Consider the following 70,366-nt stretch of genomic DNA (forward strand, 5'->3'; position numbering starts at 1 on the left):
TTATTTAAACTTTACTGATGTTTGATTGTAATTAAATTCTGGTACTTAGTTGACTATCCTCTGCGTTATTTTATTTGAACACTGTTGCATGTACACACACTGGCACTTCGTTGGGATGTGTGACCGTGTTGTCACCATCCTGGCGTCTCGATCCCTGTGTATTTATATAAGGGGGATTGGGGGCGCCACAGGTGGTATCAGAGCAGTTCGGCTCTGGATAAAACCACATGTCCCTTAGGACAGTACCAGAAAATTATTTTTATTATTTTAAAATAATAAATTTTTTTTTTGTTTAAGTGGTGTAAGTTAAGTTATTTATTTTATATTATGAGTTTATTGCTATTTTATTTTATGTTAATTGATGTTATTTGATTTATTTGATTTTATTGCTTTAATTAGTGTTTACCTTTGGTTGAGTATGGTTTTATTTGCTTTGTTTATTTTATTGTATAATAATTCTGTTGTTTATTTATTTTATTGTATAATAATTTTGTTGTTTATTTATTTATTTGTATGTCATTTTAATTTAATTGTTTTATTTTATGGCGGATTATTTTATTGTTATATTTATTTTATGGTGAACTACTTCATTGGTTTTATGCATTTTGTCGTATGTTATTTTATTTATGGAATTTTATTTTATTTTGTTTTGTTCGAAATTGAAAGGCGGGTTAAGGGTTATGTTATGACAGGAAGATGGTACGACTGAGAAGGCCATTGTTAGGCTTAAACATTGGTATAGTAGGCCTGAACTCTTGGTGATTGGTTGTTTTAATATCAAGGCTCGAACATCAGGGTCTGGGAGAACTCTTTGGATTAGGTACTCAAGTTGCTGCTAAGGAGGGGAATAGTTTTTAATTGCTTAGGATAATTGAGGATTTAGGTTCCGTAGAATTTAGGTAATGAGTCTTTGAGGTAGGGGGTTGTAAGTTCAACGAATGTCAATGTTAGATTTATGAGATGTTCATCTAAGGTTTGTGGCCCCATAGTTTTTTTTTTTAGAAAATAAGTTAATGGGATTTAAGCTGGTAGGTTCAACAAGCAATTAAGAGATTACTTAGACTAGAAGTTTTTGATCTTGCCGACCTCGATAAGCAATTTGATAACATTTGGGGTTTTAGAATTTACAAGTTTTATAAGGCGAATGTTTTAGATTTGAGTTCATCGATCTTGAGGGTTTCAGGAAATGATTTATATCTGGGTTAAGGTTTTAGAATTGCAGAGTTGAATGGCTGAATTAAAATAGGATTGATCTGAGTTGAGTTATTGATATGAGAATTTTTTTGGGGAGAATTTCTTTGGAGATGGAGGATGTCGATCTAGTTCAGTTAATGATTGATTTTAGCTTGAGGTTACAGTGTCAGGTTGAGGATTTAATCCATATCAATTTTAAGGATTATAGATGGTGACGATTAAAGAAATGATTCTTATTGATTTCGAGGATATAGGTTTAGTGATGGAAATGGTAATGATGACCACCTGCACGTTTGGAGGATTATTGGTTTTGGCTAAGGGTGCGTAAGATTGATGTTTAGTAGTGGTGAGTGGTTATGGATTTCGGAGAGTATAGGTCCTAGTCTCATTTTGGTTTGAAAGAAGTGGTTTTGGTAGGTGTGGAAGAGGAGTCGACACAATAGTAATAATTCAAGAGACCTTGGCTTGGAGTTTTTGGTGAGTCGATCGAAGTGTGCAATTGAAGTGGGTTACTCAATGAATCATGGTTGGGAATAGTTATTGTGATTATCTTCAGGAATTAATTGTGACTTGAGGTTACCTAGGAATTTAAATTTTAAGGTTATACTTTCTTTTGAAGTTTGAGCATCTAGTTGGTTGAATGAAGGACATTGTTATTTAACTTGAAGAGAGATTGTTAGGATGTCACGTATGGTATATGATAAGATCTTGGAAGTTGAAGTTTAGACGTTAGCGATGAATGATATGATCAAGTATGTGGGGGTAATAAAGCATTAGGATCCTTGGGTGCTTTGTAATGGCTTTTGGTAGATTGAAGATTTGATCAGTATGGTTTGCCCTGAGGTTTAATAGTGATGTGCTATTGAAGGAACTAGTTGTGTTAATACTAGCTTATTGGAGTAGAAATAGGTGGGCGAGTTACCAAGGAAGTTTTGTTAATGTTTTGGTGAAGTCAATGGTGGTTCGCTGTGAGTTTAGTCACCGTTAGATTAGATGATGTTTAGAATGTAGATGGTGAGCTTTCGGGTTTAGGTTGTTAGGTAGAAGTCTCTAGGCACTCTTTTTGATTCGCTAGGTTGGAATTGAGTCTTTTAAAGGATGTTTCTTATCTTAGAAGAGATGAGTGTATTTTGGGTTGAGGTTGTTTATTTTCAATTTGGGATGCTGAGGTTGTTTGATATTGGATTTCTGTCTTTGATCATGGTTGTATTTTATAGAATTTGATTTTGATCAAGGCAGCAGAAGTTAATTGAGGAATTTGAGTTATAACTCGTGGTTTTGGGAGAGAGAGTGTTTTTCTACCAAATTGTGATAAGGGTTTTGGTTAGTAGGAATGGAGCCACCTTGTACTCGATGGTGTTAGTTTCATGAGAACGTAATGTTTTATGCATGTGACGAATATCAGAGTGCGCAGCAGAAGCGTGGTATTTTTGTTGTAGTCAGGAATTCAAGTTGTGCTGATTTGAAGAATTAACGGTGACTTGAATTTTGAGAAGATATTTGTAATTGGAGATTAATCATTTGGTTGTGCAATTTGTTATTGATGGTTAACATTGGAAGTGGCTATTAGGTTTCCAATAGTAGAATTCAATAAAGGTTTAGAAGTTGGAGCATAGGAGTTGATTGCAGTTGGCACATATTACTGTAAGGACTTTTGATCATTGGAATTTATTGGATGTTGTATTAAGGTTCTCGAGGAAATGAGATTTTTGGATAGCAGTCACTCTAGGAATACTGGTCGTGATGTGTCATTGGGGGACTAAAATGAGTATGATGGATAGTGCCATGCTCATTGAGGAATGTGCCACGTGCCGTCTAGTTAAGGTTGAGCATCAAGGTAGACTTCAACCTCTCCCTATTCCAGAGTGGAAGTGGGATGATATTTCTATGGATTTTGTGGTAGGGTTGCCGAGGACTCCTAGTGGGAAGAACTCAATTTGGGCGATTGTTGATGTCCAAGATATGTTGGCCATTTTCAGATCGTAGAGAAGGTTGCGCTTGTTGCTTATAGAGTGGCCTTGCCGGACTATTTTGGCGTTATGTTCTTAGTCTGCTCTTAGTTGAATCTTATTCCTGTCTTAGTCTTAATGTGGACCTTGCCAATTTCGAGGACGAAATTTTTTTTAAGGGGGGAGGATGTAACACCCCGTATTTTAGTGTATTTTTACTGAAGGAATTATTTTTATGTAATTAAAATAATTTCTCTTATTTTAAATTGGTTGGATTTTTAGTGAGTTTATTTCTATGATTTTTATTTGGTGGAAATTATTTTTATATGCTTTCTTAATATTTATTTATTGTTATGCATTTAAATTGCTTTTAATATTTAAATTAATTACCGTGGAATTTAATTATTTCAATTTGACTTTACCATTACGTTTAAATTATTTTATTTAACTTGTGGTTTTAAAATCGTTTCCGTTGGATCATTTTTGTGACCCAAGTTATGAGGATTGGACCTCATTTCTTTTCCCTCTATTTTTTCTTTTCCTTTTCTTTTTTTTCTTTTCTTTTTCTTTTTCCTTATTTTTTTCTTTCTTCCCGTGCGGACGTTTCTCTCTCCTTTTCTCTCTCTCCCCGCGTCCGTTTCTCCCCCCACCAGCTGCGCCACCGTCCGCCGGCGGTGGTCGACACCGCCCGGCTCCACCGCTTCCCCAGCCGCCGGCCGTCCTACCCCACCAATATCACCGCCGTTCGTGCCGCCGTTAGCCTCCACGAAGCCCACGAAACCCACGACGCCGCGGCACATTTTCCTCCATTGCGCCGCCGTCGCGCCACCTCCGGCCACCATCTTCCTACCACTTCATCCCCGGCCTCTTGGCAACCCATTGGACCCAACCCCAGCTCCGATCCGTCACCGGTGAAGCCCCACCAAGTCCATCTCCGATTTACACTTTTTTGGCCTAAAACCACCTCTTGCGCCGCCACCCACGGCAAACCACCACCACCACTAGCTTCACCGACTCCCTAGGCCCTACCCTATCAATCTTGGGTCTTCGTTTGTCCTCGTTGAAAAGTTGGTATTTGTGACCCACGCCACAGTGTATTTTACACTGTGGTGTTGCTCAAACGTCGCCTTTTTCAACTTCGCGATCCTCGGAAAATTATAATATTGCACTGTAAGTATTTCTCCAAAGAATTTTCGTAATTTAAATGTATTTTTGCACTAACCCATTTCACTGTGTTTTTTGGCATGCCGGACTGAGTCCGAGGAGTTCGGGGGTTGGATGGATTTGTGATTGGAGTTGTTTGGTTGGATTTGATTGGATTGGTATTTGTTGGTTTGGATGATGTGTTGGTACATGTGCATTTCATCATTTCATGCATGATCATGTTTGTAAAAGAAAACTGGGTTTTCGTGTATTGCATTCATGTTCATGTGCTTTGAAAAGCTATGATTTTATGTGTTGATATTTTTGGTGCGTGTGTATCACGACCCCAAGCCGAGATGGGGCATTAACTCGGTGGAGCTCCTCTGGTTACTCGGGAGCGGAATATACTGAGTAACGTCCCCTGGATTGTCGCCGGGCGACAATGGGTTCGGACGAGATGGTCTCGTGCCGACTCCGTGGTCCTTCTGCTGGCGGGGACTAGAGGATGTCTGGCCACGTACGCGCTGGGCGCGGAACTGGACATCGCTCGTTGCGTAGTGTGGGTGCTTGGCCATGTACGCGCTGGGCGCGGAACTGAGCACCGCTGCGAAGCCAGGACGTGCAGATGGTCCATAGGGGAGACCATGGTGCATATGGAAATAATGCATGGTGCATTTGGGATTAATGCACTATTTTCTGGGAAAATAGTGCGAGTTGATTTTTGGGTAAATCATTTTCTGGGAAAATGTTTTACGGATAATTCGGACCAAAATGAGATTTTGGTGTGTGTTGGAAAATTTATCATTTTCGGAAAAATGATGTTTTGTGGAAAAATGCATGTTTTCATGTGCATGCATGTTAGTTGCATTTAATGCATTTTGTATTACGTTGTTGTTTGGGTTATACTTACCTGCGAGACCATTTTGTGGTGTCGCAGATTTTGATGCTGATGAGGAGGAGGAGGGCGAGCCTGAGGAGACGGCTCCGCCTGAGGAGTGATCTGGGATCACTCGTTTGTAGCTTTTAAAGCTATTGTAAATTATTTTATGGATGACTATATAACTGCTATTTAAACTTTACTGATGTTTGATTGTAATTAAATTCTGGTACTTAGTTGACTATCCGCTGCGTTATTTTATTTGAACACTGTTGCATGTACACACACTGGCACTTCGTTGGGATGTGTGACCGTGTTGTCACCATCCTGGCGTCTCGATCCCTGTGTATTTATATAAGGGGGATTGGGGGCGCCACATTTACAATATTTATGAGCATTTGATGCTATTAAGAAAATTCAAACAATAAGCTAGATAGGGATTTAGTTATTCTTCAAAATTACAGGATTTGAAGAAGAAGACTAACTTGAGAAAGTGACTGGTGATGGGGTTGAGCTAATTTTTGTATACTCTTCATGAATCAAGTTATTCTTTTTTTAGTTCATAAAGAATATACTAATGCTACTTTTCTTCTCTAGTACGTGGTTTGTTGATCTCACTTTAGATGACATATGGAGTAATTTCAACACTTGGTCGCTTAATATTTTCTCATTGATGTAATATTTTTAAGTTTTGATTGATATGTGCTTCTTTTTGTGCATTCTTAAGTACTGGTTGCAAGAAAGAAAAGCAAAATACATACATATATTTCTCCTATTTCCACTTCTAAGTATTTATTGCTCAAGTACTTGAGGACTTAAGAATAAGGTCCTCCAGCATGTTCTAGGGATTACACTTGTAGTTTCAAACACTTTGATATAGCTAAAGATATATTTGAGTTCATTATTCCATTATATATACATATATATATATATATATATATCCATTTGCTTGTCAAATTCCTTCATATGCAAACCTATGCTATTATTTCAACTCAACCAATCATGAGGTCTGAAAAATGTCTAACAATATCACCTTGCACTCCATATGTATGAATATTTTACCCATTAAGTATACTTTTATTACCTATTGTACTGCTATTATCTCATCAAGAGTGATACAATTGGTGAATAATTTGTCATTTTATTTTATGCTTCGTTAAACCAGTTATGAACTCATATAGAAAAATTGTGGCAAATTCATCAACCTCTGGTTATTGCAAATCAGTTTGAGTATAACTTCTAAGTGGCTTGTGTTTAAGGTAGTGAGCTTCATAAAACTTGATGAAGTCCATCTTGAAGAAAATCTCATTCCCATGTTATGGAAGTCAAAGAAACAAATAAAGTAGATATGATTTAAGCAATAGTAAATTTGATATGGGAGGCTATTAATTCCTTCAACCAAACCTATGGTGAGTAAAAAAGCTTTAACTTTTTGAGTCTCTATATCTGTAGAGCCTTGAATGTTCAGAGTTTCAGACACTGTTTCATGCTCAATTTTTTGGTTGTTGTCAACAGCAGAACAAGGGTACTACCGCTTTCTTGTTTTGATGTATCGTTTTCTTTCTTCATTTGGCCATGGTGTTTCATTTCTTTTCACCAGTTTTCTCTAGTGCAATCTGGCTTATTTACTTCAATATTAGTATTTTTATAGATTCCTGGAATCTAATATAAATGATCACCACGTGGGTATGTGTGGTTCACTTAAACAATACCTTTTGACATAAAATACAAACTTATTCGTCTTGAAAATGCTCGAGTGGAATGAATGTCTTTTTTTACTTGTGTTGAGTCATTGCAGCAGAATGTGTTGCCTAAATAGTTTGGGATTTATATTATGAGATTTTGTGCATTATGTTCTGTATTTCCTTATATTTTTCTTTAATGTCAAGTTGATGATTGTGCCTTTATTGTTGGGCTAGTTTCACTTAGTTTTTGCTCCTGTCATTGAATGAGTTCCTGTGTTGTTGTCGGTGCAGAAGCAATGTTTCTGATTTAGGTCACTTCTTTGTACATGCCATACAGGTTTATTTCTACACTACATCAAATCATTTTTTTCTTGGAGAATAAATTCCTGTATTTGCTTTACAACAGACTCCTTATAAATAATCCATACTATTTATCTAGATTGCCTTTACTTGCGTGGTATTTCCCTGTCTTCTTCTTGCTTATAGGGGCAAAGCTACTTATCTAATGAGATACCCAAATTCTGCAAAAAGAATATTCTACGACTCCGTGCCAGATAACACCTTTTATTGATGTGGATGCTTACATATGTCAAACAGACACAATATTGGGAATCCAATGCTTAGAGCATTACATTTTAATAAGAAATATATTGGATTGTTTGCTACCCTCACTAGCTAATCCAAAACCATGGGATCTAAATCAGTCATTTCTATAACACCCCGTATTTTAGTGTATTTTTACTTAAGGATTATTTTTATTTATTAAAAAATTTATTTTCTTATTTTAAAATTGGTGGATTTTTAGTAGGTTTATTTTATGATTTTTTAAAATTGTGAAAATTAAATTTGATATGTTTTCTTAATATTTATTATTGTGATGCATTTAAATTGTTCTTTATTTTAAATTATTTGATTGTTGGATTTAATTATTTTATTTTAATTGTATTATTACGTTTAAATTATTTTAATTGAGATACTGTTTTGAAATCATTTTCGTTGGATCATTTTTGTGACCCAAGATATGAGGATTGGACCTCATTTCTTTCCCTTCATTTTTTTTCTTCCTCTGTTTTTCCCTTCCCGCGTGACCTGCTCTCCCTCTCTCCCTTGTGTCCGCGTCGTTCGTCCACCAGCCGTCGCCCTGCACCACCGTCCAACGATACCGCCCTTCCCACCTCCTTCCCCACACTCCGGCGATCTCCCCCACCCCGGATTCCCTTCCCCACGCTCTCTTTCTCTCTCTCTCCCGCTGGCTGTGTCAAACCCATTTGGGTTGTAGATTTTCTGCGCCGCCGTGCACCACCGTGCACCTCACCACCCCTTCCTCCTCCTCCTCCATCCACCGGTGGCCATTCTCCTCCATTCCCAGCTCCTCCCTCGCCGCCATTACCTCCCTCGCACGATGCAAAGCCACGGCACCCTTTGAGCTCCCGCGCTGCCGCTGCAGCACCTCCGGCTACCATCTCTTCATCACTTCATCCTTGACCTCCTAGCAACCCAATGGACCTAACCCCAGCTCCGATCCGTCACCGGTGAAGCACATCCAACCCCATGTTCGATTTGGGTATTTTTGGTCTTCAACCACCCTTTGCGCCGCCACCCACGGCAAACCACCACCACCATTGGCTTCACCGACCACTCTAAGTCCTACCCTATCAATTTCGGGTCTTGGTTTGTCTCTGTTCCAAAGTGGGTTTTGAGACCCACGGCCACAGTGCATTTGGCACTGTTCTGTTGCTGTGTTGCTGTCTCTTGCACCTCCGTGATCCTTCGAAAATTATAATATAGTACTGTAAGTATTTTCCAAATAATTATCGTGATTTAAATATATTTTTACACTAACTCATATTATTGTGATCTGGTTGGACATGCCGAACTGAGTCCGAGGAGTTCGGGGGTCGGATGGATTGTGGACGGAGTTGTTGTGTGTTTGGTTTGCATTGTTGGTTATTGTTATGGCATTGTTCATGTACATGGCATATTGCACGCATGATCATGTTTGTAACTGAAACTGGGTTTTCGTGTACATACATTCATGTTCATGTGTTTATTGAAAACTGAGTTTTCATGTGTTTGTTTGAAAATTAGATTTTCATGTGAAATAATTTTGAGTATGTTTGAAACGACTGGATTGACTGGTTTGAGAAAAAGGAAAAGAGACTGTAGGGATGGTAGTAAACAAGGATGGTGGTAGAGTCCCGCCTGCGATTCCCACCTACGGTGCACGCGGTAGGGATAGTGGTAAGCAGGGATGGTGGTTGTGTCCCGCCTGTGATTCCCGCCTACAGTACTCTGATAAGTATTCATTGTGTGTGATAAATATTCATTGTGTGGAAATGAACTGTAGGGATGGTGGTAAGCAGGGATGGTGGTAGAGTCCCGCCTGTGATTCCCGCCTACGGTGCACGCGGTAGGGATGGTGGTTGCGTCCCGCCTGTGATTCCCGCCTACGGTGCACTCGGTAGGGATAGTGGTAAGCAGAGAATGTGGTAAAGTCCAGCCTGCGATTCCTGCCTACAGTGTCCGATAAATGGTTTGTTTTTGTGTGAATCATTTTCTGGAAAAATGACAGACTATGTTTTTGGGCCAAAATGGGATTTTGGCGTGTTTTGAAAATAATCATTTTTTTGGGAAAAATGGTATTTTATGGCTAAGTGTATTTTGTCATATGAATGCATGTTGATTGTATTAATATGTTTTTATCTCGAGAGTTGTTTGGTTTATACTTACCTGTGGTACCATTTTATGGTATCGCAAATTTTGATGCAGATGAGGATGACGAGTCTTAGCTTGGCTCCGTTGGTGGAGTGATCTGGGATTGCTCCTATTTATCGAGTTTCGTTTTTTATCAATTTATATATTGCCTTTGTAATATATTTGGGATAACTGTATAACTCTTTAAAGGTAATTTGTTTTGAATATTTGTATTTAAACTTCTGGTACTTAGATGACTTATTTATATTATCCGCTGCGATTTTTATTGTGCACTTTGCATGTTGCACACACTTGAGCACATTTCGTTGGGATGCGTGACCCGTGTTGTCATCATCCTAACGTCACGATTCTCTTGTTTTTGTACGTGAGAGTCGGGACTTCACAATTTATATCTTTAAAAAGCTGTAGGTGGATTAGAATATGAACTTGCACTATAGTTGATTGCAAATGCAAATTGTTTCTATCTTTCGGGTAAGCTTTGATGAGGCAGTGTTAGAGTAACTGATCTATCTTCCTTTTCTCTATCTAGGGCTCTCCATAATTATTAGGTGGTATTGTTTCTTCTTTTCTCTTCTAGTTGATAGGTTTATAGGTTTTTTTACTTCTGAAAGGCCAAGTGGCAAATTAGTGAACTTTTTAGCTTTATGCGAATGTTATTTAGGTAATCTGCAATTTTTAGTGGCAAATGTGTTTCAATCACATAATACTCTGCTATAACTTTTTTTTCCTTCTCTCCGTCTCTTTTGGTTAGAAGCCATACAATTCATAAAGTCTCATGCTAAAAATTGGAAATAAAATGGCTCTGCCTCTGCACTTACTAGAATTGTGTAGAAGTGTGAATACAAAGATTTTATACAAGCCAATATTATTGCAATTATATAATCACTTCAATTTATCTCTCATTATTGAAGTGTGAATACAAAAATTGTAAACTGATAATCACAGGAACTAAATATTAGTTTATTTATAGAAATATTTCATGTTTAATTTGGTACTCAAATTATCTCCTCTGCAACAATGACTATTCACTTGGCAAGAAATGAGATGACGTATATTTTATGGATGTAGGTTCTTAACCAACAACTCATTAAGTGGGGAAGTACGTCAGTGGGTATTGGACAGCAAGAAGAACTTGTGAGTCTACTTTAAGCTGAGTATCTTCATTTCATTTGGCTGTGAAATTTTCTATACACTGGTGGATTTCTTATTGCTATTACTTTTTTTTTTTATTTTTTTTTTCTGGAGTGTGAGATTGTGAGACTCATATGATAAATTGTGACATTTTATTCGATTTTTATTCTTTCTCAGTTGAAGAGGTATGCATGCCTTCTTTGGATCATAATGACCTTTTTGGGTGTGAGTTGGGAAGAACATACATTCATACATTCATATTGATGTCCATAGAGTATTTGGTTGCTGTCATGTTAAAAAAGTATACATGAAAAACTGGAAATATTATGGCAAGTGATATGCATTAAGTTTAAAGGAGTCGGCTAAGAAAATAAATGTAGGCTTATTGAATATTGATACTTATTTCTACTCTTTTTAATATTGAGAAAATCTTATCTTTTTAATCTTTTCTACTTAGTGTATTTACAAATAAACCAGATTATTTGTAAGTCTGGTTTTTTGCTTTCCACTTGTGCAATTATTTATTTGAGCAGGAACATATAATTTGGATGTCTATCATATTTTTTTTCTGTATTCTATTTTGTGCATTTTTTTTATATTTTTTGAAACACCTTTTTCGGCGAGTAAAATTCGCCAAAAATAATTTTCTTCGTAGCATAAACGTATTTGCGTCGATATAATATCGCTGTAAAAAGATTTTCCAACGAAACTTACCTGTTGGAAATTGTAATTGGGACAATAATTCAAAATCGTTGAGAAATATACATTTCTAGCAATTTTATAATCGCCGTAATTGAATTTTCAATTTTGAATATGTAATTGAGACAATCTGAAATTGCTGGGAATGGATCAAAAGCAACTATTTATCAACCGTTGCATTTGGATATTCAAAACCAAAAACTCAATTACAGCGATTCCTGAATCGCTGGGAATATACATTTACGGCGATTTTATAATTGCCGCAATTGAGTTTTCAAAACTGATTAGTCAGTTGCAGAGATGTTTTAAAAACGTTGGAAATGTGTATTTGTAGCGATTTTAGTCCTTTTGGCGACAGTAAAAAATCACCGGAATTAGTCTTTCCCAACGATTATGAACTGAATTGTAGATCATAACTGGGGTGATATTTTGTACTTTTTGCGACAAATTAAATCGCCGATAAAGATAATCTTTTAGTAGTGATTTTTTGCTTCTGTTGGGATAGATCAGAAGTGGAGGAATAATACCGGCGAATATGCAGCGATGTGTAAATCGTCGGGAAAAGTCAATGATAGCAATTTATAGGATTTTTTCCAGCGAAAATAATCGCTGGGAAAAGTCAATTCCCTTGTAGTGATATTCAATTTTTTAAAAAATATTGGGGCTAGATATTCAAGTTTTTTAAGGCCTATTTCTCTATATATAGAGTTATTCTATTCAGCAATATTACACCATACAACTGCTGAGAAAAAAATACAAATATAAAAAAGCGTATAGTATAAAACTGCTAAGTAGAATTTATATATATGTATATATATAAGGAAATATATTATTAGATTTGAGGACAAACTTGTAGATATTTTTTTTAAAGAGAGATACTCATGAGATGGGGATGTTATGAGATAATTATTTAGAAGATCTTTGCTTAGAGCCAAAACGATTATTTATACTTTAGGGAGGAGTGAATTGATATTATAATAATTAAATTATTTGACCTTTTGTACATATTATTATAAAGTATAATATTAAAAAGACAATATAAATAAATTCCAAAAAATAAAAAAGAAACTATTGTTAACATGTTGAATTGTTAATCGATCTAATAACGACATGTGACACACGTCTATTATAATAAAAAACATTCGTTTAAGATAACGGTTTTCCCTTTCAACAGAAGAAATTAATATAAGCAATGTTTGAACTTTGAAGGCAATTGAGAAAAGTAATGCCTTACAAATTTCAATACTTTCATGAGAAAAGTATTTTCCAACTTTCAGAAAATTTTTATATCCAAAACTTGAAAATTTAATAAAACAAGCAAATGTTTAGGCTAAATTTTGAGTTTGGCGAAAATCTAAATACATGTATTTAGAAAAAGAATTATTCGAATTATAGATTTTTTTTAGGTAATAGGTGAATTACTTAAAATTTCTCGAAGATCCCCCACCCACCCAATTCAGCAATCACTCAAGTCTTGCATTATTGGAGATCCATCGACTACTAGGTCGTGATTTGATTTTATGAATGAATATGGGCCCTTGCAACCCGACCAGATCAAGTCAGACTTGGACCCAATCAAACCCACCCGCTTACTAGGAACACACCAACTAGAATTGAACCGAACCGGACCATTTGGATGATCGGGTCAGATCTCCTTTTTCCCCCCGACAATTTGTAGAGGACTTTGAAGTTGTCTCAAAAGAAGGTCGCCCACCAACTGAAGCTGAGCTGCAACAGTTATTCATTCCCTACCGTGGATTTTGTGGTTGGAAAGTGGTGAGTAGATTAGGGATAATGGTTTCACTCCAATAAACCCAAAAGACTAAAGATCGAGAGAGTTCCAACTATAAAATACATTGACAAGGCATATCATACTTTCAAATGTAATTGTCTGATCTGATGACACAAATGATGTAAATCTCTCGTCTTAAATCATAAAACATCCAAGGTATTGTGCTTCAAGAGAGTAACATGAATTCAAACTTCTTCCTCCTCCAGCCATGGATCCCAAAATTGACAGCAAAAATGAAATTTCCACGAACTAGGCTAACAATCACATTATTTGAATTATCCACTTCTATTGCTGCCTTTCTTTTCTTTTCCATTCTTTTCTTATATTTTAATCTTTTGAGAGGTAGATTACAATAATTGAATAAAACGACTAGGTTCCATTAATTCTTTCAACATAGTACGAGATAAAAAGACCTAGGATATGGTACTACATTTAGAGGAGGGTTTAGCTTTAGTTAATAGTAACAATTGTAAACAAAAGTATAGACTGTATATATTTTAGGAGGCGTAATGTATCTATAATTAAAGAGTAATGATATACTGACAATTTTTTTTTTTTAATTTTCAATTTTGAGAATAATTATGTAAAGCTAAAACATTCAAGTGAAGATGATTTTAACATTTTTTATGAGATACTGCCATTATCTTATTGGTTATAATTATAAAAAAAAAATGTAAAATAATTTTAGGTTTAAAATCTAGGGGCTGACAAGGGTTAGGCAGCCTATGGATCCATCATTGTGATATTTTATTGTTCTTGACAAAAATGAAGATGGCGAGTAAAAAACGGTTTTAAGTACGGTTTTAAGTTGTACTTTGATGACGGTGTCGATGAAGATTTGCTTATAAGAGGTTAATGATATTTAAAAAAAATTAATAATTTTTAATAAAATACACAATCTAAATAAATAAAATACTAAGCATTGGTAAATATAAAGAATAAATGTAAGAAATATGTAAATTTAGTATTTTAATAAAGTTCAGTCCTACTGCCTATGTTTTCACCTCAAACTATCTCTTGAGAATTTACAAATTTACTATTCAATTTCCTTTAGGTGGAGATAAAAACATATTATACATTTGAGCAACACTACTTTAAAGAATTCGTATAGAACACATTCTATATTTACAATCACCTTTTAAGTGGTGATTCAAATATTTCCCTTGCAGAACTCCTATTACACTGATTAGGATTACACACACCCTTTTTTTGTTTATACAATAATTGGTAGTATGTAAGTTATCAAAGTACACTCTTCAATGAGTGAAATGAAAATAATACAACGCAAACTATATCTATCTCAAAATGAACAATTGTTAAGGCCTAAAATTTAGACATGAGATATTTAAAGCTTTTGATAAATGAATGTTGTAAAATTTATAGTTGATGTGTTCATTTTGAAGATCTCAAATGAGCTATTTATAGACATATGAGACTTCAACTTCAAATTTCAAACATATAATGTACATGTGAAAAATGACAATTAATCATCTTTTAAAATTTCAAATTTCAAATATATCATGCACATATGAAAAATGACAATTAGTTATATTTCAAATTTAAAATTTCAAACTTTTAATCATATCATGCACATGTTGAAAAATGATAATCAATCATTTTTCAAATTTCAAACTATTAATCATATCATGCACGTGTGAAAAATGCAAAATGACTTTTCATGAATATATTAAAAATATTTTTGAGCCTTAACCCTTTTTCGAATTTGAAAGAGATGTATAAAAATATTCTTAGAGTTTCATTTATAAATTTGTTTCCTTTCGTGTTCACGCTTGTTGATTTCTTTGGAATTATGTGGACAACTTGAGACTCCTTTATATTTGAACTCGTTTGTTATCATCAAAACTCATAAGTAGAGATAGAGTTATATGAAGTTTGAAACCTTGAGTTTAACAATACTTAACATGAAATTCAAATATACTTTTACACATATATCATAACAATCGCTACAAAACCGTCCCGATGATGATTAAATTTATGAAATGCTTAATCAGTCAATGAACTATCAATTAAAAATAAATTGAGTTTTATGACTTTTAATTTGATTTTATAACTTTCTAAACTTTTGAAATTGAATATTTTTTTTCACGATGTTCTTCATTTATAGTAAGTAACAAAGGAGAAGTTGTCGATATAATAACAATGAATGTGGAAGGAATAAAATATCTCAGGTTCATATTGGGTTTCCAAACCCAACCCAATATGAGAGTACTTATCAGGAAGGAAGAAAGAGAGAAGGAATGAGAGAACAAAGGGTTGAAGAAGGAAAATTGTGTCAAGAGACAAAGTGGAAATGTGATGTAAATAAGAGAAGATGAGACATAAAGTAAGGGAAGAGCAGAGGATAAAGAGAGCTTTCAGATGACTTTTAGGGGGGGACTGACTTCAACTTCTTGGACTTCTTCAACCTCTCGGCAAAGACTCCAGTGAGTAGATCTCCACTTACAGCGAGCAAGAGAGACCATGAGAGACTTAAATAAACATATTATAGTGGATCATCCCCTCTCCAAACCTCTTTGGATATAGGCATTATGCCGAAACACATAAATATGTGTCATTGTCTTTTTATTTTCTCTGTATTTATTTACTGCCCACCGCCATGTATGTACACACCGACATCATATAGCCGCATCGAACCACTGGCAGAGATTTCACACTACACCGATCAAGACACGAACAATCTCCACAGGCCACAGGTAGAGAATGATTGTTTCTCTTGTTCTGGCTTGTTGCACTAATTTTAAGCATTATTAAAATGAAACACATGCCGTGCAACAGAAAAATATAACGTGCTAATGATAAAAGAATAGAAGTCCTTAGATCTGGCCCAAGCATTTCATCTAGTTAGTCATATCTTAGCTAATCTATGGTAGTTTGGAGTTGGAATGGACAATAAAATAGCGAAAATATATTCTTATTTTCTCAGTCTACTAAAAAAATTAACCCAACATACTTTCATTTTTCTTTTAATTTTATATAAAATTCAAAATATAATTTTTGGATATTGAAAAATAAGATTATTGGAAAATTAGGTAAAAAATATATTTTATTTTATTAAAAAATAAATTATGACCTTTAGATTTGTAAAATACTATAAAAATATAGATAAAAAATAATATAAAAAATAGATAAATAATCTAATATAAGATTAATGGTACGTTTGTAAACTAAACTAAACTCAATTCATCTCAACTCATTATTACAATTTTTTTAAATTTCAATACAAAATATAATAAGCAATTCAATTTTTTCAGATCTTAAAATAATAATAATATTAAAAAATAATATTCTAACAATATTTTATCATCTCAATTCAACTCAATTCAACTCAATTCAACTTAATAATATTGAAATCCTATCACAGATCGTACATGCCATTTTTTTACAGTGTTTTATTCCCGTCAAGTGCGACAGGCGTTCGGAGCAACACACATGTATTCACCCCAGCTTCCCCTGGCGCGTACGCGCGTGCCGCATTATTCCTCATCCTCCGAGGCGCCAAACGCAGATCCAGGAGGCCTGGAAGCTTCTCTGCTCCAGTTTATCCACCATCATCATGAAGCCTCTCTCGGACTCCGCGAACACACCGGTCAGTTCCTGAATCTGAAAATCTGTGATGGAATTTGCGATTTCCCCCAAACGCCACGTTTTTTCTTTTTCATTTTGTTTGTAATTTAATCGGGACAGAGAGAGAGAAGAAAGATGCGATTCGAAACGCTGCGCGAGTTTCGGATCTGTTGGTGGACGCCGTGAACGGTGGAGTACAAGAGGCATTCGTCAACCAGAAGCGAATCGAGCTCGAAATCCGAGCTCTGGCTGCGACGATTGCCCGCTTCATGAAGCAGACCGATCACTGGCTTACCGCCACTCATGCTATCAACACCGCTATCAAGGTTGGGTACCACTTTTTTTTTTTTTTTTTTTGTTCCCTTTCTTACTATTATTGATGATGAAAATAAAATAAAATAAAATAATAAAATAGAAAATAGAAAAGGAGATGGGAAGGGGGGGGGGAGAGAGAGAGAGAGAGAGAGAGAGAGATTTTGAAGTGTTCATAAATACTAGGCGTAGACCCTTATTTATAGAAACAGATTTTGTAATTAAATGTTCTAATCAAAGTAATATTCATCAACTTAATTTAGGTAGTATTCTAATAACTATTTGATTAGTACTAATCAAATCAAGATGATCATATCTAGATAATTTCAAATTAAGAGTCTTCGGGTGGGTGTGGATACACAAAAGATCTTATCTCATCTCATGTCATCATTACAATTTTTTTAAATTTCCATACAAAAATATAATAAACAATTCAACTTTTTCAAATCCCAAAATAAAAATAATATTAAAAAATTATATTTAACAATATTTTATTTAACTTTCTACAAAACATCTTATCTCATTTGAATTATCTATCCAAACCCACTAATTTGATATTATTTCCAACATCTCCTCAAACTTAAGATGGAAAATTTTGAAATCTTGAGTTCGAAATTTGAGTGTAGTCTTCGTATCCATTGATTGATCACCGATGAGATGATGAAAATGGTGTTGGTGATGAAGTAACTGGCAACTGGAACATCAATTTTGAAGCTATGGCCAACAATGGTCTGTATGTGACCATGGTCAACTATAAGACCAATATTAGAAGGCCGAAATCCAGTAAAAAGAAAAAAAACTCACAACCATTAAGGATACTCTAGATGAATGGATGTGAGACGAGGCATAATTGTCTAAATTAGAAGAAGTTTTAGCCATTGGGAGAAGTTGAATGCAAAACATAGACAAAATATAAAACCAGCCTGAAAAATCAAATAGGAAGAACCCCGACCAAAGTCAACGGTCAAGGCTAATGTGGCGCTAATGGAGGAATCATTGCTGACGTGACACATTGTAATGCCGACACGTGTCACTTACTATGGCCCTACGAGTGGGAATTTGGCCAGCGCGTTGATGGCGGTACAGAACCTTTGGTCAGTGGGCATTGAGTAGTGTCTATTTTTGGCTCGTTCAACCCGTCGGTGGTTGTTCTATTAGAATATATTGTTGAAGTTTGAAAAAAGAAAAATACTGATGGCTGACTGTGGTGTTGAGAGTCGAATGTTGTGGTGGACCATGGCGGCGCATGTGATGGCGTATGGGATTGGGTCTTTCATAGATCGGATGATATGTACCATGCAAACTTAATTCTGAAATTTGGTTTCAAAAGGAGCCGCGTGGAAGGTTGGAAAGCATTGAGCGGCGACATGCTTGTCGAAAAAAAACGTTGGGAAAAATTACCCTAGCTTTGACAGGCTTGTTGGGGAAAACAAATGCTGAAAAAATTACGGAAATAGTCCACAGGGAACCTATGGCTCTCATACCATGGTGAAAATAAAATAATAAAATAGATAGTAGGAAAGGCGATGGGGAAGGAGAAGAGAAGGAGGAGAGAGAAACTTTGAGGGTTACATATTTTTCTATTCAGTGTTCATAAATACAAGGCATAGACCCCTATTTATAGAGAAAGAGGCCAAGAGAAATAAGAGTGTGTTCAAATCAAAGTAATATATACATCAACTTAATCTAGGTAGTATTCTAATCAACTTTGATTTGATCATTAATACTAATCAAATGAAGATAAACATATAAACATAATTTTCAATCAAGTCTTAGGCCTTGTTTGATTGAGAGAGTCTTTCAACTCATCTCATCTAATTATTACAATTTTCTCAAACTCTCACACAAAATACAATAAACAATTAAATTTTTTCAAATCCAAAAACAATACTATTAAAAAATAATTTTCTAACGATATTTTATTTAACTTTCATCTAATCTTTCAACTCACTATCCAAACCTCCTCTTAATTTGATATTATCTCCAACAATTGGAATCTGCATCTGTTTCCTTTCATAAAAATTTTCGTATATTGGTAAGTCTACGATAGTTCTATTTTGATTGTCATTTTTGGTAGTCTCTTGCTCTTGGATGTCCAATCGATTTAAGGAAAGTCCTCTAACAGTTAGGCCTAGTTTGGATAGTGAGTTGGTAAAGGAGAGAGAAAAAATTGAATAAAAATATTATAAAGTTAAAATATTGTTAAAATATTATTTTGAAATATTATTTTTATATTGAGATTTGAAAAAGTTGAATTATTTTTTGTGTTATGTTTGAAAATTTGGGAAAGTTCTAATAATTAGGTAATGATTAGATGAAAAAGTTAAATATTTGAAATTGAAAAGTCTTTGTGTTTGTGGTGTTTAGATATTAAGATGATATGGGATGAGATGAGATGAAATGGGATGATATAGAAGCATCTCTCTATCCAAACTAGGCCTTAAGATTATCATTGGCTGCCATTGAGTACTCTTTTAGGAGATAAATCTCAAGATGTATGAGGAACTCCTCTAACAGCTTAATCATTGTCTATTGGAATATATTGCATCTTGTTATGGCTAGCATTAACCATCTCCATGGTTTTATGCCTTCCCTAAAACTTGGAGCATTGTAAATTGTTGTAGGGTTCAGGATTATAAAATATTTTGAGATGTTAAGGTTGCCTGATTTTTTGAGGTGCTTAGCTTACGAGTGTGGAGGCCCAAGGCCTTTTGTTTTTGATGGACCTTGGTTCTCTTGGTTCCTGTTTTGTGTTGGTTTTGAGGTTTGCTACTTGGACCGTTGTCTTCTGCTGTGAAGAATGAGAGGCTGTCGGAATGTGTTGGATATTGTTGGGACTGTTGTTCTTATTTCTTGTGTTATGGTTTTGCGGGCTGGTTGTGTATGCGTGAGGCAGTTTGTGAGTCACAATGGCATGGTTATAGTCTCTCTTGAGCTTGTGTTAAGTAGGTGCTGTGTTTGCTTTGGTGGGTATTTTTTGTTTCTCTAATCCACTTTTTATGAGCTTGTTATGCTGTGGATGAAGGGTATAGGTTTCCTCTAATGAGTATATTCTCACTTACCCAAAAAAAATTATTTTAAATGTTGAAAAAAGGAATAACTATGTTGCGGTAGATATTGAAACAAAAAGAAAAAAAAAATTGAATAATTTGTATGATAAATAATTGTTAGGCTTTTAAGAATTCCGGAGTAAGTTATTTTTTTCTTTTAAATGGTTATGTCCCTGTGCCTGTCTTTCAGATGTGGTTTTATTATTTTTTGTGTGCATCTTGAGCTTGTCTTTCAGTTGTAGTATACTGAGTTTCGGTCCGGCATTTGTTTGTTTGATAGGAAATTGGAGACTTTGAGAACTGGATGAAGACCATGGAGTTTGATTGTAAAAGTGTCAGTGCGGCGATCCACAACATTCACCAAGCATGATCTAACTGCAAAGTTACTTAGTTTTACCATTTGTAATTTGTGAGTGCCTCTCTTCTTTCTTCCTTTCTTGTTTGAGAAAATCTATTTGGAAGCTTTATTTTTTAACACACCTAGGACACCGCTGAAGTAGAGCTTTCCACATCAGCTATGTTAAAAAATGATTAGTGTTTTGATATATATATATATATATATATATATATTGTAAATTATAATGGGTCTCGCTATAAGTGGTGTGTTAACACATCGACTTATGTGTAGCAACACTCTAATCGTTCCCTACACGTGAGTCAAATCTAACCTTGTGCATTCAACAGGCCAATTTAATAGAGCCTTTCAATGAGAAACCCCCTACTTCAGTTCTTGCCTAAGATTTTAGAAGTAAAATAAGATAAGCTAATATATTCGTTACTTGTAAAGCATCGAGAAAGCTAGTTAGGAGGAGCAGATGATGACATCCACGATGACGAGTCGTTGCCTTATCCATCGAGCTCTTCCAGTAATCTCATAGTCCACTCAATGTCACTTTAATCATCAAATTTCAGGATTATATAACCACGACCCATATTATTTTCTGAATAATATGCGTTCGAGTCTGGACTTTGATCAAAACTAGAACACGAGTCCTTTCTAGCTTTTGAGTCTCAAGTCACTGAGTCACTTCTTATTGTTGTGGTATTAACCTTGAAGCAGGATTTAATTTAGGCTTAGTAATAAGCCCCCAGTTGCTTTCCCCTGTTTCTTTTACGTACACGCTTCTATTCTCCATCGATCAAATTAGAACATGAGTTCTTTCTAGCTTTTGAGCCTAAAGTCGCTTTTGATAATTGTGGTAATCTGGAAGGCAGGATTTGGGCTTAGGAATAACCCCACCTCCTTGTGTTATTGGTTCGATGCTGCCATGGAACCAGCATTACTTGATTCTCTGGAGATGTTGCATGCCACCCTTGGACGTATTAATATGTTCTCTATATTGCATGAAATCGTGGTGCGTGCCTCCTTTTTGTTCATTTAAGAGTTGTACGTGTAAGATCAGACTAAAGAGTCTGGCCTCTCTTCTAAGATTAGTTTTAGCCGGTTCGCAAACTAATTAAGGTGCATACTGCATATATATATATATATAGAGTAATGCTACATATAGTCGTGGAGTGTGCAAATACCATACAATCGCTTTGAAAAAGAGTGAAATTTACTATTAAAAAATTAATTTCTTTTCAAGTGGGTCTTGTATTTATTTACTTTTTTCTAAGTAATTGCACGACGCTTGCACACTCAAGATTGCAATTATAATTTCTCACATATATATATATATATATATATATTTGAATTTGTTGATCTATTGATGACGTGAAAATACAAGTCCTAAGTACCCAATATATCCAATATATCTATTCCCCAATATCTATTCCTTGACTAAAGGTTCGTTTGGTTTTTAAACTCATCTCAACTCATCTCAATTCATTATTAAAATTTTTTCAAATTCTAATACAAAATATAATAAACAATTCAATTTTTTTAAATCACAAAATAATAATAATATTAAAAAATAATATTCTAACAATATTTTATCATCTCAACTCAATTTAACTCAACTCAGTTCAACATCCAAACACAGCATAAATGGTAGATAAAAATGTACATGGGGTTGTGGTTTTTTTTTTAAAGAGTTAGGGTCACATATTCAATAGCGACCCTTCTCCAATTTTATTACTACTCTCACTTGTGGTGGAGGAAAGCTATTCTTACAAACATTCTTGCAAACACAACCACATTATTATAGTACACCAAACAATTTCAATCTCACTAAAAATATTGCCTAGCGAACAAATCCTACCCCAAAACACTATTACCTCCGTCAACGTAACACGTTCCCATTCTATCCAGCTTGTACAACCCCCTCACTTCTTGAGATAACTGTGTAACATCAGAAAGAAAACACTCCCTTCTCATAGCACCACCTCTAGCTAACTCATCTGCTATCTTATTAACTTCTCTATACAAATGACTAATAGAAAAATTAAAACCCTCCAAAAGAGCTAACAATTGATCCCAAAAATTTCAGAGATACCAAATTGTACATTTCCTCCTCAACCATTCCACCACAATTAAAGAATCACATTCAATATCAATACAAAAATGCCCCGGCTGACGACAGTATTTTATTCCTTCCACCACTACACGTAACTCAGCTTCATTATTAGTAATGGTCCCAAAAATTTTGAGAAAACAAAAATCAATTTTCCCTCATGATCCTGCAAAATCCCCCTCCTCCTCCCACACCTGGGTTTCCAAAGCAACATCCTTCTAAATTTCATTTCAACCTCCCCGATGAGGGCCTCATCCATCTCACAACCTGCAACTTTGAACCAGCTTTCTTCACATTTATTGGAATTTCCAGAATTTGTAACAACCAGATGTCCCCATTTTCCTTATTTTTCTTTCAAAACCAGCTGCAATGGACCTCACCCAATGTTTTATAGAGCCCCACACTTCCATCACATTTTCTGATTTTCCTTCCATCATTGCTACACAACGACGCTTCCACAATCTCCAAACCACTATACTCGGTATTAAACCAGCAAACTCCCACTCTGAGATCTCCTCCTCGCTCTATTCAACCAAAGCTGAATCCGTTCCCTCCAAGTATGATTAACAAAACATGGTATCTTCATCTCAGCCGAACACTTTCTCCATATTGTTTGAGCAAACTCCCCTTTACACAAGATATGCTCTAAATCCTATTACTTGCCATCTTCACAACAATCACATCTCGAAACCATTGGTATCCCCAACTTCCTTACCTAATCATCTACACTAAGACAATTAAAATTCGCGATCCACATACAAATGGATATTGTTCTTGGCATCAACTTGTTCCAAACCCACTTTGCTCAAGAACATTCAGGCATTCTCATTCTTATAAACTCCCATGCTGATTTTGTGGAAAAACACCCATCTTTTTCAGGTTTCCAGATTAAGATGTCATTTGCCTCTTTCAAAAAACCCCACTTTTTTAATCACCTCATAGGCTCTCTCATTACCCAGCAACATTTGAAGCCTATCCACATCCCAAATATTATTCACAACACAATCCCGAATCATGATTGATCTCTCCTCTTCCCTAACAATCAACCCATCTAATAGAGGACCTGAACCCATGAAATTATCATACCATATGGATACCTGACCCTCTCTTATTTTCCAGAAAGAATTACTCAACAAATCAGGCAAAGTATCCATAATCTTTTTCCAGAAAGATGAAGCAGCACCATCACTTCTACATAAAGAAATATGCTTATTCTTGAGGAATTTGGCCCCAAAGAATTTCGCCCACAAGGAATCCTGAGTCAATATCTGCCATCCAAACTTCAAAAATAAAGATCTTTGTACCTCACTTAGCTTTCTCACCTCAATCCCTCCTTACTCCAGTGGCAAGCATAGATTCTCCCAAACTCACCACATTCTTTTATTTTTTCCTTGGTGTTCACCCCAGAAAAATTTTGAAAATAAACCATTCGATTTCCAGATCACCATTTTAGGAACTTGCACAACAGATAGAAGGTGAATAGGCATACTAGAAATCACATGCCTTAGCAAAATAAGCCTTCCCCCCTACGATAGTAGCCAACACTTCCATCCAGAGATTTTCTTCCTCACACGCTCCACCAATGAATCGAAGTGACTAATTTTCAAACGACCATCCACTATAGGAGCTCTAAATAAGTGATTCTAATAGCTAGGTGCCCACATGATGACCTGCTGCTCTTGAGAGTTCGATTTAGATGGGGTTCTCATAATTTATAGACCCCTTGCTAATCTTAGGAATTAAACAATTCTCATCTAATCATTACAATTTTTTCAAATTCTCGTACAAAATAAAATAAACAATTCAACTTTTTCAAATCTCAAAACAAAAATAATATTAAAAAAATATATTATAACAAGATTTTATTCCACTTTCAACTTTCATCTCATCTTGCTGAAAGCAAACGAGGTCTTAAGCTCAATAACGCTACACTACTTGTGTAAATTTGACCTGCTCCTCCATTTACAGATTAATCACTCATTTCTGTTGTTAATTATTACTCATACTTACGTGTAAAACTCCTCCGGCCATATGGTATATATTTTCCCCAAGTTTTGTAGCTTATATAGTCTGCGTATAAATGTTGCAGATGATGATGAGGTCCATATGCTTACTGATTTTGCATTTTGCAAAAGTAATGCCCGTGATTTGAGAAAAACTCGGGGCCGAGGGGGAGGATTAATATCATACTTCTTTGAATAATTGCCCTCAACTAAGCTTAATTAGATATTAACTATTAAGAGAACGGTCAAAAAACAGTGCTTGGGGGGCCGGTGTGCAAGTGTATATGTATGAGCAATGCTACTCGGGCGGTGTTATGCTAGTTGTAAAAGTAATTTTTTTTTCTATTCACATTTTTTAATATATTTAAATATTTTTAAAAAATAAAAAAATATATCAATATATTTAAAATCACTTTTTTCATCATTCACTAAAAAAAATAAAAATTGAACGGTCAAATCGAGCGGTATGTTTTAGGCATCATAATAGACTTTTCTTATATATATCTATCTGTGGTACGTTAGAAACATGCTCATTGCGTGCAATAAAGAACAACATATATATTAAATCATGTTGCTGTTGAACCCGCGCGTGCATGTACCAATCACAGTAAAGGTAGGCGGGTGTGCAACGTACAATATATATTTGCTGAACTTGCGATTAGATGAATTGAACTGCAACACTGGAATTTCCAAGCAAGTTCTAGGGTATGCACTGGACCAAGGGTTCCAACTACGTACCAAACTAGTGGCAAAAAAATAACAATATTATGATCCATCACATAATTGACTTTTTGTTTTCATGCATTTTAAAATTATTGTTGGGGTCGTTTCATGAACAAGCTAGAAAATCTTAAAAAATGATCTCAGTACGGATCAGATCGGATCAGAACCAGCTATATATGCATGCATTGTAGCTTTACTCACAAGTATTAATTCCGTCGGCCAGGTCAATTCAAATTCCAACCATTTCTCTTTCTTGCAATATTAAAAATAAAAAACTGGAACATTTTACAAAAGCACTAAAATAAATACTAAATCCATTTTATGCCCATTGGATCGTACGTTTTGCTATCCATGGATAGCATGCATTTATAACAATTGGCAAGGCTAGCTTTGACACTAGAAAAATGATCGATCCATTTGCGTGCAATGTCAAGAGCTTCTCTTTGAAATTATAAAATTACTCGTAAATTTTTATGTCTTCAATCCAAAACCGATAAAGCACGCGCGGACACGTAGGTTTACATGATGTTTTATTTATGAGAAATATTATGCATCAGTTATTATTCATTTTCACACTTCATACTTATAATTTTTTTATAAAGTGTGGGAGAATTTTTCAGAGTATGATGGTGTTTTTCATAAGGTGTAGAGTAGTGAATAGTAACTGATAAGAATAATTTCTCTCTATTTATAAAACAAAAACATGTACTAGATATTGTTGTTGACCGTTTCCTATCATGTATTGATGATGATCATATCCAGCCTTTATCATTTCTTTTTCCTAAAACCGTGTTTGGCTTTTTTTTTTTTTTTTTTTGGGGGGGGGGGGGTTGTCTTTGACTCTCTGGTATGTTAATTATAATATGCATCGACCATAATTATATATATATATATATATTATGGTCGCAATACTAGGAACACTGGAAACGCAATATAAGGAATTAGGCAACATTAATTAGTAAGCTTTCGATACGAGTTCCTCTATATAAACACATACCCTCTTCCTTGTTTTCACATCAATTTGATACACAGCCTGAGCTAATTAATACGCTAGCATGGCTGCTTTTCAATCTGTTGTACTGTGTGTACTTGCAGTACTATTCTTTCTTGCTGCTATTTTGAACCCTACGTCTGCACAACTAAGTTCTCATACTTTCTATAAGAAAAAATGCCCTCGGGCATTGGAAGTCATCAAATCAGTTGTCAAGGACGCTATTGCTAAGGAGCCACGCATGGGTGCATCACTACTTCGCCTGCATTTCCATGACTGCTTTGTCAATGTAAGTTCCATGCATGTGACGGCTTTGAACATCGTTTTCCTTGCAAACGTGTTTCTTTACCCATTAAGTCAGATATACACACGCACACCTAGCCATTACGATAGTTTGCTTTTCAACGTAGACGTTAAGAAGCCAAATCTATATCAAGAATAACCTAAATGCTCCTGTGAGCAGCACTCTCTGGTAACTGTTTTGGGTAAGATCACACACAACATCCGGATCAAGCATAAACTTTTTCATGAATCTCATGCATGGTGTAATATTTCAAGTGGATCCAACCCACAAGAAGGATTAATTTACTCCTTGCTATATATATCTGTGTGTACCGTCATTAATTAATGATCTATGTTCCTGAAATACTGATGGTTGAAATATTGACAGGGTTGCGATGGATCAATTCTGCTAGACGACACAGACAACTTTACTGGTGAGAAGACGGCCTTACCAAATTTCAACTCGGTTAGGGGTTTTGAAGTGGTCGATCAAATAAAAGATGCTGTCAATGAAAAATGCGGCAGCAATGTGGTTTCATGTGCAGATATCTTGGCTGTTGCAGCTCGTGACTCTGTCGAAATCGTGAGTACTGTATTAGTAAATCTTTTATCCTGAGGATAATTAGTACGTATATTTACTGCATAACTCAAAACTAATGAGCTTCTTTGCTTGTATTCTAGCTGGGAGGTCGTTTATTTTCCTACAAAGTACCATTAGGGAGAAGAGATGCAAGAACTGCAAGCAGGAATGACGCAAATACAAATCTTCCTCCCCCGTTTTTCAACTTCTCTCAGCTTCTCTCCAACTTCCAATCTCATGGACTAGACTTGAAAGACCTTGTTGCCCTTTCAGGAGGCCACAGCATTGGAATTGCTCGGTGCATCACCTTCCGGGGAAGGCTTTACAATGAGACAAACATTAACCCCAGATTTGCAGCCTCCCTAAAGAAAGGGTGCCCTGTAAGTGGAGGAGATAACAACAGAGCGCCACTCGATGCAACTCCAAAGGGATTTGACACGGTGTACTTCAAGGCTTTGATGGAATCGAAGGGTCTCCTCCATTCTGATCAGCAGCTCTTCAAGGGTGATGGTAGTCAAAGTGACAAACTGGTGAGGCAATACAGTAAAAACCCACATAGTTTTGCTAGAGACTTTGGTGCTTCCATGATCAAGATGGGTAATATGAAACCTCTCACTGGTGCAGAAGGAGAGATCAGGCTGAACTGCAGGAAAGTCAACGTCTAGCTAGAAGCACTGTTCCTTCTTGGGGAGGATAAAGGAAATGGCAATTGTGATTCTACCATATTATATATACCTTTAATTTGTGTCTTGGAAAATAATAAGGGGACTAACCATATTTATTAATGTTTCTGTTTAGAAATTACAACAAAAATTATATATATAAGCCTTAATATTTTGTTGTCGTCGTTTTTTTAAGAAGATGATCAGTACAGAAGCACATTGAGTTGACAATATATCTCCAAATAAAAGTAAACCAAAAGCCCTCAAAGAATGATCCATCTCATCAAACCAATTACTCGAAATTGACCTCCATCTATACATGCAAGGCTCAAATTAAAAAGGGTATTTAATTGAAAGTAATTAGAAGATATATAATATGGATTTGAAGCTTTCAACCAGTCTTAGGAATAATGGCCATCAAGATGTAACTACGGTTTTCCTCAACCATAAATGAGGGTTAGAAAAATTGGAGTACCGTCCTCTTTAAAACTAGTCCCAAAAAAATTGCAAATTCGATTTTGCCGAATGGAGCCAGCGCAATCGGTTCTCTGAAAAAGAAAATTGCCTCCCTTTATGACGTTTGAATTAATTTCTTTTGCCTTCGATCTCATGATATACAGAATATTGGAAGAAATAGAAGTCATACGTACCAAATACCATTTTAACATTATCGTATGATCAAATGTTCGGCGTAAGATACTCATGTACGTACCTCTATATATATGTAGCCTAATTGGACGTTGGTTGGGGTACCTGGCGTACGTACTTCATTGCCTCATGCAGCTTAGGTGCCAGTATACATGGATCCATTGGAGTTCTTAAAAGAAATTCAGGAAAGTACTATATATAAATTAAACAACATTTGAGTTCTAAACATTTGCAGGTTATATTAATTTATTATTAAATGTTTATATGACTTCCAAAATATTCATGCGTCGACGGTCTCTTTCTTGAAAAAAGGCCGTCGATCGTTTTCCTTAAGATCAATTCGAGGAATCCATATTCAATGCTATATATATATATATATATATATATATATATATATATATATATATAATATACACACACTACTGTAATATATGTTATTTTTTAAGAACTTAATTAAGATGGGGTTCTAATTTAGTCATGTACTGATCATCACTAATAATTATTTTTGGGGAAAAGCCTAATAATGATCTAAACTAACTACGTACTAGCTCATTTTTGTACACAAATTCGGCAAAACTACTACGTACGCGCGCACTAGCACAACTACAAAATAAACGGCAATTAATGACGTTAACATATGGCAAAGACCGTGGATATATAGCAAAGAGAAATAATAGATAGAAGTCCCAAATATATAAATCTCGTGCGGATATTTTAGAAAAAAGAAAAAAGAACTCCACCATGAAAAAGGATGAAAATTAATTCATTTTTCTGTGAGTCTTATAATTTTATCAAAAACTTGCTGCATGAAGACGTATAGCTAACATAACTCTTCCAAACAGTAATTTATAAATAGGACGCATCCATACATTTTAGTATGATCATGTCAATTCGAATTAATCTTTTTTTAATCACCGAAACCTTCCAAAAGATTTTGATTAATATACTATGGTACTATTTCCACGATCAAAATGCCTAGCTGTTCGTGTTGACCACTGTAGCATGTATATATATATGCTTATTCGTCATTTATGTTTTTTTTTTTTTAAAAACTTTTTGGGACTTGTACGTGTATGCATGTAGTATATATATGTGAATTATAAATATATGTTTGACCATATATTTATACTCAAACAAAAAGGATTACGGGGATCGCAACGCGAGAAATTAGGAAGAAATTAGGATAAATTTTCTAATTCATAATAAATGAGAAAGATAAAAAAACAAAATAAAGAAATCATTATCTATGTTGGGTCAATGATTCCGAGTGCTTAGTCCCATGAATCGCCGGTTTTCTCAAGAAGAATAATTCAAACTGCACCACTGGCCGGCACTTTGGGAGCACGGTCGACGTAATATCTCCCTTCAACTAAAACATGAGCCTCCTCCATATACAACCAAGAATATCAGAATAATTTATATATATATATATATATATATATATATATAGATCAATCAACATCCATGTGAAATAAAATATTAGGAAAATAATGGGAACAAGCTAGCAAACTAATGGTGTGAGAATTTCTCTATATAAACACATGCCTCGTAGATTTTTTTTTTTTTGCAGTACAGCAACTTAAAATATTTACAAGTGCCTGATTGAGCTAACAATAGCACGCGGCATGCATGGCTGTTTTTTACTCTTTTGTACTGTGTTTTATACTTGTCATTGTGATCCCAACGTCTGCAGGTCTGAGTCCCGAGTCTTTCTATACGGCAGAATGCCCTCGGGCATTGTCTACAATCAAATCGGTTGTCAAGAAGGCTATTGATCGAGAGCCACGCATGGGCGCATCACTGCTACGCATGCATTTCCACGACTGCTTTGTTAATGTAAGTTTCGTGCATGGGGTTTTTTTTCGCAAAATTGTTTCTAGTTATATATAATCCATTTGAAATCCATGTTTGTCGTAATTACGTACGTGCCAATGTTTATTTACTGCTAGCTGTTAGTCTTTTGTTCTTGACAAGTGCTATAGCTAGTTATAAAAAGATCCTACAAAACTATACATACAAACTAATATGGTTTTGTATGATATTTTAAATTTACCTTAGAATAAATTAAGGAGTTTTATAATTTAAGATGTTATATCAATCCACGTCAATTTATAAATTTATTTTTATGAAATCTCATCATGATTAAAGTATTTCTCTTTTTCCTTTGTCTTAATAAACTCCTACTCTCGAATAGAGCTCTAACCATGCACACTCGTCATTTAGTACTAACGCTCTTCGGTACTGATGAGCGTTTAGGGTAATATTGGTCGTATCCTAAACGATTTTGTGTTTGGCACGTTCGTGTCTGAAGGTCAAGGTCAACGACTTTAATATTTAAATTAGAACAATGAAGTTGGTGTTCTTGATGCTTCCATATTAATTAGGTATTTCATTAATGTCACTCTAATTTTGATTCGATAGAAATGAAAAGAGCTAAGGCCACAAAAATATATTACAAAATTAAACATGCAAGAAGAGAGCTACGGCCACAAAAAGATATTACAAAAGTAAACATACAAATTGATATAATTTTATATGATACGCGTTAGATTTACTTTACAATAAAAGTAACTTTACAATCAAACGTATTGCATTAACCCACGTCGATTTGTATATTTACTTTTATTAAATCTCTTTGTTATAACTAAAGCATTTCTCGACAATTGTAGACACAATTGGCAAAACTATGACTCGGAGTATGGAGTGAACATTAGGCACTTGGATATGAGAGTCCATCCATTATTGTTAGTAATATTCCTGTCCCTGATTCCTGAAATGCTCATGGCTGAAATATTGACAGGGTTGCGATGGATCAGTTCTGCTAGATGACACCGCCAACTTTACAGGGGAGAAGACAGCATTTCCGAATCTCAACTCACTTAGGGGTTTTGAGGTGGTCGATGAAATAAAAGATGCTGTCAACAGAGCTTGCCCTCGCAATATAGTATCTTGTGCAGACATCTTGGCTGTTGCAGCTCGTGACTCTGTCGCAATCGTGAGTCCTAGCTAGTAATTATTCTTTTATCCAGATTATATATAATTTACTTCTCAATTCAAAACTCAAAATTAGATTCTGTGCTTGTATTTCAGTTGGGAGGTACTTCATTTTCCTACAATGTATCATTAGGGAGAAAGGATGCAAAAACTGCAAGCTGGGAAGACGCAAATACCAATCTTCCTCCCCCAGTTTTTAACCTTTCTCAACTTCTCTCCAACTTCCAATCTCATGGACTAGACTTGAAAGACCTCGTTGCACTCTCAGGAGGCCACAGCATTGGACTCGCTCGGTGCATCACCTTCCGGGGAAGGATTTATAATGACACCGACATTGACCCCACTTTTGCATCCTCCTTACAGAAAGGGTGCCCCTTAAGTGGAGGAGATAACAACACAGCTCCACTCGATGCAACTCCAAAACTATTGGACAATGTGTACTTCAAGTCTTTGCTGGAATCGAAGGGTCTCTTCCACTCTGATCAGGAGCTCTTCAAGAATATTACTGGCAGTGAAAGTGATAATCTGGTCAAGCACTACAGTACAAACCCATCTGATTTTGCCGAAGACTTTCGTGCTTCCATGATCAAGATGAGTAATATGAAACCTCTCACTGGTGATGAAGGAGAGATTAGGCTGAATTGCAGGAAAGTCAACTAGCTTAATTTTCCTTCCCAGGATAAAAGAATAAAAAAGGAAAGCGAAAGTTTGTTTACAACCAAGCGAAAAAAATATTCTACTATATTTATCTTGTAACGTATTGGAATTGTAAAAATAAATTAATGTCTATTGTGTGTATTTTAATCATTTTCGTGCATGTTTATGTAATTTGGTTAATGTCGGATAAGTGTAATTTTGTTATGGAATCATTTTAAGTACTAATTAATTAATGTAAAACATTAAGAATGAAGGATTCTAGGTGGGCCAAAGAGGAGACCCAAGAAATTTCCGTTCTATCTAGTAGTGAAGTACTACAGATGATCTATCATGAATAGTAGTAAAAAAATAATAATAAAATATTAAATAGTAATAAATAATAATGACAAATATGTGAAAAATAATGATAAAATATTGAATAGTAGTGGAGTGATCTCACTATCCAAATAAAAGAATCTATGTTTTGGAGGTTTTTCACCCTTCTTTAAATGAGAGTACTGCATTTTCCACACGTTAGCAAAGTTTTTCTTATATAAAATATCTCTATCTCATTTCATATGCCAACAGAAATAATAATAGAATTATATTATATAGCGTGATTTCTAGGTTTCTACTTAGAAATTACCATTAAAAAGAAATTTATTTTATTTTATTTTTTTCTTTTGTTTTTGGCAAATTTACTAAAATTCGTATGATATTTATTATTTAGATGAAATCTCTTTATATTCTACCGTTAACAAAGAAAAAAAAATTAGATGATATTTACTAAAATTCGTATGATATTTATTGTTAATTAAAATAAAAAAAGAGTTCATCTTTCGGACATTTTTCTATAGACGTTGAGTCCTCTCCTTCTATGAAGGGTGAGGTTGAGTTTCTATTTAAGTAGAAAGTACTGTCTATTGGACGTTTGTTTGTAAAAAGTATCAACAGTAGTGAAATTCAGATCAGTCACAAAAAGAAATAGTACACCGGTGGAGCTCCAAATGCATTATTTTTATTTATGATATCATATATGTTTGATATGGGGACATCCCAAAATGTTTCAGGTCATGGATATAAGTTTCTTGATGAATGAATGATCAGTTTCCCTTAAAAAAAATTATCTCATTGAACCACCTCATTCACAATGGAATTAATCCATTGATCATTTGATAAATGGCTAAAAATTTATTGTAATGTACATGAAAGATCAAGATATATAATGGAATGGAAAAGTCACCCTTATAATTAGTTTTATGTCACTACAAGAAAAAGATTGTGAGAAGTTATTTACAATGAGAATAATTATTTATGAAAAAAATAGAATTAATTATTTTGATAGGAAATGATTATTTTCGTAATAAATAACCATAAACAAATAAACGTTTATCCTATAGTTGTGATCTTGGAAAAGATTTAATAAGTACTTAATTTTCAAAGCCTTTTGGAACCTACCTTTTATAAACCGTAAATTAGATTATTTGCATTTGTTATATAATTATCATAAATTATACTCGATCCACAGCTAGATGATATTGGAGCTTAATGGCAACGAACAATATCCTTGACATTATACTAGTTGAGCTCGAAGTTCCTAATATTGTTGGAATTCAACATGAGATCATGATCTAGTACTGCTAGCGTTTAAGTGCTTAAAACTCCTCAAAAAGAATATCTGAACGTATAAAGTTGTGGTGTTAATTTCAAAGCTGCGACCCTTAATTTAGGGTTGGGGGTGCTGCATGATAATCTCCAGCTTTAAATTTTCAAATTTCATTTGACTATAAATCTTCCGTGAAGTGATCGATCTTCTGTTTTTTTAATAGGCGCCAGTACTAGCTAATATATATACTGCCTTCAAAGTCCAGGGTTAACGGGGATTAATGCAACCCGAGAAATTAGGAAGAAAGGAAATTAAACTTATTATCTAATTCATAAAAAACAACAAAGATAAAGAAAAAATAAAAGATTATTTATGTTTATATGTTAAGAATATAATAAAAATAATTAAATTTACTTCTTCTTAGCTAGCTATTAGCTTTAAGCTTTTGGCCTGCCGGACAAATAGCGATCAGCCCCGCGGATATTCTCACAAAGAATGATTCAAAATGCAGTACTGGCTGGCACTTAATGGGGAGCACGGACGTAATATCTATCTCCTTTCAACTAAAGCAACCCCCTCCATATACAACCAAGATCAGAATACTTTCTATATGTTAAGAGTCAATATCATCATGTTTGCTAAAATATTAGGAATATGATGGGGAACAAGCAACCTATAAATTAATGGTGTAAGCTGAATTCCTCTATACAAACACATGCATATGCCTCTTAATTAGAGTTGTTTGCACAACAATTTAGAATATTTACATGACCTAGTCTTAAATATTGCCATGCGCGCACGTCAATCCAATGGAATGCATGAGAGTAACACAAACAATTCTTTAATCGTATACCTAAACTTCCACGAAATCCGTGCGCCCTGCCGGAGAAAATTCAATGTAAATAATTATAAAATAAATAAACAAGCTGTAATATTAATATTTATAACAATGAATCCTTATAGGATATATATGATCACTTCATGATGTACGTGTTTTTCTCTCGTGTTAATCTTTTAATTAGACAAACTAAAGGAATTAGTCAACTATTAAGTCCACCCAAATCCATATAATTATCTAGCGAGACATATGCATGCTGCTAGCTGCATGTCAATGGGTTGAGTCGGTTGACCTTTGCACGCATTTTATCAGCTGTCACAGAGCTGTAAGGGTCGCTTAATTGTCATTAGCCTCGCCTGCATTTCTGAAATTACCTTCTGGATGAAGTTTGTATATTTATGGGTGTAAAAAAGAACATGCTAACCGTTAACATATATAGTACTACAAAGAACATGCATGTTATAAGCCGATTTAGGGGGTTGAGCAGTCTATAATTACCCAGAAAGTTCCTTTCAAACGTAGGTTTGCCAGCTTTTTTATTATTATTATTATTATTATTATTATGAATAATGATATATGCAAACCCAACGTACAAGTCTCGTCCAAGTTTTTTATTAAAAAGTAGATTTTATTATGAAAAAATATGCAAATATATATATATATATATTTATGATGGGTACTACTTTTTTATAAAACATTTGCGCAAGACTTGTACATTAGTAGCTTGTCCTTAGCATTACTCTATTATTAATTTATTATATATATATATATATTAAGCTAGTTCTAAATTAATTGACTACTTATAATAAAAATCACCGCTGGCCTTGAGATTCTCGGTACAGAAAGTCCAGCAATCTTGTCTTGGCATCAAAGGAATATTACACAAAATGAAAATACTACTCTTATCGCTAGTTTTTACTGCTAATTTTGATCGTTGTGAGTTTTTTATTTATTTTTTATTATTTTTTTACTTAATGATTAAGTAAGTATTTTTTAATAATATTATGAACTTTTTTATTTTTAAAAATATATTTAAATGTGTTAAAAGAATATATGCAAAAAAATAAAAAATAAAAAACTCATTCCAAAATCACTAGCAGGAGCTCAGCGGGAGCTGTGGGAGTAGTACCGTTCTAACAAAAAATATAACAATAGAGGGAAACATGAAAAGACAGCATTTTTATAATAGTTGGGTCAATGGAAGTGACTTGATTTGTAGATATATAATTAAGCAAGAAGAATGAGGCTTTCTAGATCTGCAGTACCAAAGACTAGATCATGATCAATGAACTAATTAGATCACAAACCCAATAGAAAATTTTAAAAATTAGCAGCAACTTTTGTTGGAGTATTAATTCTAGGAGAGATAGAATCTCACATGGAATAATAACATTAACAAAAAAGAAGTAAACGGCCATAAACATTACATCAATCTGGTTTGATTGGTGAAAAAAATGCCACCGGCAGGCACTTAAAATAATAATAAAATTTTATATGCAGTCATTTTACATATTTGATGTACACTCTATTAATGTGATTGGTTGTGTCATTTATTTTTAATATAAAATAACTATTTTCGTCAATCACACAAATAGAATGTGTAAAAAATACGCAAAAATAACTTAAACCATAAAACAATTACCAAGTGTACAGCACGCATGCTGCTTTGTTGACTTGGACGCACAGGCTGCGAGATGAATTGAAGGGTACACAATCTAAGACCGATATCTTTTCTAACGAGTTGCTTAATTTCCTGAATAATAATATTGTCTCTAGTACTATGCATGTATATATAATAGGTAATTAATTAGCCAGCGCCAGGCATGAGTCAATTATTTGATTTTTAAATAAGTAATTAAACATTCTTCAGAAATTGGGGGTGAGCGATTGTAGCGGATTACTATTTATTATTTATTATTATTTTTTACTTATTTTTAACAACTTTTTATTACTATTTACTATTATTTAATATTTTATCATTATTTTTTTCACTACTATTTATAGAATATATGAGATCATCTTACTATCCAAACGTAACCTTAGTAATTCTTTTGAAAGAATTCAATGGATGATTTTTATTTATTTATTATTAAAGCTAACCAATAACTAGTGATATTCACAAGTTGTTGTTGATCATAAAGCTTGTAATATCTTTTTAAAAAAATTAACTTAAAAGACTTCACCATATCAAAATAGCTTGGTAAAGCACCTTGGTATTATTTAAAATACCGCAAAGTTTTTGTACAAAAAATATGATTTTTAAAAGTTTTGATGTATTCGCATATCTCATTTGAAAGTTGTGGCCTCTGAAATTAAAATCGAAGAGAGTTTGTGCCATCCACTAGCATTATTATGGGTCTCACATTTTCTTGCTAGGCCCACAAGAGGCCCACGAGGTGATCTATAGGCTACGTGAAGGGACACAAGCCTCTAGATAAAGGGCCCATTATACACGATTTCTGATCAAGAAAGATCGTTCTATTAAAAAAAAAAAAAAAACAGATAAAGAAAGATCAGTTAAATTTTGTTGGGATTCTCAATTGTTCCATACAAAAACAAACAAACTATTACAGTAATTTCTAAATTTGTGTTTTGAGAATAGAATTCAAAACAAAGCTTTATGTTTCACAATTCATGGCAACACTTGGGAAGAAAAGGAACTACACAGCAAATGACACAAACAGGATTTATGAAGACATTTTGTTGCAATCACTTCATTCATGTAGTGACTACATCAGACAAAACTCAGAAAACAGGAAACGCTACACTCTTTTAAGTAACTTAGTTCAGTGGTAAGCTTCAGTTAATTTTCCTGCAATTGGTACGTATTTGGCCACTGCTTCCTGTGAGGGGGCTAAGGTTCCCCATCTTCACCATGGCGTTGGCAAAATCAGCTTTGAAAGTTGTGGGGTTGTTGCTGTAAGTGGTGACCTGAGAGTCTGTGGAGCCTCCATTGAAGAGCTGTTGATCCGAGTGCATGATTCCCTTACTATTCACCAAGTTCTTGAAATAAGCATTATCAAAGGCGACAGGGGTAGTGACATCTAAGGGGGCAAGGTTGTCATCTCCACCGGTGCTTGAACAGTTTGATTTTAATGATGTTGCATATGTTGAATCGATGTTTGTCTCGTTATAGATACGTTCCCGGAAAATCAGGCACCTGACTTCGCCTATTGTATGAGCTCCTATTTATGAAGGAAAAAAAAAAAAAGATGAGAAAAAGATATAAGAATTAATCGATTCAAGTTCCATGAAACTGAGAGAAACTTTGTTATTTGACTCGAAAATTAGTACTGCTTTTAGTGACATAATGCAGATCTCAGCTACTTTGAAAATGGGCAAATGACAGATATGATGCCTGTTGAATGGTTGTTTAAAGTAAGCATCTGTCTCCATCCTAAATGTACTCTGAAATAATTCAGCGCATAGGAAAATTGAATTGTCTATACTTATTAGTGTATAAGCAAATTTTTTTGCTATGTTTTACCTGAGAGAGCTACCATTTCTTTTTCAGTAAATCCTTTATTGGAGAAGCCAGATATAAGGTCACTGAGGTCCATCCCAGGAGAGGGCATTTCACTGTTTGCTGCTTCAAAACCTGCTGTGGTCGAGTCTCTTCTGCCTAATTGAACTGTCCATGAAGGCCCCCCTAACTGGAGAAATAGAGACCATTTGAGATTAGTACACTTAGCAATAAAGATATAACCTTCTTGTATGATTTTCAGTGTGTTACAATAAATAAACTCCACTGATGGTTTTGCTATCATGCTGTGTTATAGATGTAGGAAGCGATGATACTGTTAATCCTTAATAATTCTAATAATTCTTACTCCTCCCTCTATGCATTTTAATTTTACTTACTGCAACAACGGAATCACGGGCTGCAACAGCTAGGATATCTGCACAGGAAACAACTCCAGGGCATATACTTTCCACTTGAGACTTCACGGTATCTATTTCTTCATAGCCCCTCAAAGAATTTGCGTTTGGGCCGGCTGTCTTCTCCCCAGTGAAATTTGCGGTGTCATCTAATAGAACAGACGCATCACATCCCTGTTTGAGCCACAAGAAAATTCATCAGCCATAGCTGCAAGTATTTGGACATGCAAGCAAGAATTGCATGTTTTTCATGTAAAGTATCATGGAATATAGTGTGTTGGAGTACTATGTAAGGTTGTATGCATGCATATGCATGTGTGTGTGTGTAACTTCATCAGACAGTGCATGGCAGATTGCACTTCTGTGTATATGTGTGTGCAAGAAAGGGAGGGGAAAACATAGGGCGCTAGAGAACATGCATTGATAAAACAGTCGTGGAAATGGAGGCGAAGCAAAGAGGCCCCCATGCGATACTCCTTGGAGACTGCATTATTCACTGCAGTTTTAATGGTAGATAGGGCTCTCGGGCATGTCCTTGCATAGTAATTCGAGGATAATTGCCCAAAGGCTCCTCCACCAAACAATAGGAAGAATGCAAAGAAGCAGAACATGTAAGAGTGCAAGTGAAATCCCATGGTTCAAAGAAGCTGAGAGACCACAGAGAAGTTAGAGCTTTTGATTCGTGTTTTGGCCTTGAATGCATGAAGCTGTATTTATAGAGGAACGTTACATAGACTCTCAATTTGCTCATGGTCCTAGGTCAAAGATCCTTTAAAAAAATTGAAAAAAATAATAATAATAAAGAGGGAAGGAATGTGCGTTACGCCTCCACTAAATATGCAAAAGAAACTTTGTTATATTTTATCCAAACCTACCATGCATATATACATGATGATGCATTGGCCTCATGATGGTTATTGAGGTTATGGAATGGTCAGCTCCAATCCTATAGTTGAAAAAGAGAAAAACAACTTCAAATAAAACTTACTTACCGAAGCATGGATTCAAATCCCCCAAACTCTAGGGGATCCAAATTCCTAAGCTCCTGACTCCTGGCCACCAACTTGCAGCCAACTCTTTTCCAAAAGCAGTGCTTGCGTTTAGGCCTCATTGGAACAGGGTTTTAAGACTACTATATTGTTCTAAAGAAGGCAACTCAACCTTATTTTTAGACAATAAAATGCAGATTAATTTTGTCATGGTTTTTTTTTTTTTTTTTTTTTTTTGTCACACAAATGTCTGAGAACTGAAAAAAACTAAGGGCATGTTAAGATATAAAATGAATAATAAAATCTACTTATTCTCATCAGTTTAAACTTTTAAGATAAGTGATGATTTCATATGATATTAAAGTAGAGGTTTTGAGTTTGAACTCTGACTCTACACTTTATTCTATTTAATTAAATATTTCACTTGTTGGACCACCCATTGAGAAGGAGTCTGACCCACATATGAGGGGGAGTGTTTAGATATAAAATAAATAATAAAATCTATCTCCTTTCATCAACTTTAACTTTTAGAACAAGTGATGATTTCACATTACATATCTCTATGAGGAGCTGCTGGTTTGACAAATGCTATGGTAGGTGAAAAGTGTGTGAACATATTTGTAATTGGAATCTAATTAGTCAACCAAAACAAAGGCTCATACCCTCTTTATTCTTTGAGCCGAACCGAGATATCTTGATTTGGAAGCCATCTATTTTGCAAATCCCCCAAACTTTAGAATCTTCCAACCGTTGTCGGAAAATGGAGATTATTTTTAACAGCTTCAAAAGGGTCGTTATAGACTAATGATTATCTCTGAAAACTAAACGGCAACAAAGTCTAAAAGGTTCATATTAGGCTTGCCATATTGGAGTAATGAAGATGTCTGACAAAATATCTGTTCAAAATTTTCCTCTTTGGAGACCGCAAATTTGACAATTGGGCATATTAAATTGATTCTGAAGTTAGGACTAAGCAATTATTGTAAGGTTGGGGAATGAGGATGTCACGCTTTAGACCATATATGGGAACTAGAACCTAGCTCTCTCAATTCTTACGGCACTTTTTACATAGTCGTTTCTTAGTTGGCAGGACTACTAAGTGCCAACTTCTCCTAAACTTTTAGAATATTGCAGCAAATAGCAATACCACCGAAAGGTGTTTGTTCAATGTTGAAACTCTCACTTCTCCCATACGGTTTGGTAAATGAGAGGTTTTGAGTTTCCATGGGACAGTGATATTAGGGGGTGCAAGACTCGTTCATGCTCGTTATCCGTATGTATAGGCTGAGATGGCTCAAATTAACCATCTCGAAGATATTGCACTAATGGATGGGACTAAGGTCGGATTGTGGCTCGACCCATCTAGAGGGAACGAATCATGTGAGTTCCCGACATGCTCGGCATTGTCTATCAACTTATGATTGTTCTCTCCTTCCATTTCTTAACTATATAAAGATAACATCGTGCTAAATTTTACAATAAATTTTGAAATAATGAATATAGACACAATATTTTTATAATAATTTTTTTTTTTTTTTTTTTTGTAAAATAATGAACTATTTTATAACTTAATTTATAAAATACTCTTAATTTAAAACACAACTGTTAAAAAAAATAAAAAATAAAAATAAAAATAAAAATAATAAAAAAAAAAAAAAAAACGAGAGAGAGAGAGAGAGAGAGAGAGGTCCTAAAAAACAACCTTTACGCCCCTAGTTTCATGCGATTGTTTTGTACTCGTCTGCACATAGTATTGACAACAAGGTGTTGTCAAGGGCTAGAATTTTTCAAACTTTCATTATTATAGATTTAAGTAGTTCTAACTTCTAGAATTGGGAATTCCTCGACGTCGTTGAATGTGAGAAACTAATTTGACATATGTACTCTTTTCTTGGATACAAGTGAGTTGACAATTTCCAAAATAATATATAGACGGAAGAGCTTTTAGAATATGAACGAAACTTGAACGCTTTGAAGGTGAGGTTTTTTTTTTTTTCTTTTCTTTTTTGTTTTAAGTAAGCAAATTTCATTAGGAAATGAACAGATGATAAATGTGGGGGTGGGGTTTCCCAATAAACACCCCAATACAATAACCACAGTGCAATAATCACAGTGTAAGAGTGATAGAAAAAGAAAATAAACCACCGCTGGAGGTGGTGTAAGTTGTGGGTGCACTGCAGTTTATTGTTTTGAAATATTTTTTGGAGAAATCTGTAGTCCTTTTTTCAAAATCATCGATTAGAAAAAACGATAACATAGTAGAAAGATCGGCATCGGATGGACTGATCTACGACATATCATTTTTCTTCTCGTGCCTCTATGGTGGCGCGTGGAGGCCACACGCCAATGGTTGAGAGGTGAGATGGGGCAGATCTAAAAGATATAGAGGTAGAGAATTTGTTGATATGGCGCGTGTAGCTGACAGAGTCATCAAGGCGCAACGTTGCATGGAGACCACGAGCGTGAGGGTCACGCGCCAAGATTTTTGGTGCGATTCCACGTTGTCCCAGTAGATCGACGGTAGTAGGATTGCATGGTGGGGAGAATATCAACTGATAGTGGTCAGAGTATAGTAGATCTGATGAAAATCGAACCGATGAAAGGGGGTTGAAAAAAAAACACTATCATGAAAGCATATTTACACAATGGTAGTGGAAAAGAAATAGAAATGGAGAGAAGGGTGGAAAGCATATTCACATAATTCTCACCCTCTCCGGCAGAAGCACTCGGAGTGATTTGGACTTTCTAGAGAAAAGGAAGAGCTTCTCTTTCTAGAGTGAATGAAGAGCTCACGCGAGGTTAACTTTATTTTTAAAGTAGTTTCAAGAGAGAAATAAATACATAAATTGAATTTTGCAATATCTACTAAATATTTAATACTGTCTTAACTCTCTGGAGCAATTATAAAGGCTATACAATCTATTTTACGTATCTATTTCTTTTTCAAGTATTGACGTTATGCAAGTATTCTTAGGCAAACAATGTTTAGCACATTACATGTCTCCAAACTCGACTACAATTCAAAGTTGATATTCGCTGGGTTGTAATGTATGCATGGTTTGATCTGACTAGGCTCCTGAAGACGCAATAAAATTTACGAGATACCATGAACCATCCTCTTCGAGGGGAAAAAAACCTAAGGATATGCTTCGCAGTTCAGCAAAAATAACCAGTCTCCTAAGAACAAGGCATGACCATTTAATGGTTGATTCTAAAAACACTTGCTTGGACACAATTATCAAAATCTACTTTGAAGATATATTAATTTTTCTATAGAGCTGTCCAGATTTCACTTGATATAACATTAAAAAAAACTCTCCAGATTATCATCTAAGGTCATGCCAAAAACTCGTCTTCACAAATTACAACCACACCATTATTTTCTCTTCCTACGTGAAATAAAAAAAAGAAAAAGAAAAAAAAGAGCACAAAAAATGAGCCAATCTGGCAGGAACTTGTTGGCTCTTCAATGTGCCTAACAGAACTAATTTGCTATCATCTTACCACACTCAAAATACAAAGTTCTCTTCTTCTGCGCCGACAGAAATAGTTCTATCTCCCATCTCCCGGAGAGCAGCTGCCGTGGAGTCATCTATCCCCAAGAGATACTGCACACGAGACAGTTTCTCTGGTGCAGGCTCACTCTTGAGATATATAGCATACAAGTCAGATAGCTCCTCCGCCACTTCCCATGACAGTGGCTTCGAAGGTACAGCCTTGGCACAAGCCAACAAATCATTAAGAGAGGAAACCTGCAACAACAAAAAGAAGCCTTCAACCTATCCGTCCAAACATTCAAATCAATAACTGAATTGCCTTTCCAAAACCAATCAGTAAATAACAGGAATAAAAAAGTTCCAAAAAATCCATACCACTCCTTGTTGATTTCTCTGTCTTAGCAGTGCCACAGCCTGAATCAACGAATTTGATAATCTACTTCGTGCAAGCTCAATAACAACACTCCTTGCCTTATCCGCATTAATGCTGAGATCTGTTGGGATTTTTTCATAAACTTCTTCGTCATTGAACTCTCCTGTGCCCGATGAGAAAATGTCATCTACAGTTTTTTTGAAGAGGTTCTCTCGCAAGCTCTCAGATATCATGTTATCTAATTCAACACCTGCTTCCTTAAGTTCTCTTATTTGCTTTATGGTTAGCCTTCCCTGACCAACAGCTGTTTCTATGGCAGCTGCCATCTTTGTAGTGGTTATACTCTTTATTATCTTCTGTGCATATTGTGCAGGCAAGCCAACTTGCTTCTGCAACTCATCAAGCTGCTCTATTCTGGCTTTTGTCAACTGTCCGTCAGCTAAAATCACCTCAGCTTGTTGCCTAAAAGCCTGCTCCGCGAGGCTCCTATGTACTTCCACGGTCTCCTTAGAACTCAAACCCAGGATCCCACCAAGCTGATTTAGGAGAACAAACTCTGAATCATCTTTTTTTGTAGTGATCTGAGCACCAAATGGAATCTTGGTCACTTCACCAGTTAGACAAAAGAGCAGATATGTCTTGTAGAGGTCAGTCCTATCTCTTTCTGGAAGGTCATCTTTGAGAGTTATCTCTGTCTGGCCTGGCTTCCCCAACTTTGCAGAAAGCTCCTTGCCAGGTCTTATCTTCCTAAGTGTCTGAATTGATTCCCATTCCTCATCCTCCTCTTCAACTTGTTTATCCTCAACTTCTTTGGCCTCCTCCTTTACAGGTTCTTCAGATGAGGTGTCAGACGACTTACCTTTTATATCAGCCACTAATTCAGTTACAACCAAAGTATTGAAAGCTATCATCTTCTTGAGTTCTTTTGCAGCCTCGGTTCGGTTGGCAGCAGCACGTGCTCGTTTTATGTAGTTGATGAAAATTTTTCGGACCTTATATTCGATTTGAGGGAAAGGAGAACATATGAGATTTGGATTCAAAACTTCCTCTGTAAACTATCAATGCAAAACACTCAAAGTAAAATACTCACTGCCTTGCTAGCAATAGACATGGCAACTTCCCTTGTCAGCCTTAAGCCATGCGCTGCCTTTTGCACAGATTTCTTCACATCAGCATCATAACCATCAACGCCAGCTGCAATTGCCTCCTTCACGGCCTGGAAAATAGAACAAAACTTAGCATAAATTTTCTGACAACGAGGAATCCCGAGACTATGCAAACACAAAATGCCTTTTACCCGGTTAAACCTTGGATCCATGTAACACGTCCTCATTATAAGGATCAAGTAAATCATTGGCTTTTCACTGATGGTATGTGACCCCTAACATTTGTTTGCACAAAAGGGCTCAGACCTTATACCTAGAAGGAGCATACCAGGACCACGGCCCTTACCATTTGAGCCAACCCCTAGGATTCACAAAGCTTAGCATAACTCAACAACCTAGCACACCAATTAGATTCAATTCAGTCTCAAGTCAAAAGTATATGACTTGGGATGAAGGTGCACAGTGAACGGGGAAACCAATGGATTCCATTGTCATAACACAACAGAAAACCATAAAACGGTATTCCTAAGGGAACCCCTAGGATTCACAAAGCTTAGCATAAATCAACAGCCTAGCACACCAATTAGACTCTATAATTCTGTCTCAACTAAAAAGTATATGACTTGAGATGAAGGTGCACAGTGAACGGGGAAACTAATGGATTCCATTGTCATAACACAACAGAAAACCATAAAACGGTATTCCTAAGGGAACCTATACTTCTGCTCTGACAACCAGATACCTTAGATGACTTTAGAAGATAAAGGGAACCAAGAAAAAGGTTACCTTTTCAAACAAACTGCCACAGATATCTGAGTGGGCTGCTTCAACAGTCTGCTGAGGTATACAGAGCATGACACGCAACCTCAGCAAGGCAGAAACATCATGCTCATCCAGTTCTCCATCAGCAACACATTGCTCAAGTTTTTGCCGGTAAATTTCTTAAGACAAAAAGAAAAAAGGTTTTAGGTACTATTTCCCCAAAAAATATAAGCATAAAAAGCATGTCTTAACAATTAAAAAAACACAGAAAATTCAACAACGTAATCAAGTTTGAATGACTACATATCACAAACCCTAATGGCATATTTTTGCAAATATATACCTTCTAAAAGCAAGTTTGTGAATACAGGTATGACAAATCTCTTACCTTCATGAATCGCACTAGCCTTTTGCGGATCAAAGTGCAACTCATCACAGAGGTTTTGAAGGAAGGCTGCTTTGCTATCTGCCATTTCTAAATCACCACTAGTAACAGCCTGTCCAAGTCGCTTACGATATACCTTCGAGGTTACATCTAGTGTGATGGCTTCTGCTTCCCTTTTGCCTAAACCAAATATGTTCCTCAACTGATGTAATCCAGCAAGCTACATCAAAGAATTATGCAAATAATTAGAAACAGGAGGATTCTGTAGGAATCAGAATGAGTGTCTAACAACGAACAGAGCTGAGCAAAAGCAAAATAAGCATCAGACATGCACCCAAAAGAAATGGATTTATATTGGTAATTAGAACTACATTATTATTTACCTTACCAAAGAAAAGTCTCTCTGCCAATAATGAGATTCCCTCACCCCTTCTAGTTTTCTAATCATTTTATTAATTGTCAAAGTTTGCTCCATATAAATGTGTGCATGGAAATATAAACAACATGGAGAAGGACAATTTAGCATGAGATACAGAGATAGAACCCCTTGTCATGTGGATTCCAACTTTACTTTTTTTTATAAGTAAAATGAGATACAAATAAAGGTAGATTCCAACTTTATATGACAGCATGGATCTTAACTAAGAGAAATGGAGCTGAGTCCATCATGAAATGATAAGTCAACATCAAAGCTGTTAGCAGCAATAGAAAGGTGAATTGAAAGAACCACCTATGACTTGGCTTAAAAAACAAACTTCCAGCACCATAAGAAAGAATTAGGGCTAATCCTTTTGCACTTTTCAATAAAACCTTAGATCACTTATCATAAAAAAGGAAAGAAAGAAAGAAAAAAAAAAAAAAAAAAAGAACCATGGCAGGTTCACCAGACTGGTTTATATGCGATTATAGGATTAAGAACAGAGTTAAGCATAACATTTTGGAGTTTGAGGGATGTTCTGATTGTTTAAAAGGCACTCTTAGCTGAAAAAGATCATGGTTAATGCAGCTAAGAAAGAACAAGAAAATAATCTCCACAATCACTTCCTCAAAAAAAAAAAAATTATATTGGAAAAATGAGAATCTTCATAGAATTCTTGTCCCAACAAGCTTTCCGTCGTCATTGCAACAATACTTTGACATTCGGTTTCTAGTTTGTGAAGAATTAAAGAAAAAAGGGGTGAACTTGACTGGAAACATAAAAAGTGCAAGCCAGTGTCTGTTTACCTTGTTTTCTTCCAAGCGACCTTTCGATAAAGAATCTGTAACATATGCTCTGTAAAGGAGCTTCAAGTCATCCATCTTTCTGTCACCATCATAATCACCACCTAGTCAAAGAAACAGAACACCTCAATACCATCTCATAGATTTGGAATGTCCAAAACGCAGTTTTGGCTGCTGTGCTAAACATGAAAGCAACAGCTCAGATTGGCTAGTTACCTAGTAAAGAAACTGGGCCAACCCCAGGGGCAAAGTTTTCTGCATTTGGATGGTTCTTCAATGAGATAAGCAAATTATTAAAAGCAAGTATCAGGTCAATCTCTTCCACAACTTCTGTGATACCCCTGCTGGAACCCTATTTTTGTTAGATGACGTAAATGCTAAAGATTACAAACTATAAACAACATCGCATAGAGAAATCTCCAAAAATACACAAATGAATGAGCAAAAGACCCTTCTACCATAAAATTCACAACAGAAAGCATGTACAGGAAGGCAACCACACTCTTAGATCAAATCATCGAAAAAGAAAACAAATTTGACAAGTAAATGAATTTCTCAAAAGAAACAAAAGTATGGGAGGAGCATGGCCCCGGCATACAGTTGCATAAAGAGTGGTTCACTGATTAAGGAAGAGTATATATAAGTAAATTGTGAAACAAAAGACAATGCTTTTAGACATAATCTAATTAGATGTGATAATAACATGTAATTAGATGTGTGATAATAACATGTAGGAGTTTGTGACAGATTAAAACATCACTAAGCCGCATTTAGACTGAACAGTAGTGACCATACGCTGATCGTGTCCTGGACTTGAGTTTATTAAGTGCTGATGAAATATTTTCCTCAACCAGTTTTCTTGCACGCTCCTTAAATAAGTCCATGGCAAGCTGCAATATAAAGGATATATCACATAGAGAAGAATTATGAAACAGCAACATCACCATGACAACCCAAGGAAAGTTTAAGTCACATCTCGACTTGTACCGAAAAGGACTGGTCAAGGTTACAATTGGAGCTTCTTGAAATCAATATAAACCGCAAGACACTCTTCCACCAAGGCAATGCAGGGGCCTATTCACCACCCTCCCATACCAAATTTGGGATGTCACAACATGCCCCTCCTTAAATCTATAAGAGCATCTATTGTAGTTGGCACGATTCAAAATCCATACTTCTGGTTGGGGCTTGGATTTGATACTGTGCAACAATCTAAAGAAAACCAAAGCCGCATCTAGGCTTACACACCAAAAGGACTAGACAAAGTTACAAATGGAACCTTCCTTCCCATGCAAATCCCATTTATCACCCTTTTATACTCAATCAGGAGTGTTAAAATAAGTTCTCAAAAAAAACAAAAAAAATATTTGAGAAGTTACCTCGTCAGAAAGCCGAAAAGAACGTTGTGATTCTCTAAGGCTAACAAGAAACTCCGCATCAATATCTAAAAGCAATAAGAGATGATTTGTCAGCATTGAGAGTATAACACAAATATAGCCATTGCAAGATCACAAAAATACAGCCATAAATGAAATCTTTAAGCACAGTTTTTCAACTCTAAACATATGGTATCAAACCAATTAATTATATGGAATAACTACCTAGCCTATAAATGTTTAATAAAATTCTTATTTACTGATAAAAAAAAATTATCTAGCCTATAAACGGAAATAATTGGAAAAAAAACCTATCTTTAATGCTCAAGAAAACCAGACCTATATCAAATACATGTGCAACCCCATCATTCCCTGCTAGTGTTACAAATAAAGCATACAATGCAAAAATGGAACAAATATTCCCAGTTGATATGCAGCATAGCACACCCTACAAAGTTGATGGTCAGCACAACCTGTATGAACGTTCCAGTGTTTGCAATCATGCATGACACAAAGACTAGCTAGGGCAACACAGCAATTTCACAAGTCTCCAGCAAAGACAAGGTTTATAAAGTATATACCTCGGCCAACTGATTTTAGCTTAGAAGTGTACAATCGCTGGGCATTATCACGGATAGCTATCTCAACCTGGCAAGAAAAAAAAAAATAATGATTGCCCACTTGGCAATGACAGAAAAACTGCTACAATAAAAATTAACAGATAATGCAAGCAAGAAATTTGATCGATGCCAACATATGATAAGATGTAATGGCAGAAAATTATTCTTATAAATGCAAGGTTTTTTCATTGATACATAATATATGCAAGTTACTTTGATTAAAAATATATTTGAACCATAGAGACCACGATTGCAAGTTACTTGAAAACATACTAGAGCCAAAGATAGATGATTAATTACCTGGGAATCAGTAACCTTGAAAACACGTTTCCAAGGTAAAAGGAAAGTCGATGCTTCTCCAAACACAAGAGTTGAAATATAAATGAGCTTCTGAAATGCCTGCACTGGAGACTCGCTAAGAATGGTCAAGCTCCATATCTTCAACTCAAATACTTGATGTTAATGGATAATAATCAAGAAACCTAGCACATATGACCTACCCGGCGCTGCTCTATGTCCCCATCACGACCTCCAGTTTCAAGCCTTTGCCTAAAGAGTCGCCTACCAATCTGGACGCCACCAAGAATTAACTCCAGTAAGATTTGAAATTTGTTTTACATACATATTAATAATTTTCAACCTTTTGCATTACATAACCTTAAGCATTCTCGACCTTTCACATTACACATAAACAACAATCGTAAGATGTACCTCCATATGCATGGCGGCTGCATCTGGGTCATCCATGCCCAAAGCTTTTTTAAAGTTGATTATCATATCAGCTTCGTCGCCTTTGAGTTCTTCCCCTCCTGGAGGGAGAATGGAAGATACAAACCTGGGACGTAAATCGAAATAGAAAATTAAAACCAAAGAAATTCAAATGAGAATCCAAATTCACGTTTAAACTCTCAAACCACGAATCATAGCACCTCTGACACAAAATTAACACGCATTTGTAGCACATTCAGTTCACTCCCAATACATGGACAACGTAATACAAAAGAAACAATTTTGGACTCACCGGCAATATATATCACAAAGCTCAGCATTGAATGCCTCATCTTGCTTGCTAACACCATATCTGTTATAAAATGAGGGAACTCAGAATTACAATAAACTTAATTGATCAATTATAGATTGAAATTGTTAAACCAATGAATATGGATTCACTAACACTGACCAAAACCTCCACCAAAAACTTAATTTTACTAGTAGTTTTATCATAATCAACCAGATAAGAATTAATTAGACTGACTTTTTTGCGATCCTCTCTATATCATCCTTGTTTACAGCCCGAGGATCGCCGTGGCCAGCCACGTAGTTGTGCAACTCGGCAGCGGCGACCTCCGGCGCACAGGAAATAAGAGCATATGCGGCGGCCCCACCGGCCACTCCAAGCACAGCCGCTCCACCCAGCGCCACAGTCTGAGACTTGCCGAAACGAGAACCCAATCCGTATCCCGCAGCTATTGCCGCTCCGATAAATAAAGCCGAGCTCACCAATCTCACCGGTGGCGACATGTTGGCCACCAGAGTCTGAATACCGGTGAGCTCCCTTTTATCTCCGAAAACATTGGGAGGAGGCGACGACGTGGAGGGGACAGGTTGGTCGCCGTCGGAGGAGGAAGAGTTGCGAGGGACGGACACTCGGAAACGGCGTCGTTGGAGGGTGAATTTCCCGGAGCTCGCGGCTGTACGGAGGGGGAGAGGGTTAAGGAACGGGGAGTAGAGAACTGACCGTTGAGTAGTAGCTGAAGGAGGGTTCACGAGAGTAGAGGGATTCATGGCTCCCTCTGAGAAAGGTGGCTCCGAGACGACGTCGTAGGCGGAGTATGCGAGGAGAAATGGATTGGTTTTCTTTAGGGTTTAACGAAGGCACTGAGAGTAAAGAAGAAGATAGGGAGAATAGTAGATAGGGAGTTGTCCCGTCCCCGAGCACAAGACAAAATGGGTATAAAATATAAATTATATGGAGACGGTTATTCTGTCCGTTCACCGGATGGTAATGCCATCGCGATTCGCCTATTGCAGTACAAATGGGCTTCTTGAACGGGCCTTTTCGTTCAAAAATTTTGCCTGGTTGGGTTGAATTTTCTGTCTTGAGTGGGCCTCCGCGTTAAAACACTATTTATACTAAGAAATATACTAAACGATGGTCGTTTCCACATTACAAAGAACACCACGTATAATTTGGTCGTTTCGTCCCCACCGGACTCCAAAACCAAAACCAAAACCAAAAGTACCGTCCCTTCACACCTTTTCCGAACACACGCTCATCACTATCAGCACAGTGTACACTCTCCCATGGCCGTCTCTTCGCTTCGTTTCCCGCTCTGTCCATTCCTCATTAAAAACCCAAACCCAACCCCAAGCTTCAGACTTTTCGGAATCCCAACATCACCCTTCAGACCATACTGCTCTTCTTCTTCTTCGTCTTCCTATTCCGCGTCTCCATCCTCCGCCCACACATGGGAATCTATCCACAAAAAGAAGGTCGTCTTGCGGGTTGGGTATGTCGGGACCGATTACAGAGGTCACTTTCTTTATCCTCTCTTCATCATGTTTATAAGTTTTCCTTTGATTTTCCGGTATGATATGTTGATTTTATTTATATTTTTATAATTTGTATTTTATATCTTCCAGGTCTGCAAATGCAGCGAGATGAACACTCATTATCCAGTAAGATTCTACTTTCCTTGTTGTTGCTTGATACTCCGGTGAGCAATATCTGCATACATTGTCAAGGATAATAGGAAACAATCTTTTTCTTGTGATGATTTATGAGAGGATTTTATGTAATCATGCTATGCTTGGTATTTTATTCATTTTGAAGACTTTGACCCTTTACTGCCTATACTACTTTAATAGGCTCCAGCTAGAGGGGAGGGGTTCTTGCTAAAAAAAACGTTACAATCTTTGATATGTAGCTATTGAAGAAGAATTGGAGACGGCCATTTTTAAGGCCGGTGGGATTCGTGATAGTAATTTTGGGAATCTCCACAAAATTGCATGGGCGAGAAGTAGCCGTACTGATAAAGGAGTAATTTATTTAAATTAGTTCTGCTGATTAGTTTGTTTTGTATTGCATTTTCAGTATATTTGCCTGTGTACAACATGAGTTTGCTGATTTATTTTATTTTATTTTTTTTGGTGGATACTTTGTGGCCAACCATATGTTTTAGGTTCACTCGTTGGCAACGACAATATCCTTGAAAATGGAAATTCCTGAAAATGCATGGAAAGAAGACCCTTGTGGCATGGCTCTTGCAAATCACATAAACTATTATCTTCCCAAAAATATTAAAGTCTTTAGCATTTTACCCTCACAGAGGTGAGACCCTGATTTTTTTTTTTTGCCTTTTATTTCTTAGGAAATACCATGGTGATAGAGTAAAGACATGAATATGTGTTTTTTTTTTGTTCAAAAAAGGCTCTGTTTCACTTGTTTCATATATGAATTGGGGTAAGAGTATCTAATAAGTTAATTAATTACTTCCTCATTAGACTGACACAAGAAAATTGCAAACCGTTTCCATGATTGCAAGCCTTTTTGTCATATCTTGTTGCTTTCTCCCAACTGTGATTCTCATCATGTCTTACTTAAAACTGTAGAAAGAGAGATCGTTTAGTTAAACCAAATAAAGGTTTTCTCAAATATAATTATACTACATTATAAGATGAAGACTGCATAGTTGACTTCTGATTGTTCAGGCCTTGAAGTGTTTTCTGTTCAGTTAGAATTGCATTTTCTCATTGTTTGTTGAAAGAATACAACAAGCTGACCATTTACATGAAGTTCTGTTTCACAAGTTTGTGCTGCTCTCCCATTTCATCTTCTAATCCTTCGATTATGTTCACCTGCTTCTATGTTATAGGAGATTTGATCCTAGGAGGGAATGTAATCTCCGGAAGTATTCTTATCTTCTTCCTGCTGAAATCATTGGAATTAAAAGTTACTTTAGCACAACTGAAGTTGATCATCATCTGTTGGACTTCAACAATATATTGAATGCTTTTGAGGTGGGATACATTTTTCTTTTATTCCCTCTATAAATGAAAATTTCCATTTCTTCTCTGGTTGTGAAGTGAATGTTAATTTTGCATAACCTTTTATTGATTAAATCCTGTGTCAACCTCCAAATTTATTCCTACACTCTACATTTTGCTTATAGGCACGCTAACATGCTTTTAACTTAGTTTCAGAACTGCTCATATGATTGATCTGGTGTTCATACTTTTGAATGGTGAAAAGAAGCTATGAGATCATTTGGAGGAATAAAATGTCATAGCTTTTATACTATTAGAGTAATGATCTTCTTCATCCCAATCCTTATCATCCCCAGCCACACTCAATCATATGGCACATCACCATGTGTAACCGGAGACGACAAGGTTTAGTATGAAGAGTAGCATTGCTCGTATTATTAATGCTAGGTATTTTTTTTCTCTTATAAGAATTCTTTAAGCCTTCTTTTAGGATCATCACAGTCTCAGAGAAGGTTGGTGTGTAAGACTTATTATGACCTTGCTGATCTGGCCTCTATGCAGAGTAGTCCATTGTGATTATGGTCCATAGAAACTGTCTATTTTTCCATATAGAAGAGGTCACCTGTACAACAATTTTTAATTTGAGAATGCCATTTGTAGGGAGAACATCCCTTCCACAATTATACAGTACGGTCCAAGTACAGAAAACGGTTTCCTGCTAAACAATCACATGGAAATGGCAGCGTTCCCAGAAGAGCAAAAGCATCTGGTGAGGCAGCCTCTGAGATCGAGGGAAGTGATGGAGAGGAAGATTTTCGGAGTGATGGAGCAATTGCATTAGATGTTGAGAGGATGAGCAAAAACTCTTTAGATTCCAGTGTTTCCCATGAACTTCTAGCTGACACTTGCAATAAGTACGAAAATGGTCTGAAGTCCCGCACCACCAATTTAGTTGTCCATGCAAGATGGCTACATGAACCTGATGAGATGGACAGGATAGGTGCTTCTCACTTTAGAAAGATCTTTCACTGTTCTTGTGGAACACTGGAGAAATCACTTGGATTTCCTTATGTCGAGCTTTCTATATGGGGAGAATCATTCATGTTACATCAAGTAAGTTTTCACAATGTAACTCAACAATCTTTTTCTTTTTTTTTTTTCTATCCCATTTTTTGTACACGCCTTTCATCTTTATTTCACGTACTAAAAGAATCTAGATGTGGAAGCACAAACATGGGGAAGTGTATGCACAAAACTTGCTTTAATTACCTGTGGGTGCAACTTAAGGTTATGGCGACTTCTATGGGGTTGATCTGCTTTAATTAACCTCCTTTGGTTGCCTTGTACTTGGTGAAGAAATTACAGTCAAGTAAGCTAGTGTATTCCTGGTGTTTTACTAATTTATTCCACAATCCTTTAACATCAGTTTCTACTTATTTCAATAGATCCGCAAAATGGTTGGGACTGCTGTGGCTGTAAAGCGGAACTTACTTCCTAGAGATATTCTAACTTTGTCGCTTTCCAAGTTCTCACGGATCATTCTACCCCTTGCCCCATCCGAAGTGTTGATTTTGAGAGGAAATAGTTTTTCTCTGAGAAAAAGACCGGGAGATGCAATGAGACCTGAAATGCTAGCGATAGTTGAATCAGAAGAAATTTTGAAGGCGGTTGATGATTTCTACACCTCTATAATGTTGCCTGAAGTTTCCAACTTACTGGATCCTTTGGGTTCTCCTTGGAAAGAATGGGTTGAAAAATTGGATGAGCATACAAGCATCCCTGATGCAGAATTGGATGAAGTCAGGGAAGCTTGGAAATTGTGGAAGGAAAAGCTTCGGAGTAATGCCACAGTTGCATCAGTCATAAACCAATGAGACTAAGGTAAGTTTTTACTCGGATGATTTAATTGTAAAATTAGTTTTTCCTAGAATTTGGTTATCTTCTTTAATTATAAATAATTGGGCTAAACTTCTCACCAGTTACTCACATCACATCTTGAAGTTTGCTTATGTCATTTGCAAAACTCAATGATTGGCATAATCCTCATGTTCCGTCGTCTGTTCCAGTTCTTGTGTGATTGGGTCAAAGTACCGTGGCAATTATTTCTTAGATATAGGATGAAACACTTTCATGAATTGAGTAAGTATTGATACCATAGGCATGTCTAAATGCAGCCATGATCTTTTGAGATATAGCTATGCCTGCTACCCGTTATTTATGCTATACTTGTATTGGCTGATGATTGGATGTGTCCAAAGCATGGAAGTTTTAGTATTGCAAATCAAGGCATATAAGAAGACTTGGAAAAATTAAGAAAAAAATTCTAAATGATTAAACATCATCTCATAAAAAAATGTATCAAAAAAGTGTTAAAAAAGCTCTTCAAAGGCAGATTGTGAACAACATATATAAGGTAAAAAACTTTTTTTTAAGTTAACAAAACGGTTTTGTTGTAGTTTGAGGAAAATATATACTTAAAACTTATGTTGTTGATTAAGTCATTGGATGAATGGACAGAACGTTAAATCTCTTATGCCGTTATTCCTTGCTATCTCAAGTATTTATTTTAAATCTAGCGGATGACTTTTAAATTAAGCCAAGTGTTTGAAAATCTTCCAAATATTTTAAAAATCCAAACTAAATGGGATATTTGTAGTGTTAATGAACCAAACATATTTTTCAAGTAGGACTCTTTAAATTTTAGAACATGAAAATAATATAGTTTTAAAATTTTATTTTGTTTAAATGATTTTATTTTATTTTTATCTTATTTTATTATTGTTAAACTAATTGAGTTGTTCTATCCATCATCTATATATCACATATATTTGTTATGAGAAAAATGAAATAAAATTAAAAGAGATGTGGTGTGTGGTGTAGGGTATGATAAATAAAATTTTTATTAAAATTAATATTATAAAACTGTTAACTTTCGATGTTGTATCCTTCAAAACTTTGATCATTACTTCATGAGTTGTGTAGTACGAGACATCTGATTGATAAGGCCAAATGAACTTTTCTTTTTCATAATTTTTTTAAACATTTTTTTATACTCTTAAACATTTTTTTTAAATTACAATATCATTAAAAAATATTTACTTAATCATTATTAAAAAAATAATAAACAAAAAAAAAATTAATCGGTATAAATGCTTGGATCCAAAATGAGGACCCAAACATTTATCTTACTTCATAGCTTGAAGAGAGGACACGTGGACAATTGCAAATCAATTTTTTTCCTTCTTTTCTACTCTCTCTCTCTCTCTCTCTCTCTCTCTCCTTCCCCTTCTTCCCCTCCCGCATCGAAACACTCTTCCCTTTGTGAGTTGTTGTCGTCCGTCTTCAAGTTCAAGTCCCCTTCTTCCCCACCACAAAAGCTCATTGCATTCTCCACCATTGCTGACGATGACTTTGCAACAATATAGAGTAAGCATTTTTCTTTATTTGTTCTCCCACTTTTTTCTCTACAAAATTTCATCTATTTTCTTTTCTTTCTATGTTTTTAGATCTAAGCTATGTGAGGAAATCTCTGGAAAAAAAATTGTGCGTCTTGGGTTGGATGTTCGGGAGGAGGCGTTTCGGATCGAACCAAAAATGAGAAGTTTGGAAAGTTTGCATTTTTATACCATTTTTTAAAAAGTTCAGGTTTTTTTATTAGTCTATTAGTCTTTAATGGTTTTCTGGTCCATCTGAAAATCAAATGAATGACATCTTCTTCTGCCCCATCTGAAAATCAAACAAAACAGTGTATACTCTCAATAGAAATGATGCAAGATGCCTACGGTTATAGCTCATCGACATGGTTTCCATTGTTGATCTCTAAGATCTCCCCAGCCTCTTGTTTATTCTACAAATTTTTAGTGAGATAGAATTTTGGGTTTTTTCTTAGTTAATTAGCTATCCAATTTAGGTGTTTTTTCATTAGTTTGGGAGTTGATTCTCTTGTATACGACATGTGTACGTTAGCGTTGCCTAGATTTCTATTAAGAAAGTTCTTATAAAAAAAAAAAAAAAAATGGGGTTGATGTAAAACAAACCAGAGCTAAAAATTGCAAAAAAAAAAAATTCAGTAGGGGAGAGAGACAGAGACAGAGACAGAACTTTCAAACTAATCTATGAAAGAGGTGACACCGCATGAGGGAAAAAATTGGAAAGCAAAGAGATAAGTTGGTGAAATGAAGAAAACACAAAAGGGAAGGGAATTTCTTGAGAAAACACAGGGCAAAATTGGAAAAAAAAAAATGGAGATTGAAAAAATATTGTTCATTAATCAGGGGCAAAAACGTAATAATACTTAGTCAAACAAGGGCATTAGCGAAACAAAAAAATCAAATAACATAGGAACCAAGGGCAAAATTGTAATAAAAATCATTCACAGAAGGGCACAAGTAGAAAGTAAAATACAAGAGCCAAGACAAAACTGTAATAATAATCAGCTACATAAGAGTAGAAATGAAAAAGTGTCAAACAAAAGTTACTATTCATTCATGTTCACTTAAGGATAGCCACTTTTATGGTATAATAAGATATAAGAGATATATATATATATGTTATCAGTTTTGTTATGTACAAGTAAGTTTGCGTATCAATTTATATACTAATATTGTTGTCTTCATATTCTAAATTCAAATTAGCATTATTTTTAATAAAATTTACTTTCTGATCAATCATATTGAATGGATACGTATATTAGTACGCAGAATCACTTATAATTAGATTTTTTTATATGTTATATTATTTGCCTTCTACCAGGGTTAACATTCCCATTTTTTTTATATGTTATATTATTTGCCTTCTACCAGGGTTAACATTCCCATGGTTCTAAAACCGATCTAGACCTGCCCGTCCAACAGGTCGAACCTCGGACGGGCCGAACATTGCAGTCCGATTATACACCCACAATCGGGATGTGCTACAGTGTAGTTGGGTTGTGGGCTTTTGACCATGTAACACGGCCGATTGACCACTTCAGAATTATACTTCAATTGCTTCCGTTACCAATTCTTGGACCGCTCTCTATTACGGGTATCGTTCAACTTTTTTGAAAAAGAAAGGGAACTAATGGAAAGCAGTACTTTCAGGTCTTGATGCCCTTTGGATAGAAGTTTAGATGCTCTTTTGAAGATGAACTCGAACTCAAGTTGTATGTGAAACAAAATAAAATAATCCAAGTTTGGTTGTTCAATACTTTATTACATCCCTATATATTCCAATTTGAGATAGGAAAACGTTTTTCACAACACCCTCATCCAACTCTTATTCTGTATTAGTGTGGCATTATCTATTGAATTTTGAATTTATTATTTAAAAAAAAAAAAAAAAAAACAGAACTGGTCTAATGGTTGATGGGCAGTGTTATTATATGTCATGTCAATATAGTGAGATGAGAGTAGTGTGTGACACTTTTTATATTAAGTCTATTCATTTCCCTATCACCCCTTCGGTAAAACATTATCATAATTTATTTTTCATGGAAAACTTGTTAATAACAAATCTTGCTTTGCTACCAAACTAAAAAACAAAACATGGAAACAAATTATTACTAGATTTTGTGATAATATTATTTGTGTAAATGGAAAATTACTAGATACTTCAAAATATTGATGATGATACGTCTCTGTCTTCTGATCGATCACAAGTGTAACACCCCGTATTTCAGTGTATTTTTACTGAAGGATTATTTTTTACTGTTCAAAAATTTATCCTCTTATTTTAAAATTGGTTGGATTTTGAGTAAGTTTATTTCTATGATTTTATTTGGTGAAAATTAATTTTATGTGCTTTCTAAATATTTATTTATTGTTATGCATTTAAATTGCTTTTAATATTTAAATTAATTACCGTGGGATTTAATTATTTCAATTTGACTTTACCATTACGTTTAAATTATTTTATTTAACTTGTGGTTTTAAAATCGTCTTCGTTGGATCTTTTTTGTGACCCAAGTTATGAGGATTGGACCTCATTTCTTTTCCCTCTTTTTTTCTTTCCTTCCTTTTTCTTTTCTTTCTTTTCTTTTTCTTCCTTATTTTCCTCTCCTTCCCGCGCGATCTCTCTCTCTCCTCTCCTCCGCCCGTTTCCTTCGTCTCCTCCCAGCGCCGCCGTCGCGCCGCCGTGCGCGACACCGCCCAGCCGACCAGCTCCCCCTCCCTCCGGCGACCTCACCTCCCAAATCTCAGCCCTTACCTCGCCGCCGGTAGCCCACACGCCCCCCACGAAGCCGCGGGCCACCTTCACGCCAGCGCCGCCGTGAGCCGGCGGTGGCCCTCACCGCCCAGCCCATTAGCTTCCCCAGCCGCCGGCGACCTCACCCCACCAACCTCACCTCCATCCGTGCCGCCGTTAACCACCAGTAGCTCTTCGAAGCCGCGGCACTCCTTCCGCCGTTGCGCCGCCGTCACACCACCATTGGCCACCATCTTCCTACCACTTCATCCCCGACCTCTTGGCAACCCATTGGACCCAACCCCACCTCTGATCCGTCACCGGTGAAGCTCCACCAACTACATTTCCGATTTGGGCATTTTGGTCTTCTACCGCCCATTCCGCCGCCACCCACGGCAAACCACCACCACCATTGGCTTCACCGACCTCCCTAGGCCCTACCCTATCAATCTTGGGTCTTCGTTTGTCCTCGTTGAAAAGTGGGTATCTGTGACCCACGGCCACAGTGTATTTTACACTGTGGTGTTGCTCAGAAATCACCACTTGCAACTTCGAGATCCTCCGGAAATTATTATATTGCACTGTAAGTATTTTCCTTAAAGAACTTTCGTGATTTAAATATATTTTTGCACTAACGCATATTATCTGTAAATTGGGTTGTTTTGCCGGACTGAGTCCGAGGAGTTTCGGGGGTCGGATGGATTGTGGACGGAGTTGTGTTTGTTTGCATTGTGAATTGTGGTTGTTGGTTATGACTTGTTCACGTACATCGCATACTGCATGCATGATCATGTTTATAAAGAAAACTGGGTTTTCGCATGATTGCATACATGTTCATGTATTTATTGGATTTGGATTTTCATGTGAGTAAAAGGAAAAGAGACTGTAGGGATGGTGGTAAGCAGGGATGGTGGTTGTATCCCGCCTGTGATTTCCGCCTACAGTGCTCTGTTAAGTATTTAGTGTGTGTAAAGGAACTGTAGGGATGGTGGTAAGCAGGGATGGTGGTAGAGTCCCGCCTGTGATTCCCGCCTACTGTGCACGCGGTAGGGATGGTGGTAAGCAGGGATGGTGGTTGTGTCCCGCCTGTGATTCCCGCCTACGGTGCACGCGGTAGGGATGGTGGTAAGCAGGGACGGTGGTAGAGTCCCGCCTGTGATTCCCGCCTACGGTGCACGCGGTAGGGATGGTGGTTGTGTCCCGCCTGTGATTCCCGCCTACGGTGCACGCGGTAGGGATGGTGGTAAGCAGGGACGGTGGTAGAGTCCCGCCTGCGATTCCCGCCTACAGTGTCCGATAAATGGATTGTTTGTGTGGATCATTTTTATGAGAAAATGTTTTACGGTTATTTTGGGCCAAATTGGGATTTTTGGCGTGTGTTGGAAATAATAATTTTTCTGGAAAAAAATGATATTTTATGGCTAAATGTATTTTGCTATATTGTTAGTTGCATTAATGTATTTTATCCCGAGAGTTGTTTGGTTTATACTTACCTGTGGTACCATTTTATGGTATCGCAGATTTTGATGCAGACGATGATGACGAGCCTTAGTTTGGCTCCGGTGGAGGAGTGATCTGGGATTGCTCCTGTTTAGTGAGTTATGTTTTTATCAATTACTGTATTTACCTTTTGTATTATATTTGGGATGACTGTATAATTTTTAAAGATAAATTGTGTTAAATATTTGTATTTAAATTCTGGTACTTAGTTGACTATCCGCTGCGTTATTATATTTGTACACTGTTGCATGTACACACACTGGCACTTCGTTGGGATGTGTGACCGTGTTGTCACCATCCTGGCGTCTCGATCCCTGTGTATTTATATAAGGGGGATTGGGGGCGCCACAGGTGGTATCAGAGCAGTTCGGCTCTGGGTAAAACCACATGTCCCATAGGTGTAGTACCAGAAAATTTTAAAATTTTGATTTGAAATTATTTTGTTGGGAGTACATTATTTTAATTTAATTTATTTATTTTAATTGTACGTTAATTGTTTGTTATTTATCTTATTTTTGTTATTTTAGTTTATTTAGTTATTTTATTATATGGCAGGCAATTTTACTTGTTTCAATTATTTTCTTGTGTACTATTTCATTTGTTTTATTCCTTTTATCTTATGATATTTTATTTTGTTGGTTTTATTTTATTTTATTTTATGTGATATGGTTGTATTTTAATTTATTTTACTATAATTATATTTTTAGTTTGTTTTAAGCTGATAGTGGGGTTAAGGGTTACGCTATGGCAGGAAAATGGTACGACCAAGAAGGCAAGCTAATGAGCCCGAGGATGAATTACCGAGGGGTGATGGAAATTATGCCATGGCGAGGGCGTTGAATAGGATGACGGAGTTTCTTCAGCAGAATTTTCGTCCACAGCAAGGAGAGCAGTTCAGGGCGATGCAGGCCGGGTGCACCTATGAGCGCTTCTTAGCGCATAGGACCCCTGCTTTTTCTGGTGAAGAGGATCCATTACGGGCTAGAAGGTGGATTCAAGATCTGGAAAGAACGTTTGAAGTTTGTGGATGCACTGAGGCCCAGAGGGTATTATATGGGAGCTATATGCTGCAAGGTGAAGCGGCAAATTGGTGGGAGACCAAGCGGTCACTTTTAGAGATGGAGTTGGGATCCTTGGCTGCTGTGTCTTGGCAGCGTTTTAAGAAAGAATTTGATGATCGATTCTTTCCTGTTTCGGTGAGACGGCAATTGGCTCGGGATTTCAATAATTTGGTTCAAGGAGACATGACTGTCGAGCAGTATGCAAGGAAATTTATGGAGCTTGGGCGGTTTGCTCCTCACCTCATTGCTACGGAAGAGATGCGGGCTGAACGTTTCCAAGAAGGATTGCGCCCTCAAATCCGCAGGCAGGTCGCATGCTTGGAAATCCAGAACTTTCAGAGGTTGGTCAATGTGGCCTCAATTGCTGAGCGAGAGCGATGTGCTGTGGTAGGTTCCCCTCCGGGTAAGAAGCGACTGAACGTTGATGGTGAAGGGAGCAGCTCCGGGTCGCCACAGAAGTTTGTGCAAAGGATCGGGGCCAGAGCGCAGGCAGCTTCCGGTATACGTATTGGGGGCCGAGCTCCAGTTTGTGGTAGGTGTAATAGAGCCCACGAGGGCGAGTGTCGTCAGGGTTGGAACCAGTGCTTTGAGTGTGGTCAGACAGGACACTTTGCTCGTGAGTGCCCTAATTGGACCCAAGGGAATCAGGGTGGTCATCGCGGTGGTAGGACTAATCAGAGGCAACTAGTTCAGGCTCGGGTGTATGCAGTGACTCCTGGTAGTGCTGGCGACGAGATTCCAGGGACTCAGGACGCTGGAGTTACGGCAGGTATGGGTCTAATCTTACCTTTCGTAATGGATGCCATGTGTGGTTTATTCTTGGGTTTTGGAAAGTTATGCAAGTTGTATCCATGCCCGTTGGGTGTTGGAGGTTGTGTGATTTTCTTAAGAGTGTTCTGGTTGTACTTGGTATCCTGCTTTAGAGTGATGGTTGGCCCTACAAATTTCGAGGACGAAATTTTATTTTAAGGGGGGAGGATGTAACACCCCGTATTTCAGTGTATTTTTACTGAAGGATTATTTTTGACTGTTCAAAAATTTATCCTCTTATTTTAAAATTGGTTGGATTTTTAGTAAGTTTATTTCTATGATTTTATTTGGTGAAAATTAATTTTATGTGCTTTCTAAATATTTATTTATTGTTATGCATTTAAATTGCTTTTAATATTTAAATTAATTACCGTGGGATTTAATTATTTCAATTTGACTTTACCATTACGTTTAAATTATTTTATTTAACTTGTGGTTTTAAAATCGTCTTCGTTGGATCTTTTTTGTGACCCAAGTTATGAGGATTGGACCTCATTTCTTTTCCCTCTTTTTTTCTTTCCTTCCTTTTTCTTTTCTTTCTTTTCTTTTTCTTCCTTATTTTCCTCTCCTTCCCGCGCGATCTCTCTCTCTCCTCTCCTCCGCCCGTTTCCTTCGTCTCCTCCCAGCGCCGCCGTCGCGCCGCCGTGCGCGACACCGCCCAGCCGACCAGCTCCCCCTCCCTCCGGCGACCTCACCTCCCAAATCTCAGCCCCTACCTCGCCGCCGGTAGCCCACACGCCCCCCACGAAGCCGCGGGCCACCTTCACGCCAGCGCCGCCGTGAGCCGGCGGTGGCCCTCACCGCCCAGCCCATTAGCTTCCCCAGCCGCCGGCGACCTCACCCCACCAACCTCACCTCCATCCGTGCCGCCGTTAACCACCAGTAGCTCTTCGAAGCCGCGGCACTCCTTCCGCCGTTGCGCCGCCGTCACACCACCATTGGCCACCATCTTCCTACCACTTCATCCCCGACCTCTTGGCAACCCATTGGACCCAACCCCACCTCCGATCCGTCACCGGTGAAGCTCCACCAACTACATTTCCGATTTGGGCATTTTGGTCTTCTACCGCCCATTCCGCCGCCACCCACGGCAAACCACCACCACCATTGGCTTCACCGACCTCCCTAGGCCCTACCCTATCAATCTTGGGTCTTCGTTTGTCCTCGTTGAAAAGTGGGTATCTGTGACCCACGGCCACAGTGTATTTTACACTGTGGTGTTGCTCAGAAATCACCACTTGCAACTTCGAGATCCTCCGGAAATTATTATATTGCACTGTAAGTATTTTCCTTAAAGAACTTTCGTGATTTAAATATATTTTTGCACTAACGCATATTATCTGTAAATTGGGTTGTTTTGCCGGACTGAGTCCGAGGAGTTTCGGGGGTCGGATGGATTGTGGACGGAGTTGTGTTTGTTTGCATTGTGAATTGTGAATTGTGGTTGTTGGTTATGACTTGTTCACGTACATCGCATATTGCATGCATGATCATGTTTATAAAGAAAACTGGGTTTTCGCATGATTGCATACATGTTCATGTATTTATTGGATTTGGATTTTCATGTGAGTAAAAGGAAAAGAGACTGTAGGGATGGTGGTAAGCAGGGATGGTGGTTGTGTCCCGCCTGTGATTCCCGCCTACAGTGCTCTGTTAAGTATTTAGTGTGTGTAAAGGAACTGTAGGGATGGTGGTAAGCAGGGATGGTGGTAGAGTCCCGCCTGTGATTCCCGCCTACGGTGCACGCGGTAGGGATGGTGGTAAGCAGGGATGGTGGTTGTGTCCCGCCTGTGATTCCCGCCTACGGTGCACGCGGTAGGGATGGTGGTAAGCAGGGACGGTGGTAGAGTCCCGCCTGTGATTCCCGCCTACGGTGCACGCGGTAGGGATGGTGGTTGTGTCCCGCCTGTGATTCCCGCCTACGGTGCACGCGGTAGGGATGGTGGTAAGCAGGGACGGTGGTAGAGTCCCGCCTGCGATTCCCGCCTACAGTGTCCGATAAATGGATTGTTTGTGTGGATCATTTTTATGAGAAAATGTTTTACGGTTATTTTGGGCCAAATTGGGATTTTTGGCGTGTTGGAAATAATCATTTTTCTGGGAAAAAATGATATTTTATGGCTAAATGTATTTTGCTATATTGTTGGTTGCATTAATGTATTTTATCCCGAGAGTTGTTTGGTTTATACTTACCTGTGGTACCATTTTATGGTATCGCAGATTTTGATGCAGACGATGATGACGAGCCTTAGTTTGGCTCCGGTGGAGGAGTGATCTGGGATTGCTCCTGTTTAGTGAGTTATGTTTTTATCAATTACTGTATTTACCTTTTGTATTATATTTGGGATGACTGTATAATTTTTAAAGATAAATTGTGTTAAATATTTGTATTTAAATTCTGGTACTTAGTTGACTATCCGCTGCGTTATTATATTTGTACACTGTTGCATGTACACACACTGGCACTTCGTTGGGATGTGTGACCGTGTTGTCACCATCCTGGCGTCTCGATCCCTGTGTATTTATATAAGGGGGATTGGGGGCGCCACAACAAGATCATGTCGTGCCATTAAAATTATTACATAATTACTAATTTTAATGATTGCATGTCATCTTTTGAATGAACTGAGTATTCTAAAACTATCTAAGAATTCCATGTATATTTAATATCCATATAGGGGTGTGTGTACAATATATATATATATAAAAGACTTTGTTCAATAGTTTATAATTAATAACTAGAGTCTCACTATACCTAATTCAAGGAGATTTATTATTCCTAATAATGTTATTGGCAAGCAAATCTTGAATTTCTAGTTTACAAAATTTTAAAGTCTCACAGTCACTATTCATTTGAATAGGTCGAGCTTTATTAGAAATTTTTTTTCAGAAATTTTTTTAATATAAGACAAAGAAACAACGTATTTTTTACCATGCCAAAAGACATTTAGAAGATCAAAACAAACATCATCGACTAGTCGTTTATTATAATCATTGATTCTTGACTGTAACAATTTACCAGATAATTGTTTAGCAATTTTTTATATCTAATTTCCTGCTATAGGAAATTCAAATGCTTTGTTTTAGCATAAACCAAAGAATTCAAATAATCATTAGTATTAACATCGAATTTTGAAGCAAATTTGAACTTCACTTTTTGACCGGAAGGGTTAATAGTAATGCTATCATGTTCTTAAAATAATGGATATAAATAAGAGATAAAAGGAATTCCTAGTATGACTTTATCAGTCATATTTTTAATAAGCACAAAAGGAATTTTAAAGCAGATACTATCTTGGCAAACATGTGCATTATTAAACTCATACTTGATCTTCATCTGAAACCCATTAGTAGAAAATAATTTTTCAATAGGTTTTTCATAATACTTACTAAAAATTATTCATTCTTGGATACAGTTCATATCCGATCCAGAATAAATTATAACAATCACAGTAAATTTAAACTTATGACAAACAATAATACTAACTTCAGAAAATCATTCGCAAGAAATAGTATAATGGATTTAACAAATCTGATTATTGTCAGAATGAGTAACTTCCTTTTGACCAGAATCAGAATCATCATTTTGTTGCTCATCATTATCGAAAAAAATATTTTGATCAAATTGTTTATCGATTTTTAAACATAATAATTTATGAAAATTGATATTATATCTCAGTTTTTGAAAATTGATCTGTTTTTTCATATCAAATCTCCCCAAAATTTCTTGAAAACTGATTTTAGATATAAAATTGTCAAGTTCTTGTTGAACCATAGTTTTTTTAAGCTTTTGAAAGTATTCTTCTTTGAGCTTGGGATTAGTAATTTGGCTAATCAAGGTTAACAAAAGATTTTCTTGTTCTTCAATTTTGGTTAAAATATTAATTGTTTTACCTAAATATTTGCAACAAGAATCATTGCATCCAAGCTTAACATTAGGAGAATCAGACAATTCAGTTTTTGAGTAATAATCATTATCACTTGGACTGAATTCATCGGCAGTTGCAAAGGTTTGTTGGTTCTCTTAGTTATGTCGCTAAGTTTTACAAAGACATGAGGAAATACTGTAGACTACTTTTTGAGTGATTACAATCCAAACACCCTCCATGGACTAATATTCACACTTCTCTTGTTAAGCAATCAAGACACATGTTAAAACTCTACCGTCTCTAGGTATTCCTACTACTACTTATTTTAAAATTATTGAAACAGATGCCTCTAATATTGGTTATGGTGATATTATGAAACAGATTGTTTTACCAGACTTATCTGATTTTTACTTAATCTGGTTGTGTCCAATTCTTATCTCTATTGGCGCCACCCAAGTCGTAAAGAGAATCCCGAGAACCTTTCTATAAGGCCCCCTTTACCAAGAGAGCGTTAGGGCGTGACCGGTAGACGGTTGACTAGGATATGTGTTATGAAATGCAATAGGAACTAGAGAGAAGACATGACTAGTAAGTGTTAAGTCTAGATTTTTGGGTGATTTCAAGATGAAGAGAATGTTTAGATCTAACTTAACTGTTAGTTCCAGATCTAGTATACCTCCTGATATTATTAATGAAGAAGACTTTTATGTTGAAGAAATTGATAATATTGATTTCAACAAATGGAGTATTCTAAAAATTGATGCTAAATCTATTTACAAAACTAGTTGGACTCAATTTGTTTTCAAACCTGAGTTCAATATTAAAATTGTTGAATAAACCTATGATATCTCAAAAACTCATGAAAAATGTTGCCTATTTAACAGAAAATCTACTGAAGATTTCCTGATAAAAGGTAACAAGTTTTTGCATATTGATTCTGTTCAAATTGTTGTTAAGCACCTCACAAGGAAATGCATCAATGCTTCTGTACTCCTTTGTTTAAGAGATGCTAAATTCAAAAAATTTGAAACTAGCATACTTGGAATGATTAATCATCTTTGTTTAGTGGTTCAGCTCATTTTGATTGTTTCACTACCTTAACTCTTGCTTTGGATGATCCTGATGTTCTTAAAGCTTTAATTTTGAATATTTTGACATCTAGTTATGATATGGAAGAAGGTAGTAAACCTCTTGTCATAGTTTACCGTATTTATTATTGTGTGCTAAAAACTAATTTAAATTCTAAAACTATTTTAAAAACTTCAGGTAATAAAACTTTGTTAATCCAAAGTTCCACTCCTGATGCTAATATTCAGGTTCCAAAAATGATTTATTGGAATGATATTACCCTTCCCAATGAATGGACTTTGGAATATGAAGTCTCATGCGCAAAAGTCATTTTTGATGAACTTAATCTTGATTATATTCAACAGTATTTGGATGATACCATTAAGATTAGTTTTGATAACTAACTTCTGGTAATCAACAAAAGTAGAAATTCTTTCGCTGGATCCAAAAGTTCTTTTGTTGGTTCTATTGTTGACAATCAAAAAAGAAGAGATCAAAATCTTATAAACTTTCTAGAAAACTCAGTCAAAACTGTTAAGTTTGATTTAAAATTAAAATGTGTTTCTACCTCTTTTCAAGTTACTTCAGCTTATTATACTATCAAAAATACAAAAGTATCTAAAGGCAAATCCATGAAGGAAGAAGTCGTTAAGGAAGAAGTCTTTATCCCCAACGGCTTCAGATATGGTCGCTCCTATTAATCACAATCAATTATCTGTGATCAATAGAACTTTTGAAATTGATTTGATTGCTTTGTATAATGAATATAGTTATGTTAGAAATTGTGATAAGAGAAAATATTATCATGTTACTTTTTCTGATCGACAAAAGTGAAGTAATAAGCGAAAATGGAAAGAAAAAATATATGTCCTATGAAAGCATATATTATTCTTTGACTTCGTTAAAAATTATTATGTTTCTAAAAATAGTTTAAATATAGTTAAAATAAATTTGGTCAATGAAGAAGGGAAAACTGTGGTTAGATCTAATCATTCACCTTTGGAGCAATTATTATTTCTCATAAAGGAGAAGAAGTAAAAGCTTGATCCCCTTTTAAAAGACTTAATGCTGATGATGATGCTACTGTTTTTACTGAAACAAAGAAAATTATTGAACAAAATAATTTTATCAATAAATCTCTTCATTTTATTGGACAACAGTTAGACCGTATTGAAGAAAAAATTGAAAGCCCAATTAGCCCAGTTTCTACCCCGACTACAAAGCCTAAAAATTTTTTGATTATTTTACCAGAAAAAATGTAAGGTTTAAGTCCTAAGACTAAACGAGTCAAAACTCTTGAAAATTAATCAAATGTTTTATGACTTGAAAAAGGAATCATCTACTAGTGCTTTGAATAGTAAAGGTAAATAAGTTATTTTTATCTTTCTTCAAAAGAATTATCTGATTCTAATTCATCTATCAATAAAAATATTGTTTTACTTGAAAACAAATTCGAAAAAATTGATTTTGAAAAACTTTGGACTGAACCATTTTATTCAAAAAAATCTAATCCCACGAGTATTAAAAAAATTTGATATTCTAGAGCCACTCCTCTTGATTTACCTTTAGAATAAAGATTTTTCAAACTTAATTATCTGCGCGCATTAATATATATATATATATATATATATATATATTAATGTTGTCATGTCAAGCGTAATGATTAATACACAATAGATTTTCAGAATCAAGGTCAGAAGTGAGCTGAAACTGATGTTATCCCAAAAATCATGAAAGGAAAAGCTAAAACAGTAGTTTCTTTCACAAAATAAATTAAGATGTCTTTCTTAATCCTTCTTTCATATTGCTAGCTAGTCAAATAAGAAGACTGTTTTTCTAGTTCCCATCCAGCATTTTATATATTGTTTCCACTTTCTACTTATGAAAAATTATTTTAAAACAAAATGTGGCTAAAAATGTAACTGAAATTCATATTTATTAGTGCATGATATTTATAAATATATGTGAATGCATGGGACCTGCAGGCTGCCTCCATGATAATATATAACAGTACTCCAACAGTTGTACTAAAATTAATTATCAGTACGTGCCTTAAAGTTACTCTAATTATTAATATCTAAATATTATATAGGTATCGCATTATTCTAGCTAACAGAATTTGCACTGAGCAGATGAAAACAAATTCACTCACATGTTGACGTGATCGATATTGTATATCTACTCTTTGGATTTCTCTGGAGAATTCATGGACCTTTTGGATTCTCTGGAGCATGCATTGGCAACCATCAATTCACGAGAACCATATATATACGGAAAGAGACAGGTACCGCTAGCTAGAAATTAAACTCCGATCTAGATAGTTAATTGGAAATTAAAATGAAAAAATAAAAGGAAAACGAAGCTAGAAAGAAGAAAATTATGTAGTTCGAAACAAATATAAGATCGATTTGGCTTTCTTATTTTTGCTCGCTTGTTGCACTCCAGCATTGAATAGCTTGCAAAACTGCTTCTTTGACCACTTGAGCATCTATCTGGTCCTCCTGATCTCCTTGATTATCCTGCAGGTTTATACATATATATCGAGTTCAGGTTCAACAGGCGCCTGAGTACCCTAGAATCTCCATCACACCTAAGTGCGTGGAAGCTCATGCGCATGCAAAATATATAGATCAGCATATACCATCGATGTAGTCGATTGTCTATATATCATGCATGTATGTGTGCCTTGTGCGTTTGCATATAATATATTGAGAGAGAGAGAGAGAGAGAGAGAAGAAAGAGAGAGATGTATGCGAATGATCAGTACGTGTGTTAATATATATATATGTGCGTGTGTGTGTGTGTGTGTCTGACCCAACAACAACATTCATCCACTTTAAATATTTCTTGCTTACTTTGGCTCCGATGGCTTCTAAATGAAATCTGTCTGAACAAGAAACCCTAGCTTGGCGCACATCAAGGCCCAGCTCTTCAAAGGCTTCCAAAATGAACACAAGCAAACCACAACAACTCCTTTCCGTGAACACCTCAATCACAAAACCCTTTTCTTGAGCTTCTACCTTAAGCTGCTGAGGTACAGATCATTAGCTATATGTAGTTAGTAATTAACAGGATATATGTATAATATTCCATGCAATTAATTAAATATAATAGATTGAAGAATGCAAGATCGATGCCTTAATTAGATTC

General features: G+C 36.0%; 7 protein-coding genes and 1 long non-coding RNA gene across 19 annotated transcripts in view; 5 read left to right on the forward strand and 3 right to left on the reverse strand.

Annotated features, from left to right (window-relative positions):
• Positions 1 to 7,050: 7,050 nt before the first annotated feature.
• On the forward strand, positions 7,051 to 11,137 carry LOC121239006. The gene is made up of 3 exons (XR_005935218.1): positions 7,051 to 7,185; positions 10,632 to 10,758; positions 10,872 to 11,137. It is a non-coding gene; the product is annotated as an uncharacterized LOC121239006 (long non-coding RNA).
• Positions 11,138 to 16,588: 5,451 nt separating this feature from the next.
• On the forward strand, positions 16,589 to 20,729 carry LOC121238991 (biogenesis of lysosome-related organelles complex 1 subunit 1). Its single transcript, XM_041136113.1, has 3 exons — positions 16,589 to 16,792; positions 16,891 to 17,096; positions 20,413 to 20,729. Exons 1-3 carry the CDS (start codon positions 16,636 to 16,638, stop codon positions 20,500 to 20,502), a joined length of 453 nt encoding a protein of 150 aa, XP_040992047.1. The 5' UTR covers positions 16,589 to 16,635; the 3' UTR covers positions 20,503 to 20,729.
• A 5,482-nt stretch (positions 20,730 to 26,211) lies between these two features.
• On the forward strand, positions 26,212 to 28,059 carry LOC121238956 (cationic peroxidase 1-like). The gene is made up of 3 exons (XM_041136066.1): positions 26,212 to 26,591; positions 26,973 to 27,167; positions 27,266 to 28,059. Exons 1-3 carry the CDS (start codon positions 26,367 to 26,369, stop codon positions 27,827 to 27,829), a joined length of 984 nt encoding a protein of 327 aa, XP_040992000.1. The 5' UTR covers positions 26,212 to 26,366; the 3' UTR covers positions 27,830 to 28,059.
• A 2,007-nt stretch (positions 28,060 to 30,066) lies between these two features.
• LOC121238960 (peroxidase P7-like) lies at positions 30,067 to 32,128 on the forward strand. The gene is made up of 3 exons (XM_041136071.1): positions 30,067 to 30,310; positions 31,275 to 31,469; positions 31,565 to 32,128. The coding sequence occupies exons 1-3, from the start codon at positions 30,104 to 30,106 to the stop codon at positions 32,126 to 32,128; spliced, it is 966 nt and encodes a 321-aa protein (XP_040992005.1). The 5' UTR covers positions 30,067 to 30,103.
• Positions 32,129 to 37,152: 5,024 nt separating this feature from the next.
• On the reverse strand, positions 37,153 to 39,101 carry LOC121238962 (cationic peroxidase 1-like). The gene is made up of 4 exons (XM_041136072.1): positions 38,847 to 39,101; positions 38,410 to 38,601; positions 38,036 to 38,201; positions 37,153 to 37,733 (listed from the first exon to the last, which is right to left on the reverse strand). The coding sequence occupies exons 1-4, from the start codon at positions 39,060 to 39,062 to the stop codon at positions 37,348 to 37,350; spliced, it is 960 nt and encodes a 319-aa protein (XP_040992006.1). The 5' UTR covers positions 39,063 to 39,101; the 3' UTR covers positions 37,153 to 37,347.
• A 3,550-nt stretch (positions 39,102 to 42,651) lies between these two features.
• On the reverse strand, positions 42,652 to 50,701 carry LOC121238888 (protein TIC110, chloroplastic). 2 transcript variants are annotated; one of them, XM_041135965.1, is made up of 15 exons: positions 50,012 to 50,701; positions 49,778 to 49,837; positions 49,468 to 49,591; positions 49,257 to 49,325; positions 49,057 to 49,155; positions 48,718 to 48,784; positions 48,140 to 48,204; positions 47,556 to 47,650; positions 46,977 to 47,101; positions 46,764 to 46,864; positions 45,543 to 45,759; positions 45,179 to 45,333; positions 44,377 to 44,502; positions 43,289 to 44,278; positions 42,652 to 43,168 (listed from the first exon to the last, which is right to left on the reverse strand). In XM_041135965.1, the coding sequence occupies exons 1-15, from the start codon at positions 50,539 to 50,541 to the stop codon at positions 42,926 to 42,928; spliced, it is 3,066 nt and encodes a 1,021-aa protein (XP_040991899.1). In that variant the 5' UTR covers positions 50,542 to 50,701; the 3' UTR covers positions 42,652 to 42,925. The 2 variants fall into 2 exon arrangements, with proteins under 2 accessions (XP_040991899.1, XP_040991898.1); XM_041135964.1 differs by having other exon boundaries at positions 46,977 to 47,104.
• A 221-nt stretch (positions 50,702 to 50,922) lies between these two features.
• LOC121238919 (putative tRNA pseudouridine synthase) lies at positions 50,923 to 54,624 on the forward strand. Of its 2 annotated transcripts, XM_041136018.1 has the most exons (7): positions 50,923 to 51,289; positions 51,400 to 51,435; positions 51,684 to 51,796; positions 51,939 to 52,087; positions 52,632 to 52,776; positions 53,404 to 53,856; positions 54,189 to 54,624. In XM_041136018.1, exons 1-7 carry the CDS (start codon positions 51,061 to 51,063, stop codon positions 54,615 to 54,617), a joined length of 1,554 nt encoding a protein of 517 aa, XP_040991952.1. In that variant the 5' UTR covers positions 50,923 to 51,060; the 3' UTR covers positions 54,618 to 54,624. The 2 variants fall into 2 exon arrangements, with proteins under 2 accessions (XP_040991952.1, XP_040991953.1); XM_041136019.1 differs by lacking the exon at positions 51,684 to 51,796 and having other exon boundaries at positions 51,073 to 51,266.
• A 14,887-nt stretch (positions 54,625 to 69,511) lies between these two features.
• LOC121238988 overlaps positions 69,512 to 70,366 on the reverse strand; it is a 1,631-nt gene continuing 776 nt past the window's right edge. For 5 of the 10 annotated variants that reach the window (XM_041136103.1, XM_041136104.1, XM_041136111.1 and 2 more), the window contains 2 exons: positions 70,072 to 70,242; positions 69,512 to 69,735 (listed from right to left, as the gene is read on the reverse strand). In XM_041136103.1, coding sequence (XP_040992037.1) covers positions 69,634 to 69,735; positions 70,072 to 70,242 — 273 coding nt within the window. In that variant the 3' untranslated portion in view covers positions 69,512 to 69,633. Of the gene's footprint in view, positions 69,736 to 70,071; positions 70,246 to 70,366 lie in introns of all 10 variants that reach the window. The other 5 variants (XM_041136101.1, XM_041136102.1, XM_041136107.1 and 2 more) reach the window with 1 other exon arrangement.

This window comes from Juglans microcarpa x Juglans regia, chromosome 7D (genome assembly GCF_004785595.1).
Source record: "Juglans microcarpa x Juglans regia isolate MS1-56 chromosome 7D, Jm3101_v1.0, whole genome shotgun sequence".
Lineage (NCBI taxonomy): Eukaryota > Viridiplantae > Streptophyta > Magnoliopsida > Fagales > Juglandaceae > Juglans > Juglans microcarpa x Juglans regia.

Excerpts from the sequence above, each read along its gene's own strand:
- LOC121238888 (XM_041135964.1), bottom strand. The coding sequence starts at position 50,541 with ATGAATCCCTCTACTCTCGTGAACCCTCCTTCAGCTACTACTCAACGG. Across the intron at positions 49,592-49,777 it reads CTTTGTGATATATATTGCCG|GTTTGTATCTTCCATTCTCC; the intron begins GTGAGTCCAAAA and ends TTTACGTCCCAG. Across the intron at positions 49,156-49,256 it reads GGGACATAGAGCAGCGCCGG|GCATTTCAGAAGCTCATTTA; the intron begins GTAGGTCATATG and ends TCTCCAGTGCAG.
- LOC121238960 (XM_041136071.1), top strand. The coding sequence starts at position 30,104 with ATGGCTGTTTTTTACTCTTTTGTACTGTGTTTTATACTTGTCATTGTG. Across the intron at positions 30,311-31,274 it reads TCCACGACTGCTTTGTTAAT|GGTTGCGATGGATCAGTTCT; the intron begins GTAAGTTTCGTG and ends AAATATTGACAG. Across the intron at positions 31,470-31,564 it reads CTCGTGACTCTGTCGCAATC|TTGGGAGGTACTTCATTTTC; the intron begins GTGAGTCCTAGC and ends CTTGTATTTCAG.
- LOC121238956 (XM_041136066.1), top strand. The coding sequence starts at position 26,367 with ATGGCTGCTTTTCAATCTGTTGTACTGTGTGTACTTGCAGTACTATTC. Across the intron at positions 26,592-26,972 it reads TCCATGACTGCTTTGTCAAT|GGTTGCGATGGATCAATTCT; the intron begins GTAAGTTCCATG and ends AAATATTGACAG. Across the intron at positions 27,168-27,265 it reads CTCGTGACTCTGTCGAAATC|CTGGGAGGTCGTTTATTTTC; the intron begins GTGAGTACTGTA and ends CTTGTATTCTAG.
- LOC121238962 (XM_041136072.1), bottom strand. The coding sequence starts at position 39,062 with ATGGGATTTCACTTGCACTCTTACATGTTCTGCTTCTTTGCATTCTTC. Across the intron at positions 38,602-38,846 it reads TCCACGACTGTTTTATCAAT|GGATGTGATGCGTCTGTTCT; the intron begins GCATGTTCTCTA and ends TGGCTCAAACAG. Across the intron at positions 37,734-38,035 it reads AGAAATGGTAGCTCTCTCAG|GAGCTCATACAATAGGCGAA; the intron begins GTAAAACATAGC and ends CTTCATAAATAG.
- LOC121238919 (XM_041136018.1), top strand. The coding sequence starts at position 51,061 with ATGGCCGTCTCTTCGCTTCGTTTCCCGCTCTGTCCATTCCTCATTAAA. Across the intron at positions 51,290-51,399 it reads TGTCGGGACCGATTACAGAG|GTCTGCAAATGCAGCGAGAT; the intron begins GTCACTTTCTTT and ends TATATCTTCCAG. Across the intron at positions 52,777-53,403 it reads ATATATTGAATGCTTTTGAG|GGAGAACATCCCTTCCACAA; the intron begins GTGGGATACATT and ends TGCCATTTGTAG.
- LOC121238991 (XM_041136113.1), top strand. The coding sequence starts at position 16,636 with ATGTATTCACCCCAGCTTCCCCTGGCGCGTACGCGCGTGCCGCATTAT. Across the intron at positions 16,793-16,890 it reads CGGACTCCGCGAACACACCG|AGAGAGAGAAGAAAGATGCG; the intron begins GTCAGTTCCTGA and ends TAATCGGGACAG. Across the intron at positions 17,097-20,412 it reads CTATCAACACCGCTATCAAG|GAAATTGGAGACTTTGAGAA; the intron begins GTTGGGTACCAC and ends TTTGTTTGATAG.